At 36.2% G+C, this 72,089-nt stretch overlaps 1 protein-coding gene and 1 pseudogene across 1 annotated transcript; both read left to right on the top strand.

Moving 5' to 3' along the window:
• The first annotated feature begins 9,887 nt into the window (after positions 1-9,887).
• Positions 9,888-11,805, top strand: LOC114280364 (uncharacterized). The gene is made up of 4 exons (XM_082885847.1): positions 9,888-9,897; positions 10,391-10,684; positions 10,854-11,475; positions 11,583-11,805. Exons 1-4 carry the CDS (start codon positions 9,888-9,890, stop codon positions 11,803-11,805), a joined length of 1,149 nt encoding a protein of 382 aa, XP_082741973.1.
• Positions 11,806-30,146: 18,341 nt separating this feature from the next.
• Positions 30,147-52,034, top strand: LOC114280365 (ABC transporter G family member 9-like; annotated as a pseudogene).
• Positions 52,035-72,089: the final 20,055 nt, after the last annotated feature.

Consider the following 72,089-nt stretch of genomic DNA (forward strand, 5'->3'; position numbering starts at 1 on the left):
CTACACAGTTGGGAAATAATAACTTAATCCTTAATTTGCCTCGATGTGGTTCTACATCGATATCCTCATTAAGATGCCTTAAACTAGGCCTAGGGATGCCTAGGATGGAATGAGGATGCAAAGACACACTTTAAAACACTTTTCAAAATTTTCAGAAAACAAAGGTCTTGCTCGAGCGTGGCTTTCTACGCTCGAGCGGACATGCAGACAAAGGAGCTCTGCTTGAGCGTCACTTCCGTCGCTTGAGCGTACTGTAAGCTACAGTAAAAATACTGGATGCACAAAACTCACGCTCGACGGGCGCTCGATCCACGCTCGAGCGTGAGACACAAGTCCTCGCTTGAGTGTGAATTCTCTCGCTCGAGTGGACTGTAAACACATGCAAAGTACTGGATACACGCATTTCACGCTCGAGCGCTACTTTCCTCACTCGAGCGGACTGCATGAACACAAGGCGTACGCTCGAGCGTGGAGTTCCTCGCTCGAGCGTGAGTCCAAAATCTGGAATTTTCAGATTTGAACCTCAAGCTCAAAACTCAACTTCAATGCATCAAAACTCAACCTCTTGGGCCCATTTTCTAGAAAAACACTTTAAACCCATAATATAACATGTTTTGAAGATCAATTTGTAAAATCAAAACCCAAGGGTGAGTCAATTAAACACCATTTTTGAATAAAACATCAAGAACATGATGAACATGCAACATGCATGAATTAATCAACTTCAAAGCTTCCAAAGCATGATCAAATGAGTTAATTCACTCCCAAACATGATGAATTCATGGACTATAACCCAAATGTGGACATGCATGCAATAATTTCCATGAAAACAACTCTAAACTTCAAGATATGCACATGCAAGCATGAATTGCAACTCAATTCAACATTCAAACCAATTCTTGGCTTTAAAACTCTAATCTTCCAAGAACCATGCAAGAACTAACTTGATTTCACAATTAAAAGGATGAAATCCTTACCTAGGTTCTTCAATTTCAAGTCTATAGGCTCAATTATGCAATTAACCTTCAATATCTTCAAGTCTCCAAGTTAAGTTTGATGAATTCAAGCCTATCTTCCTACTCTCTCCCTCTCAATCGGTTTGCTCTAGGAAAAGGCTGAGGAAATGTTGTAATGCTAGCATATAGAGATCAAATAAAAGGCTCATGAAAGTCCACTAAGTGGCATTTTGGTGAATAAGTCCAACTCTTGGAAATTAGCATTATTTAATCCAATTTAAACATACCAAATCAAATTTCAAATAAATATATCATAAAATTACATAAATTCCAATTAGCATAAAATATTAATCAATTTCAGATTTGGCCGCCGATAAGGCCTTCAATTTGCAGTTTAAAACATAAAACACGAACAGATAATTTAACAGTCAAACAGATAGACATGCATTTAAACTAACACACTCAATCGATTAACTCAGAATTTCAATCAATTCAATTGCTTATCATGATCAGTCTCAGTTTAGCAGTAATTAGCGGTGTTATCAGTAAACAGCAGTGAGGGTTGTCACAGCGTGGTACGGTAAGCCCACAAAACATGAGGAAGCTCCTCAGCCCATTTGCCCTTTGCTCTCTCCAACCTCTTTTTCAAACCGTCTAAGACGAATTTGTTGAAAGCTTCAGCCTGGCCATTCGCTTGAGGATATACTGGTGTAGAGTTGTAAAATTCTATCTTGTATTCTTCACAAAAGCTTCTGAAGATTTTTCCATCGAACTGAGTGCCATTGTCAAATATTAGAGCCTTGGGTATGCCGAATCGAGTTATGATGTTCTGCTAGACGAACTTCTTAACGTCTTTCTCTTTTATCGATGCGAGTGCTTCTACCTCCACCCATTTTGTGAAGTAGTCTGTTGCTGCGAGAAAGAACTTTCTGTTGTCGGGTGCAGTTGGAAGTGGTCCCACTATGTCCAGGCCTCACATTGCGAAGGGCCACGGGCTAGTCAATAGTAGAAACTCTCTGGCTGGTTGATGTATTTGGTGTGCAAACTTCTAGCATTTCTCGCACTTCTTGACATATTTCTCTGAATCTGCTTGCATGTATGGCCACCAATATCCTTGTGAAATTGCTTTGCAGGCCAATGATCTTCCCCTTGGTGGCTTCCGCAGACGCCTTCATGTATTTTGAACAAGAATGCCTCGACCTTATTGGGATGGAGACATTTTCAGGTAAGGTCCTGTGAAGGATTTTTTGTACAATGCTAGTATGGAGAGAGCCAAAATCACTTCTTTCTTTTCCTCAGGCAAGATGTTGTCTTTTAAAAATACTATGATAGGGTCCATCTAAGAAGGGCCCAATTCGGCACAACATGTCTCGGCTGTTTCAGGTTCTTCAATACTTGGTCTGGATAGGAAGTCGATCAGTTATGGGTGTGAAATAGATGTATCTGCCATTGATGCGAAACCTACTAGCTCGTCTGCTCTACTATTTTCCTCTCGGCCGATTTGCTCTATCTGGACTACTTCGAACTTCATGATCTCCTTTTTGATCAACTCTTGGTACTTAGCCATCCTATTATCTTTTGTCTCGTAGTCGCCTGAAATCTGATTGACTACTAGCTGGGAGTCACTGTACACCATTAGCTTGGTGGCCTTCATGTAAAGTGCTGATTTTAAGCCTGCTAACAATGCTTCATACTCTACCTCGTTGTTAGATGTTGGGAAGCCAAGATTGACTGCATGTTTAATTGTTAGGCCATTCGGTGAGATGAGGACTATGCCAAGTCCTGTATCGTGCCTGTTGGATGCTCCATCCACGACGAGTTTCCACATCTCTCCAACGAATAACTTTCAGCAAGTAAAGGGATCGGATGATGTTTTGGGATCAGGGGTGTTACTGATGTTTTCTTACAGGTCGATGTCTGCTATTGGGGTTTGATCTTCACTGTCTGACTGCCTCAAGTCTTTACTTTTTGGTGAGTCCCTGCTGGGAATAGCATGGTCTGTTCCTTCTTCCCTATCTTTAAACCTGTATGGCTTGCTATGTAGCTGGGCATCCTACTTTGGGGGCTGCGCAGTTCCCACGGCACTTTTCCTCATTCTTTCGGTTGAATCGGTCAAATCGATCGGGCAGACCTGATGACTTCCTGGCGTGAACTCGGCCACAAAGTCTGCTAAAGCTTGGGATTTTATTGCGGTTCTTGGCTCAAACTTGATATCGAACTTCCCCAACTCCACTATCCATTTCAAGATTTGTTCAGAAAAATCCGCCCTCTCAAACAAGGCCTTTAAGGGGAAAGCCGTTAGGACAATCACGGTGTAGGCATGGAAATAGTGTGACAACTTTCTTGAGGCCATCATCAAGGCGAAGGCCAACTTTTCCAATAGTAGGTACCTTGTTTCAGCGCCTAGCAAGGTCTTGCTAACATAAAAGATAGGCAGGTGTTGGATTCCCTCCCCTCTGACCAACACTGCGCTGATTGCATGCTGTGAAACTACTAAGTACAAAAGGAGCTTTTCTCCTAGTACCGGGGATACTAACAACGGAGGAAAGGTCATGTAGTCTTTTAAGCTTTCTAAGGTGCGGTCACACTCATCATCCCACTCAAATTTGGCCTTCAGTGCCTGGAAGAATGGTCGACAGCTGTCTGACGACTGACTTATGAACCGGTTAAGCGCGGCTACTAGGCTAGTGAGATGCTGTACTTCTTTGACTGTTTGGGCCTCTCAAGATCTTGGATGGCTTTGATCTGAGAGGGATCAGCTTCTATACCCCGATTGGTCACTAGAAAGCCCAGGAATTTGCCTGACCCTACGCCGAATGCGCACTTAGATGCGTTTAGACGCAACTTGTGGGACTTCAAAATTTGAAACATTTTATCTAGGTCCCTGAGATAGTCCTTCTCATCTCTACTGTTGACCACCATGTCATCTATGTAAGCTTCCATTGTTCTGCCTAACAATGGTTCAAACATTTTGGTGACCATCTGTTGGAATGTAGCCCCTGCCTTTTTTAGGCCAAAAGGCATAACCTTGTAATAGTATAGTCCTCTGGGTGTTGTAAACGACGTGACCTCCTGGTCCGGTTCGTACATAGCGCTCTGATGGTAACCTCGATACGCATCAAGGAAGCTAAGTCGGTTATGTTCTGCTGTTAGGTCCACCAGTTGGTCTATCCATAGTAGGGCAAAACTGTCTTTTGGGCATGCCCTATTGACTGTTTTGTAGTCCATGCAAACACGCCATTTTTTGTTCTTCTTTGGCACTACTACAGTGTTGGAGATCCACCTGGGATAATGTACTTCTCTGATGGCTCCTGCCTCCAGCAAGTTTCCCACTTCCTCTGCCACTATCTCCGCGTGGTGAAGTGTCAATTGGCGAGTGCGCTATATAATTGGTCTGGCAGTTGGATGGACATTAAGTTGATGACAGATGAAATTAGGGTCAATGCCAGGCATGTCGTACGGTGTCCAAGCAAACATTTCGATGTTAGAGGTTAAAAATTCCAAGACCTCTACTCTCTCAGTGCTGGACAAAGATGAGCCGAGCAAAAAGAACTTTTCTGGGTTCTTTTCATTTATCCTTACCTCAACCAAGTTTTCCACTACCTTTTGTTCTGCTACTTTGCTGACATCTACAAACAGTTCGTTGCTTTCTGGCTCCTCCACCATCTGTACAAACCCGTTTGTAGCACGGTTGTCGTTTACCGTGACAAAACACTATTTCGACATGCTTTGGTCTCCTAAGACTTCTTCAATCACTAATGTTTCGTTGGGGAATTGTAATGCCTGATAATAAGCTGAAGCCACCGAACGCATGGCATACAGCCATGCTCTTTCCAAGATTATGTTGTAAGTGGAAGGAACATTCAATACCCAAAACTCCACCTGTTTTGTCATTGTTCCTGCCTTGACTGGCGGAATTATCTTGCCCACTGGCCATTCTGGCATTGAGTTGAAACCAACGAGGGGAGATGTTGCAGGCGCTAAGTCTTTGTCCTCCAGTCTTAGTTGCTTGAAGGTCTCGTAGTGCATTATCTCGCATGAGCTTCCTTGGTCAATCAGAATCCGTTTGATGTCAAAATTCTTGATGCGCAAAGTGACCACCAGTGCGTCATTGTGTGGGCAATGTAGCCTTGTTAGATCCCTATCTGAGAAGGATATGACGTTTGTAGCCTACGTTTTTCCCCTTTTGATGGTAGGTTATGCACTTAGTACCTACCTCAAGTGCTCAGCGTTTTTTATCATCCCTCTGAGCTCACATACCCGCTCAGGTTCGACGATCCCATGTATAACTTTGATTATTCCTTGGGGTGGACCGTCGACCGGCATCCCGCTCGGCCTGCTGGGGTCCTGAGGGGCTGGCTGTGTTTCCCTTTCTATATATTAGTCCAGGTGACCAACGACTACTAACTCTTCCAAATGTTACCTCAATGGTGTACAATTTTCAGTTCAGTGCCCCTTTTCATCATGAAAGGTGCAGTGGTACCTCTCATCGTAACCTCTTTGTGCTTCTCCCAACTTGGCTGGCCGCCGAACGAAGGGTTCATCGCATATCTCGCTAAGAATCCGGTAGATAAGTTTATTAAATACTGTGGTAATGGCAGTGTGGACTCTTAAATTCCTTATTTGGGGGTCGTCTCTGTTGGCTCGCCTGCTTCGCCTATTCTTGCTTGGTTGTTCTACCGTATTGACTTTTGCTGCAGTCTTTTTATCAAGCATCGCTGTTGTGCCAGATTTTGCTTTAGCGCGGGTGCTATCTTCTTTTACTCGGATATGTTGATGCACTCTCTCTATTAGGGCCTCCATCGTGAAGGGTGGCATTATCGTCATTGAATCCCTCAACTTGTTACTGACTGGTAAACCTCGTTTATACTGTGCGATGGCGAGATTTGTAGGGCAATCCCCTATTTGGTTGAAAGTCTCCTAATATTGACTGTCGTAAGACCTCAATGTTTCCTTCTCGCCCATGTCAATAGAGAGTAGCTAGTCAATCTCTACTGGTGTCTTGGAATTCGTTTTGAATCTAATCACAAACGCCTCTGCCAACTGCGTCCATGAGGTTATGCTGTCTTCTGGCAGCCTTTCGAACCATGTTAGACCCAGGTCGCCATGGCTAGAAGGAAACATGATACACATTAGAGCCTCGTTTTGCCAGTATACCGCCATAACCTGGTGAAAGTGGCTTAAGTGCATGTAAGGGTCTGACTTCCCCTCATAAATGGTGAATTTGGGCTGGTGGAAACCTAAGGGTAGTGGTGCGTCCTCAATTGTCGGAACGAACGGCCAGTTCTATAACCTTGCTAGTACTTTATCTGTTGGTTCGTACACAAGGCGTGGCATTGGCATCCCTACCTCGACACTTCCATGTGTCCTAGGAGCCAATCGTTGTAATGCTGAAACCTTACGAGGGTCGCAAGCCTTGGTGTCCTCCTTCCGTCGGGCCCTCTCTCTAGTACTGTTCGCAGATCTGCTGACCTAGGCAACTCTGTGTGCCTAGATGTCGTTTGGTGCGTGTGCGAGGGCCGATAGCTACTTCCTTCCATATACGACCTTTCAGTCCTCGTTCTCTCAGACCTGGAGTAACGAGTCCTGGAGGTCCTTGATTAAGTGTCGCATGTTCTGAGGCTCCTACTTTTTGCTTGTGATGGTGTGACTTGTCTGACACAATCTTCCGAGTGGTAAAAGAGCGTGTTGCCTTTGTGCGCCTCTTCCGTCGCCACCCATTTTTTCCTTTATCTGGCGCTTCATCATCTCCATGTCCGCCGTCATCCTCCTTATTAATTCATCATGCTCCCTCACACGATCCTCCAGAACTTGAGGATTCAACCTCCACCTCTGCCTTTCAGAACTTTGAGAGCGATGAGGACTGGTGCTTCATCTCTCCCGTGCGTTCCTCCGGGAGCTCCGTCGTTGGGGTTCCAATTCTACCATGGGTGGGATAGAAGGTAAACCTTCACGCCTCCCGTCCCTCTCCGGGGTTTGCCCATCAATAGTAGATTGCAGAAAATCTTCATTGTGCGCCATTGATTTCAACTAAAAAGGAAAACTCGATCAAAAGGTTTTGTTCTTTATGTTTTCCCACAGACGGCACCAATTGTACGAGCATGAAATAATCTTCTCGTATAATCCTGTGGATCAAGTTTGCGCTCCTCAAAACGTCACCGCTTTGCATCCTCAAAACACAAATATGAGCTAGCCGACGAGTGTGTGCCGGATACCTCTCCGATGCCTAAGTCAGCAAATAGACAATAGACAAAAAGCTGTATGTTTGAGAGTAGAAATTGCGATACCTAGACATAGGTCCTGTCATGAGCTTTTATAGATTTCTCCTGGCACAATCCTAATAGGACTTCAACTTTCTTTAGTAGAGTCCTCCTAGGAATTCCAAAGATAATACTTATCTTTTTACACCCTCCTCACTACTTAACCAAGTGAGTTGGTTTCACCACGGTCGGATAACAGCACAACCGAGCCAACTATAACCAACCCGACACCAATTTTAACCGCGCTCACTTAGCTCAGTGCTTTTATGGGCATTGCCTAGCTTGGTCCTCCATCCACCTATACCTCGGTTCAGAGTATCCAGACCGGGCTAATAGTAGTCATCTTTGACCGAGCTAACAGGACAAAGGTCCAAACTATGTAGCCCATTTACCTTGGCCCGTAGCTCAGTCTATTTCAACATCTAGACCTAGCTCAGCCCTAGTTCACATAAATTACCCTCTCATAATATTTTAATTTGAGCCTGCCTCTAGATTGGTCACTTCTATACACGTGACCTTTTTTTTTTTTCTCTTTAGGATTACCTAATCTGCAAGATATGCTTTGGTTTACTTCATTTCATGTCACTAAAGAAAGATTAGAGTTGTTTAGCAAACTTATAATCTTTTGGCTTTTATGATTGTTAAAATAAATCATGTTATTTGTTAATCTTGTTAAGTGTTTTGTTTTTTAGTAATTTATATTTAGAAGTTGGTTTTTGTAAGGATTTTTTTTGTCTAATTTTTTTCTTTGGTAATTTTTATTAAGTTTGAGACAATTTTTTTTTCTGTTTCTTCCTTTTAGATTAGTCCAACCTAGATGATTCTAAAATATTAAAAATATATATTTAAAAAAAAATAGTTCTTTAAACATAAAAATAAGTTTTTTTTTTTTTTGGAGGGGGGAATTAAAAAAAATTCCAAGGTTTGACCGTTGTAACAAAATAAATTAGCAATTTGTCAATTTAAATAATAATCTTTCAATTTGTTTTCAGCCTAAGTCACTTGTCTATTTTTATTAATTAAAAAGTAATGACGACAATCATTAAACTTAACGAAAAAGTCTATTTTGGATATTTTATGCACACCAATATTGAGTTTAATGATTAAAATATCATTTTTCTGTCAATTAAAAACAAATGAAAAGATTAAGGTTTAAATTCAAATCCTAGTATTTTTTTTTTTTTTTTGTGTAGATCTTTTTCTTTTTTCTTTTTACTTTATGGTCTTTTGTCTTATTTTAGGAAATAAGTTAATTTTTTAAACTTTTTAATATATGACAAATGACCAAAAAAAAAAAATGGGACTAATTAATAATAATAAAAAAAAGTAAGTATATATGCCACTGAATATCAATGTACCGAATTCCTAGCTCAAATGAGTAGAAGATGGTATACAAGAACCACAAAACTTGCAGGTCTCTTGGATAATATTATCTCAACGTTGGGATGTTGGTGAACAACGTAGGTCTCTGCCTCGGTGTATATGTGTCGACAAGCGCAGGATAAGGTAACCTCATTTCTGGTAACCTATGAAATATAGATACTCTGAAATGGCCCTTGTATGTGTGTCAGATACGTATCGGATACGGATACAAACCCGATATGGCGGGATACGTATCAGATACGACAAAGAAGTATCCTATTTTTTTTATAAAAAAAAATTGAATTTTGGATCGTTTGGAATACACGATGATACTTCATGGATACGGTCGGGATACTTTTCGGGATACGGCAAGGCAAAAAAATAATTTTAAAAGCTTATAATGGGGGTCAAACTATAAAATAACAAAAGTAAGGTAAAATAAAACAAAAAAATAATGAAGCAAACCCTACCTAGGCCGCGAACAGCAGTAACAAAGGAGAAGAGGAGGATGAGGAGTCTCTATCAACGAACCAGCAAGAAGTCGTCGATTAGGTTCGAGAACAGCAGCTCGTCGATCAGTTCATCTCTCTCTCTCCCTCTCCCTCTCCCTCTCCCTCTCACTCAATCTCTCTGGTTTGGATAAACAGATCTCGCTCGATCTCACACACACACACACACACACACACACACACACTCTCTCTCTCTCTCCCCCTCTCCCTTTCAGTCGATCTCTCCCTCTTCCTCTCCCTCTCCCTCTCCCTCTATCGTCTCTCGCTCTCCCTTTCGATCTCTCTAGACACAATTTTTGTTGTTTTTTTTTTTTCAAAGTATACTCTGTAACCTGTTTTGGCCCCATTTGATATCATATATATATATATATATTAGCTTTTATATTTATAAAAAATTTTATTATTATTAAAAGAATTAAAATAAGCTGTAAATGTGTTTGGTTATGAAAAAAGTTGAACCTATTTGGCTAAATAAATTTTCACTTCTTTTTTTTTGGGTGCAAAAAATATCAAAAATGTCCTAAAAAGTTATAATTAAATAAGTTACGGTTGTTACAATTGCAACTAAACACCATAAATCAATTTCTTATAAGCAAATAAATAAATAAATAAATGAACTTTGTAAATTTTCCACCCCTTAATTTGAATTGCATTATGGTTGTTACGGGTAATACTATATTGTTAAAATTGCTGAAATTTAATTGAATTGATAATTTTTTTTCTTTTTTTATGTTTATGCCAAAAGATAACTACATTAATGTTTTGTTTTATTTGTTCACCAAATTTATAAATTTTAGGAAATGAGTTCAGGTACTGGATGTTTAGGTTCAACAAGTGGTACGCCAATGGAAAAAGATGATCATGTTCCTCTTTGGTGTTATGTTACAAAACTAGAAAAAATGGGAGAAAGAGGTGGTAATACCAAGTTTAACTGTAATTACTATCAAAATGAGTACAAGGGGTCATACTTAGGGTCAAGGCACATTTTTTAAAACTTTCTGGCAATGGGATTAGAGTGTGCCCCAAAGTGACTCTGCAACACCTTGCTGAAATGCAAAGGAAAATTGAAGAAGCCGAGAAGAGGTTAAAGATGGTTATGCCTAAAAAAGTTCCTTTACCACCTTCCACTTGCCAATCTACTTCAACAAGTTCAAGGCCTTTAGATATTGGAGAATTTAAGATTGAGGGGTATAAGCCAAGAAAAAAAAAAAGGCTACTGGAACTTCTACTCTAGAAAAGGCATTCAACCCAGTTATTCGGGAACTATTGCATTCTGAGATTACTCGCATGTTTTATTTAGCAGGGTTACCTTTTCATTTATCAAGGAACCCATATTATGTTAGTGCTTTTCAATTTACTGCCAACAATCCAATTTCTGGTTATGTACCACCTGGTTATAACTTATTAAGGACTACATTGCTTCAAAAGGAAAGAGCTAATGCAGAGAGGTTGTTGGAGCCAACTAGAGCATTATGGAAGGAAAGGAGGTTGAGTATTGTTTCAGATAGATGGGTTGATTCTCAAAGAAGGCCCCTTATTAATTTTATGGGAGTATCAGAAGCTGGGGCAGTGTTCTTGAAAGCTGTTAATTGTGGAGGTGAGCGCAAAGATAAGTTTTTTTATTTCCAACTTAATTAGTCAAGCAATTGAAGAAGTTGGACATCAGAATGTCATTCAAGTCATTACAGATAATGCTTCCGTGTGTAGTACAACTGGTTTACTCATTGAAAGTAAGTACCTGAATATCTTTTGGACACCATGTGCAGTTCACATACTGAATCTTGCTCTTAAGAATATTTGTGCTCTAAAGGAAACGAGGGGTATTGCTTTTGCTTATGATAAATGTCACTGGATCACACTTTGTGTTGATGATATGATGTTTATCAAAAACTTCATCATGAACCATTCCATGCGGCTAGCTATTTTCAATGAATTCGTACCCTTGAAGTTGCTTGCCGTTGCGAACACACGTTTTGCATCTGTCATTGTCATGCTCAAAAGGTTTAAACTTATAAAGTGTGGCCTTCAATCAATGGTTATTAGTGACCAGTGGGTTTCTTACAAAGAAGATGATGTTGGGAAAGCAACATCTGTGAAGGAAAAATTATTGAATGATGTGTGGTGGAATAAGATTGATTACATTTTGTCTTTTACATTGCCTATCTATGAGATACTTAGGTTTTGTGACAGTGACAAACCATGCATTCACTTAGTCTATGGAATGTGGGACACCATGATTGAAAAGGTGAAGGCAAGCATCTTTAGGCATGAAGGGAAGCTAGATCATGAGGAATCAATCTTTTATTCCGTTGTGCACAATATACTAGTTGAGAAGTGGGCCAAAAGTAACACTCCTCTTCATTGCCTTGCACATTCTTCGAATCCGAGGTAATAACTTAATTGATACTCTTACTAATTAGATTTCTTTGTTGACATTTGTCATTTAATATGAATAACATAATTTAGTTTTGAAACTTTCTAATGTTGTAATCTAGGTATTATAGTTCAACGTGGCTCAATGAAAATCCCAATCGTGTCCCTCCTCATAAGGATAAAGGAATATTAAGTATGAGAAACAAGTGCTTCAAGAAATACTTACCAAATTTAGAGGAGAGAAGGGTTGTAAATGTGGAATATGCCAAGTTTTCAGGAGGTTCGGATATGCTTGGAGATTTTGACTCAAAGATTGATAGAGGAGTATTGGATCCACTTAATTAGTGGTTTTCACATGGGTCTCCTGCTCCTATGCTTCAATCTTTAGCATTAAAATTGTTTGGCCAGCCATGTTCCTCATCATGCTGTGAAAGAAATTGGAGCACCTACTCCTTTATTCACTCCATGAAAAGAAACAAAATGACGCCACAATGTGCTGAAGATTTGGTTTTTGTACACAACAATCTTCGTCTCCTATCAAGGAGAAGTGGACAGTGCATTGAAGGAGAAACCAAGTTATGGGATGTTGGTGGAGATGCTTTTGATTCATTAGAGGGTGCAGGCTTACTTGAAATTGCAAGTCTTTCTCCTGATGAACCAGATATGGAAGCTGTGATGTTCACTGATGGAGAGGAACGAGTTGAAGTTATTGACCTTGAAGGCTCTTAGCTTTATAGAAATCTTTCTTTTTTTATCAAGTTATCTTTTGCTTTAAGTTTTATTGTTATGTATGCTACATTACTAAAAATTGTTGAAGTTTTATTTTTATGTATGCTATATTACTAAAAATTATAAAAATAATATTTTTTATGAACGTATACTCGCCGTACCCGTATCCTAGTTTTTCAAATTTTGTCGTATCACCGTATCCGTATCATATCGTACCCATATCCTGTATCTGTATCCGTGATGGTAATGATCGTCTGCAATGTCTCCATTTTCTCCGTTTATACTACTTGATAAAATATTTATAAAAAAAAAATAATAATTGTGAAAATTCAAGCATGTTGTGAGTAGCTTAGTTTTATTTTATTGAGGATTTAGGTGATTGTTCAGACCTTGCCTGTCACGCCCCAAACCCACCCCTAAAAGTTTGGACATGAACACTTTAGAAACGGATAGATAATACGATATATACAACATATGGGGCATGAACGGAAGCATTTAATAACATAAAATAATATAAATTAACATCCATCGAGCTCACACCTATACGTCAGGATCTCAATGTGCCATTCAACAGTTCCCCATACGATAGAAAAATATACAAGAAGCAGATATTTGCATTCACACAATAACATATATGGGCATATATACAAAACTAGCCCCACACGTGGGCATACAGCAAAAATATTGGTAAAGGGAATTATACACGACTAATTACATTAGACAAAAGATTAAGGACCAAACTAGGGGTCATTGAGGGAACCCCACAAAATGCATAAGCTTCTCCACATGGCTTGACCAAGAAGGGGTGACCAAAGCTGAACTAAGATCGACCTTCAGGTTGATTGCCTACAGAAACAGACATAACACAAGGTGAGCAAGGCTCAGTGAATAATAGCACTCAAACAATTTAATGATTACACTTGAATTGTAATATTTATAACGTATATAAGTGCAGAGGTCATATAATTACTCTTATCTTGTAAACATTTTCAAAATGGCCTTGGGCCCAATTTTCATACAGAGAGGCTTCAAGCCCAGTATTATGCAGAACGGCCTCAGGCCCAATAGATTCAACAGATTGGCCTTAGGCCCAGATATTAACAGATTGGCCTCTGGCCCAGATATTAACAGATTGGCCTCTGGCCCACAGATAATACAGAATGGCCTCCGGCCCAGTACTAGCAAAATATAATAATCCCTAATTCATAAGAATACCATTACACAATAGTGCACATAAATTTCCTATGGTTTATTACAAGTCGACTTAGTTGTCTTGCGTATAACAGAATAATAATAATAACTATTAACAGAAGGCACATGCATCATTACAGTACAATTAATAGGGATAGAACAATTCATATCATGACGGCCTCTGGTCCATCATTGACAAAACAGAATGATGCCAGATACGCAAAGATATCATTGTTTCATAATGCACATACGTTCCATTTGTTCATTAGAATCAATATAGTTAACTTGCAGATAACAGAACGTTAATATTAACTATTAACAGTAAGCAAAATGTACTACTATAGTACTATTACTCACAGTGATTGGCTTCCGGTAGTAATGGGACGATGTCCTCGTCTCGACCTACAAACACAATGCACAACACATAATATGAGATTATAACCGATCCTTTACTTATTCTGTTTGATCAATTAATCACTTAGCCATGGTGGTTCTAAACTCATTCGTCCTCCTTAGGTTATAATCTATGTCTCAGAAGATAGGAGGAATTGGTAGGAAAAAAGTTCAGACGAGGAAATAGTACAAATTCGGTAACCAGAAAGTGAACAGCTCCCACTAATTTGGGCATATCTATTTTTGTACTTAGAATTTGGGAGTGATACCACTGCCATTGGAAACTAGACTTACAGGGCTTGATTTTAGGCTCAAGAATCAGTCAAAAAGGAGTCTGGATGCAAAAGATATGCCTATTTGAAGTTACCCAATACATGCTGAAACAGGGATGGCCGCTCATGCGCCCACTTTGGCTGCTCGTGCGGTGACTGGGCCGCTCGAGCGGTGGGTTAAGTAGAATGCAATGGTCTGTTTTTTTCATGATCCGCTCGTGCGGTGCCCGTGGCCGTTCGTGCGGTCTGGGCAAAAACAGACAGCCCGAAAATTCATCAAAGTGTGAGTTTGCAAACTCAAATTCAAACCAAGATCTCATGTAATCTTTCTTTAAAACATGATGAACCAACATATTTCAAGGGTTATTCAAGCTTAATTGCATCAACTTGTTTTGATTCCAAAATCAAAATATTAACTTCCATGAATTCAACAAGATCAAGCATCTAAATACATAAACAAGATCAAGCATGTAAAATGAAGGAATATAAGGTAATTCATCTCCATGAAACTCAATTTAACTCAAATGGTCAAAATGATACAACTTCTTTACCATTAATTCAATTACAAACCCTAGCCATATATATATATATATATAAAGAGAACCTTATTCATGTCCAAATAGGGAATTATTGGAGATGGATTAAACTTAACTTGAGCTCAAATCTCTACAACCCTCTCAATTTTTCCCAATCCTTCTTCTTGATGAACATCCCCTCTTCCTCTCAAACTCTCTTCTTCTCAACTCTCTCTCTCAGGATATATTTTGAGTTAAGGTTACCAAGTCAAATGTTAAAGAACATGGATATATATATATATATATATATATAAGGTGAATAAAGACGAAATCCAATCAGTTTAATCATTCCAAATCAAAATTTCACAGAAAATCATATTATGACCTAAAAATCATGCTGATCTCAAATATAAAATCAATTTCAGATTATTAAGCTTCTATGGCTTTCAATTTATGGCCCAAACATCACAATTGCAATAGATACTCCTCTTATTAGACAGATATGAATCTCTAATCATAAGATTCACTCATTTTAACTTAATTTCACATGGAATTTCACAACAAGCCCCCCAAATGCACAGACTAAAGGACTAAAAGCATACCAGAAAACATGTACGAGGGTCGGGTTATTACATTGCCTGTGAGTGAAGACATCCCAGTTGCTAAGGCTCTTACCATCTTTAAGAAAAGTACCTTCAATCTGATGAGACAATGATATGAACAAGTCTTTAGACGATGCCACAAAAACAGGAGAGAATTAAGAGTCAAAATGACTTACTTGATATGAAGAACTGATTGTTCCAAAGAAAAATCCATTTGGGAATTGAGATCCTATGAAGCACGGATACTTCGAAATGGCCCCCATACGCGTGTCAGATATGTATCGGATATAGATACGCGTCCGATACAACGGGATACGTATCAGATACGGCAAATAAGTATCCTATTTTTTTAAAAAAAAAATTGAATTTCGGATATGTTTGTTTGGGATACGCGAGGATACTTCAGAGATACGCTCGTGATACTTTCGGGATACGACAGGGCGAAAAAATAATTTTTAAAACTTATAATATGGGTCAAACTATAAAATAACAAAAGTTACGTAAAATAAAACAAAAAAAACAACAAACCAAGCCCTAGGTTCATCACGAACAGCAGCAGCAAAGGAGGAGGAGGAGTCATCTCTCTAGACAGCAGTGTCGTCGATCAGGTTCGCGAATAGTAGTGTCGTCGATCAGGTTTGTCCCTCTCCTTCTCCCTCTCGCTCGATCTCACTCACTCTCTTTCTCTCGCTCTCGCTCGATCTCTCCCTCTCCCTCTCCCTCTCCTTCTATTGTCTCGTCTTGCTCTTCCTTTCTTTCAATCTCCTGTTTAATACACATTTTTTCTTTTTTAAAAAAAAAGAAAATACTCTTTATTCTTTAAGATCTATAAAATGAAATCAATATTAAATTTGAGATTATAGGGGAAATTTTTTCTCAATTTCTCAAGTAAAATTTACAAATTCTGAAAACTATGGAAAAAAAATCAAATAAATTATAATTTACAATTGCAACTAAAAAAATCAAGTGATAAATTAATTTCTCATTTTATTTGTTCATACATATTTAAGGATTTCAATTATGCTATAAAAAAAAAACCCCACATAATGTAGTCCAAAAAAACCCACATTGTCTTCTTTGGGCCAAAATACCTAAAAAATCAAATAAATTATAATTTACAATTGCAACTAAACACCATAAATTAATTTCTTATAAGCAAATAAATAAATAAATAAACTTATTAATAAATAAATGAACTTTGTAAATTCTCCCCCCCCGGCCTAATTTGAATTGCATTATGGTTGTTATGTATGTGGGTGCTATATTGTTGGAATTGCTGAAATTTAATTGAATTGCTGATTTATTTTATTTTTTTTGTTCATGCCAAAAGACAACTAAAAATTATAAAAATAATATTTTTTATGAACATATCACTGCCATACCCATATCCTAGTTTTTCAAATTTTGTCGTATCGCCGTATCCATATTCGTATTATATCGTACCCATATCCCGTATCCGTATCCATACTTCCTAGTTGAGATCTTTTTATGTCTTCTTCATCTTCTTTTTCATTGAAGTTTCTAGATAAAGAATGGGAAGTGAAAAAACAGAGAAAGAGATGAAAGCAGAGAGAGAACTGAGAACCGTTCACTTTCATTTTGGCTACAACTTTTTTTTGGTAACGCAAATTACATCTTTGTTGGTACCATTTATTAATCCAAAAATGCTAGAAATCTTAAAAGTTCTATCAAAAATTTTATTAAATGCCTTACATAAGTATAAGACCCATATGGGATCCACATTGTGTGATCTCACACTCATGTGAGACATTTAGTATAACTTTTTAGTAGAATTTTTAGGATCTCTTACATTACTCTTATTAACTGCATGGAATTTTTTATTTTAAATTTAAAAAAAAAAAATTGGTTGTCTTTTTGCTCTGAAACATTCATTATATATCGAGATTGTTACACTTTGAGATTTTTAATTATTTGAAAATTTAGTATTTTAAGGCTGAAAGATTGAACAAATTGAAACAAAAGATTTTGGCCATAGAGAGATCTCATGATTAACACGTGCAAAACATATCTTTTAGGGTTCGTTTGGATGTGGGTTGGTTTTTTTTAACTTCTTAACTATTATAACTTGGTGGTTAAAATTTTTTGTTTGTGATGGACTTTTTAATTTTTTTTACTTTTGTGAGAGAAAAAATTATAATGATTATGGGATGAATGTGATATTTTGTCTTATTAGGCTAAAAAGCTTATTTTATTTTTTTATGACTATTTTAACCAAAGAGGGTGGATCTTTTTCTTCCCACCCGGGTGTGGAAGCATAAGAAAGTGAAGTAATTTGTATTGTCGAATTATTGTCTAGTTTGATTTTTTTTGCATATTTGTTTAAATACTTACATATATGGGAATAATTGAAAGAAATATGAAAACTAATTTTTTATTTGAATAATATTCGCCTTGAAAATTATGAGTGATTATTTTATTTTATGATTCAAATCAGTTAAATTATTTGCTTTGTATAATAGAATAAAACAAGAGTAATTAAAATTAAATTAAACTACATATTCAAAACTTATACATAAAAAAATAATATTAGGTGATTCAAATTTCACCATCTCACATGCCTAAAATTATTTTAATATTTAAAAAAACAAGTTTTGAAGACCGTTGCAAATCTTTAAATTTATTGTTTGAAAATAAATGGGACCAGAGTATTACTGTTCACAACTTAAATACTAGTCTAAATTATTTACATTATTATTATTTTATTGAAATATTTTATGTGTACGCTATTTGATTTAATAACATTTCTCATTAAAAATGTGACAAGTGGAGCGTGTGCTCTCTCCACCATGAATTAAAGGAGTCATATAATTAAGGTTATGGGCTGTTTTGGCAACATGTTAAAAAAGTGAATAGTTAATTTTTAATTTATTTTGAATCATATTATTTTTTATATAATATAGTAAAAAAAATTTAAAAAGTTAAAAAATTAACTTTTAATCATCTTCCCAAAACACTCTTATATAAACAAAAAGTTGCAAAATGATGTTTGTCTTTTTAGGGTGTCGGCAAATAATTCTAGAAAAATGATTGAGAGCTCTAATAAAGGAGCTTTAATGAGCTCTAATGGGAGTGAATCCTACTGTGATGTGATGTTTTAGCCATCTTTTTATTTATTTTATATTTTTTTATTCTCTGCCACATTATTAGAGTTCAATTAAAACTCCAAAATTAAAGAGATATCATTTCTCATAATTGTAATATTTTATCATAGTACAACAGTGTGTTTTTGAGAGAGTATGAGCCCAACATTTAAATTCAACTCAGATTATGGATAAAAAAAATGCAAATCCTCTTGTTTGTGTATCAATCTGTTGGCACCATAAATAAATAATTTTATTATTAGTCATTATCTATATAATTGCAAGACATGTAATACTCCCTTACTTATTTGGAGGTTATGAGAAGTTATGAATTGTTAAATACATGTGAAAAGATGATGAAGGACAAAGTAGAGAATATAGAGCATGAATTGGAGGTTAAAAGAAATTATGGAGATATAGAGATGAAGTGAAAGATCATGGAATGTGAAGTGCGAGAGATGGAATGATATGGTAGTTATTATGTAATTTTTTCCTACAAATGTTTGCCTATAAATAGTCATTCATGGCTACATTGTAGAAGACATCCAACTCAAATCAAAGATAATTGATGAAGGACAAAGTGGAGAACATATGGAACATGAATTGGAAGTTAAAGGAAGCTATGGAGTCTTTTGCGAAGCAAAAAAAGTCAGCTTTTAGTTTTTTCCCATTTTGAGTCACATCACCTCTCACATTTTTTACTTACAAAAAGACAAAGTAGACTAAAAAAGTTAAAAAGTCAATTTTTTACAAACTTCCAAAACACCAAGAAATGAAGTGGAAGATCATGGAGTGTGAAGTGTGAGAGATGGAAAGATATAGTAGTTATTCGGTAGTTTGTTCCTACAAATGTTTGCCTATAAATAACCATTCATAACTACAGTGTAGAAGACATCCAATTCAAATCAAAGATAATTGATTTCTATTCTTTTTTATTATTTATATTTCTTTGTCATTTATATTTCCTATATTTTATTTTCAACACTTCCTTTTCGAAATATAAGAGTATGGGTAATTTTATGCACTTCCTTTTCGAAACATAGGAGTATAGGTAAATTAATGATTCGTTTGATTGTTCACTCAATTATCCCGATTGTTCACTCCATCATCTTCCTCTGTCTTCCTCCTTCTTCTTTTAATTTTTATTTTCTCTACAATTGACAATTTTGAAATCCTCTTCATTGAGGTAAAAGAACCGTTTACACAATCGTTTGAAAATTGGCCTAAATTTAATCTGTAAGTATTTTTCAATCCTTTTTAACATGCTCACATTTATGATATTTTCCTTCATAGGAAAAATAAGCCAACACTATCAATGTGAAACACCTTGCCTAACCTTGCAAAGCTATAAGTAAACATTTTTTTTTTTCTATTCTCATGCATCCCATGTAAACATGATCAATAGTTTGGGTATAACCAACAAAGGATTGGTTCAGTAGATAAGACCTCGGAATCCCTCGCTCAAGGCTTGTATTCGAGTTTTTATAGCCCCTTGTTGGGAGTTAAACATACTTTTTAGCGCCTAGAGTATGCAAGGGCCTAAGCTTTGGCCCCGACGTAGGTGCGATGGGGTTCCTTACAAATATGATGTAAGGATTCCCTGCAAATATGATATAGGTGCTAAGGGACAATACTCTATGGTGGATATGTTGGAGTAACCTATCTACATATCACTTTTATGAATCAAAAAAAAAAAAAAATTAAAAAATAGTTTGGTATCAATTTTGGATCAGGTTTTAAATCAATGGCCTAGTGATGAGTTTTACTGATGTGACATGATACTCATATTTGTTAGGTAATTAAGGGATAAAGAGACCTGATCAAAAAATAAAAATAAAAAAATAAGAGATAGAGATAATTTACTTAATGTATGTTACAATATTTCATTTAAGTAAATAAATGATCCCCTAAACGCACAAATGGACGAAATGTTTCACATTTCCAAATAACTTAATAGATGCTTGTTGTATAAAAATGTGTTTTTTGTGTTTGCATATTTTCCTTCCTCTAATTTGACACCTAAAATACGTGGAAACAATAGTGATATTTGGTGCAGCTTATAATGATATTTATAACTTTTATAATTTGAGAGTTTGTGTTAGAATATTTTGTGCAATTTGTGCTTATAATTTATGAGACACAAATAGTTTAAACAAGTTTAAAAAAAAAATTTATTATCTACAAGTTAGAAAATAAGTGCCTTTAGCTTGAATTTATGATTATCAACTTACAACTAAAGTAGAAATTGCATCAAACAGACCCAAAAAAACAATTGGAAAAGAATATGGTACACATCTCTTAAAAGATATATATTGTATGCACCTTATAATTAAAGAGGAAAATAATATAATTTCATACTTTCTGAGTTATAACTAAGAAAAAATCATAACCAAATAACAAATGAGCTATAATCAAAGATCTCATGAATCATAATTAAAATAAAGTCATAACTAAATAAAAAAAATTAGTTATAACTAAATAAAAAAATAATATAACTTAGAGATGCATATGATAATAGTGTGTATTATAAAATTTCTCAAGACAATTACACTTTGGACCAGGGATACAGTTACTCTGGCAAAACAATCCCAAAAATGGGGCTCGTAACGAGGATCTGTTAGAAAGATACATTGCCGCTGAATTTAGCAAATGTAAATCATTTTGGGCTTTTAGCTACCTGTAAAATGGGTCCTTAAAAGCCCATGGACTCGGCGTATAATTTACACAGGAAAGGCATTTTTTATGGCTACACTAAGAAAAAAGCAAGCCCTACCTTACAAATCTCGAATGTATTCTGAATTTCCGAATGAGAATCGTGTAGTTAAGATTGAATTTATATAATATGAAATTTATATATAGAATAAATCTGAACCGTAAAATGATTATTTTGAATAATTTTTAAATAATTAATTCTAAATTTGTAATATTACTACTACACCAATATCAATTACCAAATTAGACAAAACACGTGAACCAAGCACATCTAAATAGTACACCACCTGTCAAAAATCATACACGGTACTAACCAAAGTACCCAAAAAATGGTTCATAATGAAGTCATACGTTCTGCATATAAAAGACCACATTCAAATTGTCGTTTGGTGTACTACAACAACCCATAAAATCCATCCCTAGGAATGGCAACGGGGCGAGGCGGGGCCGGGGATCACCCTCCCCGTCCCCGATCGCCGAACTTCCCCCTGTCCCCGGCCCCGATCCCCGACAGGGATCCCACTACCGCCCCCACCCCCGCCCCTAACGGGGATCGGGTTTCCCCGACCCCGAAAATCCCCGACCATTAACAACCCACTTCAGCTCAAATACAACATCATCAATCAACAGATCTTCAAAGGAAATTAACTCCAGAAAAATAAAAAATAATAAATAATAAAAAAACGAGAGGAGGAAGAGGAGTTGATCTTCACCAACAAATAAAAAAAAATAAAACAGATCTTCATCAACAAAAAAAAAAAAAGCTCTCTGAGAGAGATCTGAGTAGAAAAAGAGAACTTAGCAAACATCATCAACATCACACACACACACTACACAGAGATCTGAGAAGAGAGGTCTCGGACGAGAAGGAGAAAAAAAAAACATATAATATAATATATCATCAATGTCGGAGGAGGAGATCTGAGAAAAAAAAAACATCATCAACGGCATCGTTGTCGGAGGTCTCGGACGAGAAAGAGGTAGCCCTCGTCGTCGTCGTCGGAGGCTATCTGCTATTGATCTTCATCACAGGATCTACACAGGAGAGAGAGAGAGGGAGAGAGGCTGAGACTCTAAGAGGAGTGTGATGTGAGTGAAAGAGTGTGAGAGGGCTTAAACAACTAATATAATATATATATATATATTATAATATAACTATACGGGGATACAGTCGGGGAACAGCCGGGTCGGGGCCGGGGTTGAGGAACCTATCCCCGTCCCCGGCCCAAAAATTATCGGGGATTTAATTTTTAATACCATCCCCGGTCTTATGGGGATAATTTTCGGGGAAAAACCGTTCCAATCGGGGTCGGGGGATCGGGTCCCCATCGGGCCGGGTTTAAATTGCCATCCCTATCCATCCCTACATAGCAAAGTATCAAAATATATATAGAAAGTTCTATGATAACAACCTCGTTTTGTATACCATACGCGTTAGTCATGATTTTTATAATATTTAATTATGATTTATTTTGCTATTATTTGTAATTCAATATGATATTGATTATGTTATTATTTTAATTATAATTCAAAAGAACTTTGGTTATATGTTATGCGTGTTTGGTTTTGACTTTTTTTATTTTTTATTTTTTTTATTTATAATTAAAAATGATCTATTTATAATATTTGTGGTAGTCAACATTGCAGATGTCTTAACTTATATATGCATGTCGAAGAATTAAAAACATAACATTTATATTTCGCTTAGGTCTTATTTGAGAATTGATTATTTTAATTAATTTTTTGATTTTTTATATAAAAAAATATGTAAATGTAGGGAGAGTAATTACTTCTAATCTAACTAGAAACATTACTTTACATCTTCTATAAATAGACAACAAGTAATGAGATGACTTCCCTCATTACTTCTTCTCTCTAACAATCCTCACCACACCTGAGTAATTACCTTTAACTAATAAAACTAATAAATCTGTTGCAAATATAATGAAATAACTTCTCTCGTTATTTCTAACTAACTCTCTAATATATATGATTTAAATTTATTTTAAATATAAATTTTATCATATAAGAGTCAAATAATTATTTTTTTATATTTATTATTGGTTTTTATCATTAATTTTATATAAAAAAAAAAAAAAACATATTTCAGACTCCTAAATTTTTTGCCCCCATAATTTGACCTATAATATGTAGCATAGTGAATGTTAATTTTTAATTTATCACACACTTAATCATATAAATCTCAAATCCTTCATCATTATATGTGAATTTAAAATTTAAAATGATGAATTACTAACATTATTCAAATAATTAAATTCTTGATCCACCTAATAATGTTTTTCACTCAAGTGGCATTGAAAGGTTAATTATGACAAGGAAAAAAAAAAAACACAATCAAATTTTATTCATATATAAAATTTATTAAAAAATATAATAAAAATAATATGACACTGATACTGTTATAAATATAAATTATTTTTTATGGATACATAATTTTAAAGTAAAAATTTCCATTAAGCCCTATCATTAGAAAAAAACCAGAAGGAAGGAATGCCTCTTATCACTCTTGCTTTCAAAACCGCCCCATGCCTGTCCAGGTGCCTTGCATCTCCATTTCTATCTCTATATCTACATCTATATTTCTATCTCTAAGCTTTCGTTTGGGATGTGAATTGACTTTTTAGTTTTTGATTTTTTGGCTATTCTAACCTGTAGTTAAAAAGTCTCGTTTGGGATAAGTTTTTTAGTTTTTTTGACTTTTGTGAGAAAAAAAAAATGAAATGATTATAGTTTGAATGTCATATTTTGTCTTATTACCTATTTTGTATTTTTACGGCTATTTTAGCCCAAACATAGCATGCCAAACGAAGCCTAAATCTATCTATCTATCTATCTATCTCTATGTATACTTTTATAATGAGGGGAAATTCTATTACTAAATTTGGGAACTCAGATTTTTCTCGGTGGGTGGTTGTGTGGTGGAGATTAAATTTGTATAATATATAGTTCATATGTAGAATAAATCTGAATCATAAGATGATAATTTTAGATAATTTTTGGATAAATAAAATTGGGTTTGTAGTATTACTGAAATTCTACTCATTGCCCTATAATAAAAAGTAAGGGTGGTCATGGATTGGATTTATGCAGTTTGCTGTTCGGTTTTGACCTGCCCTCATCTATGCAATTTGGAAAAAAGTCAACTCGCAACCGCCCGCAGTGTGGTTTGTGTGGATAGGGTTCGCAGATGTGCGGGCAATTGCGGGTGGTTTGCGGTTTGTACTTTTTTCTTTAACAGTTTATGAAGAACAGATTCAATTAATCAAACAAAGATTTAATTTTAGATTCAATTTCAATTAATCTAACAATCTAACAGATTTAATTTCAGATTAAATTAAAATTCAATAACAGATTCAATTAATCAAACAATGTTCCATACATGTCTATGAAGAACAGCAACAAATTCAATTTCAGATTCAATTAAACAGATTCTGTCAAAAATTCAATAAAAGATTCAATTAATCAAACAAGGATTAATATCATCATCAAACACATATATCAATAACAGATTCAATTAATCAAACTAAGATTAATATCATCATCAAACACAAATATCAACAACAGATTCAAAGATCAACAAGGATTTTGTTTATAATCCTTGAAAATTTCAAAGTTGAAGAGACACGATTAACCAACTGCATTAAAAAGAGAAAGGAACAGTGGGTACAATAAGATCAGCTTCCCAAATACAAAGGTCATATGGGGCAAAAACAAAATAAAAATCAATCTATACAATTGGATTTACCATCTATCTATTCTTTCTCAAATGAAACATTTTTATGCTTGTCTACAACACTACGCGTACATGTGATGTCAACATTCACCATTTTCTTCTCTTATGCTTCATGGTGAGGTTTAAATGGGTGAGGCCTAAAAGCTCAACTTTTTTATACCATGTTTGAATCTTAAATTTATCACAAAAAAAAAAAAAAAAACACAAAAATACAAAATGGAAAAATGGCCCAATAAACAGGATAACCACTTAGGAGGGAGTCAACATAAGTGTAGAGTTTGAATATCATTTTTCTAAATTCAAAAAAAAAAATTATATTTGATTCCTAGAAGACAACCAACCAGTTGAGACCCAAAAAAAAAGTTGAATCTCATCTGTAAATTCTTCTTCTGATAGAGTTCTCTCTCCTTTGAATCTGTTGTGCATCTTGCGGAGAGAGAGAGAGAGAGAGAGAGAGAGAGAGAGACGCTAAGCTGAGAGTTCCTGAAGAGAGAAAGTCGATCTTGCGAAGGTTGATCGATGGGTGAAAAAAGAGAAAGTGAGAGAAGATCTTGCGAAGGTGGATTAGTCAATCGGTGGATTAGGATCTTGCGAATGTGGATCAGTCGATCAGTGAGAGTTGCCAGAAAGACAGAGAGAAGGTCAATCGGTGAGTGAGAGAAGATGGAAGAACAAGAGAGATGGCAGGAAAATGAGTGAGAGAAGAGAGCTAGGGATTAGGATTAGGGTTTGGTTTGTTTGGGTAGCACAACCAAAAATAAGATACAGATCTAGATGAACGGTCCAGGTATTTTCTATAAATAAATAAATAAATAATTATTCTAAGTGTGGGCAGGTTGTGATAGGTGCGGGTCAAACCCACAACCCGAATAATTTTTATATTCCAAACCGCACCTGTCCCTATTATGGTTGCGAAACCGCCCACATGTGGGCGGTTTGTGTGGGTCGAATAACCCGCTGCCCAGCCCTAATAAAAAGCCTTCTCTTCGTGTTTGTCTCATATTTTAAATTTTTCCAAAATATCTTTATATTAATTTTATTCTATCTATCTATGTCAGTGTTTATATCTCATATTTTGAATTTTTTCAAAATATTTTTATATGATCATATGCGCAAGTATTATGTGTACCACCATTTCTAGTACTATTTTAAAGGGAAGGCTTAAGATGGTGTTTATGTCCCATATTTTGGAAAGTTATATTTTGAATTCAACTATACAATTTACAATCTTATTTTCAAAATACCCATATATCAGTTATTTTATAATCTTATTTTCTAAAACTGCTTCTAGTATTATTGAAAATTAAATGCATCTTATTATATATTTTTGTGATGTATCATGGTTCAAAAATAAATTTTATGTTTTGTAATGTATTTTTATAATGTATTATCGATAAAAATAAAATATACATTTTGTGATAACTCGGATTCAAGAGTTTTGGTATAATAAATAAGGAAATTTAGTTAAAACTCTTCCATTAGACTCTTATTTGGTGAAAAGAACATCTCAATTTATTTTTATTCATAAATCTCCTAAGAAGAAAACACAAAATTAAGGACAAAGTAAATATATTACTATCAAATAGAGTAATTATCAAACAGAGTAACATGTTACTATTTACATCAATTTCAACGGTAATATATTTTTTTTTATAAAGAATTTCATAATCAACATAGATCTTATTTGACAGATCTTAATGAGAGAATTCTAAAAATATTAATTTTATTAAAAACCGACATCTACATCAAAAGTTATATTATTTTAAAATTTAATATTTTGATCATATTGATATTTGTTAAACTTTTCAAGAAAAACTTTTGGAAAATGTTATAGACCTCAAATAATCTATTTAAATTTTTATCAAAACTCTTATATGTGTGTGGGTCCTACACCTATGTAAAATCTTTGATAGATTATTTGAGATCCTTAACATAACTCAAAACTTTTTGTACTGTGGGACTCACACAATGTGGGTCTCATATAGATCCCACATTCATGTAAAATATTTAATAAAATTTTTAAAATCTCTAGTATTTTTATAAAATTTTATTAAATTTTTTACCAAATCTCCTTAATAAATAACACTGACAATTAATAAATAGCTCAATTAACAAAACTTACCTTCGTCTTAGTACAGAAAATTTTTACCAGTTGAAAAACATTTTTTGTTCCCTTCAAGGCTTCAACCCCACCACCACCTCACAAGACTCAAGAAACAGAGAAAAGAGATACATCAGCTTCTGCTTCTTTTTTTTCCTTTTTTAATCATCTCCTTCCATTGCATGTTGTTAGTTCTAGAGAGAGAGAGAGAGAGAGAGAGGAATAAAAGCAATGAAGGATTTGGAAGTGGCACAGACTGATCAGACGACCACGACGACTGGCGGCAAAGAAGCCTCCGCCGCCATCTTTAATAAAACTAATCGTCCTGTCACATTGAAGGTACCTTGTATGTATACATATATATATATATATGCTAATGTCTCATTCCCTTCAATACTATGAAGTGAATTGAATGGTTGTTTTCTCTACCCAATACATTCAATTTAAATCTTATCTTACTCATTAAAAAATTTGGGAGTTTTAATAATAAGATTTCTTTGAAAATTTTGGTGGACTTTAGGAAACCAGACTAGGTGTTCTAATAATTAAGTCATCTCTTGTTTTCATTGTACTTGGATTGAACAATTCAATTCAGTCAACGGGTTTTTTTTTTTCTTTTCATTTTTCTGTAAATTTTAATTGATGTAGTCAAAATGGTAACTGAAAATCCTATGTGATTTATGATTAGATCAAGATTAACTTATTCTAAATCCCAATAAATCAAAACACTCAACCTAAAATCATCAAACACTTACGAGAGTGATTTTAGTTTGTTTGTTTTTGAGAATAAACAATAAATTGACACAAACGATTTTTTACGTGGAAAAAACCACAATTGAAGAGCCTTCAATTGTAATCAAAAACCACGGGCGAACCGCCACTATCAATCCACTACTGAAGAACAAAAAGATTACAAAGAAATCATACAAATCACCCAACACTAGTCAATTTGTCTCTGAATCTTCTGTAACTCTTTTCACCACACCTTCGTCACGGAATTGATTCTGAAGTTGATTCCACACCACAACTTCACTTGTCGAATTAACGACTGCGTAGACTCAAACGCCTTTTGGATCCTACGCTTTGATCTTCGGAATCCACCGAAGAGAACTCACTTGAAACTTAAGAAGCAACCTCCTTGATGTATGAATCTCAATGCATAAGTTCAGAACTCTCTTAAGAACATCAAGGAAAACTCTCAAAAATCTCCCAAGAAGACTTTAAACACAACCCTAGTTTGTTTTGATCAGATCTAGGAAAACGTCCCCAAACAAAACAACGTTCGCAGCTTTAAATAGGAATCTGAATCGCGATCTCCGCTCGAGCTCAACATAGCCCGCTCGAGCGTACTGAACAAAAACTGCATACGAAGAAACAGAGATGCGCTCGAGCGTAGGAGTTTCCGCTCGAGCGTAAAATCACATCCACCAGTATCTGTGCTTGCCCTGTCAAACTACTGTGCTTGCCCTGTCAAACTACTGTGACCTGCTAATCTACGCTCGAGCTCAAGAGTCTCCGCTCGAGCGGACAGTACAAAAACAGAAAAACATAGTTTTGAATTAACACAAGATTTTGTCTCCGGATTTGACAACACAGGGACCTAACAATCTCCCCCTTTGTCAATTCCCGGACAAAACTTTTCTAAACAAAAGTCCTTAAACACAAGCACTAGACAAAATTCAAAAACCAATACTAAAACACTCAAAACAACTCTATGAATAAACAAGCTTTCCAATCTTGCCATATATCAATCCATCAATCCAATTCATCATCCACCATTCACCTGTGAAAAAACTAGCAACATACCAGAAAAACCAAAACTTGTGGAACTGTATAAGAATATAGCAAAATGTATCCATTCAACAGAACCAACGGAACAAAATATCAAAATATCCATGTGTCATAACCAAAAGACAAAACAAAACAAAGTGTACCAACAATATCCATGTACCATCAACAAAATATCAAACCAAACTATACCATGTCCAATCCAGCAGGAACCAAACTCTCCCCCTTTTTGACCGGGAATGAAGAAAGCAACAAATCAAGCACCAGACGGAGGAGGGGGTGGCTGAAGCGTCAGTAAGGAAATGATGTGATCCAGCTGCGAAGTAGTATGCGCAGCAGTCTGCTCCAGCTGACCAAGACGACCATCAAAGGCATCAAAACGCGCATCGAGAAAGGCTAACCGCCGGGTCATAGCCGCCTCAAAATGCCGAAGCTGATCAGGAAACGAGCTAGGTGGAACAGATGGAGTAGGATCCTCCGCACCCCCAACGACAGCAGCATCATATTCAGCCTCCTCAGCAAGGCCAGCAGTGGTACCTGCAGAAGGATCAGCCCGAGAGGACTCCCCCTTAACATGAGCCCGACTCTGTGAGACAGTTTTCTTTGTGAAAGGGCGAGAGGGAGAGGCAAACTCATCATCATCGAGGATAGGAGCCCCAAGGTCAGACAAAAGTCGGTTGATCAAGCAACCGTAAGGAAGGCCAAGCTTGGAATGGCCATGAGCACTGATCATCTTGGTGATAATAAGAGAGGCGAGATCAATAGAGCGGTGATTGGCAATACAAGACAAAATGAATCCTTGGTCTTGTTTGACCTCGGAAGAATGTGTGGTGACAATGATGTTGGCGCAGACAATCAAATTAAGCAGTCTGAACTCCGGAAGAAGTTCAAACTGTTTAATCAAACCGCCTTTAGGCCAATGACGGGCAACACCACAAAGTTCCAAAGACACCTCATCAAAGTCACAAGTAGGACGATCAGGTACAGGAAACGGATAGTGTTGAGGAAAAACTTGCTCAATCTGTAGAAGTTGGCGAATCAAAGCAGGGGTGACAGAAATGGATTTGGACCTAACCCAAGTGGTGAAAGATGGCTCATAATCCCGAATACCCTCCATATTACAGTAGAATTCTCGAACCCAATCGAGATTCTGACGCCCCGAAAATAATAAAACATGGTCACCACCTAGAGGGTCGAACAATGGACGAATTTTGATGGACTCAAAAGTATCGGGTTGAACATTACGTTCTAAATGAACGGTTCGAGTCACAAAAGATTTATGGAATGACTTGGATTGAGAGGCCGACTGAAACCTCTCAAGGTTATAGGTAGGGCGAGAAACGGTGGCCTTTCGGCGTTTTGGGGCAGGAGCAGACATACCGAAGAAGACACAAAGAGCAAATCAGTGGGTAGGATGATGAATGGGAGGAAAAATCTTCCACAATGCAGCCACACGACAAACCCTAGATCGAGAGAATGAAACAGGAAGAGAAAAAATACCTCGAAGAGTCAAGAGAGGGAGTTAAGTATGAAACAGGTCCGCTCGAGCGTACTAAGTACCGCTCGAGCGTACAATACTGCAAGCAGACTCCCGCTCGAGCGTGCAAAAGGCCGCTCGAGCTCAAAAAACCATCTCTCAGAACTGCCAAAACACGAACAAACTGCTGCAAGAGTGAAAAACACGCTCGAGCGTAAAACATTCCGCTCGAGCGGAACAAAACAAAACAAAACAAACATTTTTTTTTTTTTTTTTTTTTGTAAAAACAATCCAATACTCAAAATCAAGAGGTGAGACCTGAAACAAAAATAGATGATCAGACTGAGCCAAATGAATACTAAGATGAAATAATCCACAATTCATGAATCGTGTGAACTTGCACCTTTTTTATTTTAAAAAAAAAACGACACTGGAAATCATGAGCATAGCAGAAAAAATATAATTAATGATCATAAGCTACATGAGAATGTACAACTCAAAATCCAATATGAGAGCTCATATGATAAAGTGTGTGTGTGCAATCCATGAGAGGTCACTGAGCTAGAGTTAATCCTAGTAGTGATCGGATGGCTGGACCTCCATCATGAGTAACTCAACAATAAAGTGAAAAGTCAAACCACTAGGAATCACGGGGTATTTGTTGAGTAAAAGCGGAGGCTCCCCCTCAGTCAAAGAATCCTTTTTTTTTTTTTTTTTTTGTGCACTCACTGGTGGCTTTCACTCTCAAGAGTATGGAAACCAAACCAGAGAAGAATGAAATCATAAAGGATGGCCTGGTTGGTGCCTCTGAGGTAGCCTTTTCCTAATGCTCGGACTTCAAGGAACTGAGGGAGAAACTGTGGAAGTGAAAACAGATGGTAGATGGTTAAGAGACTCAACATCACCCATGATATACTAGTATCGGTCAATTCCACAGTGAAAGTACAAGAAACACTGTTAGAGGTCCATAGAGAACTTTGATCACATGTGCGGAAACCCCTGCAACAATTAATCTCAAGGATGTGTACAGAATGAGATCATGAGGTTAATGAGCATGGGCATTCAAAATGAGCTATGACCAATGAACAATGAGATCTTGTAAGCATCATGAGTAGGGTAAAAAAAATTGGATGCAAGTAAACAGATATCAATGATAATGAGATTATCACATCCAAGCATTCATAAGGCACAAACATTTACACCTACTCAAGAAACAAGTAACACTCTAGTGATCGAGCATGACACCCAAGGTCTTTCTAAGGAACTCAAACCGAAGAAGATCAAGGGGTTTTGTAAAAATATCAGCTTTTTGATGCTCAGTGGGAATATGCTCAATAACAACAAGGCCCTCTTCCACTAACTCTCGAATAAAATGATGACGAATGTCAATGTGTTTGGTGCGAGAGTGTTGGACAGGATTTTTTGAAATGTTTATGGCACTTGTGTTATCACAGAAAAGAGTAAGAGTGTTCTGTTCTATCCCATAATCATGAAGCATTTGCTTCATCCACAACATTTGAGCACAACAACTCCCTGTAGCAATGTACTCAGCCTCAGCAGTGGAAAGAGAGATGGCATTCTGCTTTTTACTATGCCAAGAAACCAGGTTATTCCCAAAGTAAAAACACCCCCCGGATGTACTTTTCCTATCATCAGCACACCCTGCCCAGTCGGCATCAGAAAAACCAGTAATTTCGGCTGTAGTGTCAGTGGAGAACCAAACCCCATACCCCAAAGTCCCATTAACATACTTGATGATGCGTTTTACCGCAAGAATGTGAGACTCTTTAGGACTGGCTTGGTAACGAGCACAAACACCGACACTGAAAGAAATATCAGGACGACTGGCTGTGAGATACAAAAGACTCCCTATCATACTCCTATAAAGGGTAAGATCAACATCAATACCAGAGGAGTCTTTGGAGAGGTGAAGACTGGTGCTCATTGGAGTGCGTGCATGCTTGGAAGACTCAAGACCAAACTTAGACACAAGATTTTTCGCATACTTAGACTGAGACACAAATATACCTGAAGGAGACTGTTTAATCTGAAGACCCAAAAAATAAGACAACTCTCCCATCATGCTCATCTCAAACTCATGTGTCATACAATCCGAAAAATATTTCACAAGATGTTCAGCAGTGGATCCAAACACAATATCATCAACATAAATCTGAGCAACAAGAATATGAGACTTAGTATGTTTCACAAACAAGGTCTTATCCACACTACCCCTTTGAAAATCATTGTCAAGAAGAAATGTAGTAAGTCTATCATACCAAGCTCGAGGGGCTTGTTTCAACCCATACAAAGCCTTGTCTAACTTGTAGACATGATTTGGACATTTAGGGTCCTCAAACCCTTTTGGTTGCTCAACATATGCCTCTTCTCTCAAGTACCCATTCAAAAAGGCACTTTTCACATCCATTTGAAACAATTTAAAGCCAAGAAAACATGCAACACCAAGCAAAATACGAATAGATTCGAGACGTGCAACTGGGGCAAACGTCTCATCATAGTCAACACCCTCTACTTGTGTGTAGCCTTGAGCAACCAACCTAGCTTTGTTCCTAACAACCGTACCATTCTCATCAGATTTATTTTTAAAGATCCACTTGGTACCTATCACATTCATGTCTCTAGGTCTGGGAACTAGAGTCCAAACCTTGTTACGTTCAAATTGACCTAATTCTTCATGCATAGCATTGACCCAACTATCATCTAGCAGGGCCTCTTTAAAATTTTTAGGTTCAATTAAAGAAACATAACACATATGTGATACCTCATCCCGAATCTGTCTTCGGGTTTTCATTCGATCCGAGACACTTCCAATTACCTGTTGAGCTGGATGATTTAGTTTCACCCTAGCTGATGGTTTAAGCTCAGGACTCGCAGTGACAGGGGCAATAGGAGTGATGTCCCTTGGAGCACTCTTTGGACTTGACCTTACCTGTGAAGATGGTTCTGTAACCATTTCTTGTGATGGGTCCGCACCTTTTCCTTGATTTTGTGATTCCGTATCCAAGATTGGCGACTCATCATTATCATCCTCATTTGTTGCTGGAGTAGGTGCACCTGTGTCATCTATAACCACATTGATAGATTCCATTAAGGATGAAGTTCGCAGGTTATAGACTCTAAATGCCCTACTGGTGGTTGAATACCCTAGAAAAATACCTTCATCACTTCGGGAGTCAAATTTGCCCAAAGGCTCTCTATCTTTGAAAATGTAACACTTACTCCCAAAAGTTTTGAAGTATTTTACATTAGGTTTCAAACCCTTCCACAATTCATATGGAGTTTGTAAAGTGCCGGGCCTTAAATATACGTGATTTATGACATACACAGCAGTATTTAAGGCTTCAGCCCAAAACTTAGGAGGAAGTTTCTTACTAAGGAGCATGACCCTAGCCATTTCTTGAACAACCCTGTTCTTTCTCTCGACAACTCCATTTTGTTGTGGAGTAATAGGGGCAGAAAATTCATGCTTGATTCCATGCATATCACAAAAATCCGAAAACGAACTATTTTCAAATTCACGACCATGATCGGTTCGGATTCTTATGATACGCCCAATGGAAACACCCTGTTCATTTTGGATTTTAGGGACTAAGGCCTGGAAAGCATCAAACGTATCAGATTTTTCCCTTAAAAAATTTACCCACGAAAATCGAGTAAAATCATCAACAGTTAAAAAAATGTATCTTTTACCTCCGATGCTTTCAGTGCGAGTAGGACCCATTAAATCAATGTGAACTAATTCAAGAGGACGTTTGGTTGTAAAGCTGTTCACCTTTTTATGAGGAGCACGGGTTTGCTTGCCAAGCTGACATGGTCCACACACATGGCTCAAATTCTTACCTAGTTTAGGTATTCCCCTCACAAGCTCTTTGTTGGCTATCTTAGTTAGGTCATTGAAATTCATGTGACCTAATCTTTGATGCCACAAATCAATGTTACTAATGATGGCAGAGTGGCAAGTGAGATCATTAGTTGTAACAATCCCATAGCAGTTATCAGATGTGCGAACCCCATGTAAGACAGTATTTCCTTTTTTATCCAAAATTTCACATTTATTTTTAGAAAACAATACTTCATGATGGGAATCACACATTTGACTAATGCTTAAAAGATTAGCTTTAAGACCATCAACTAGTAGAACATTATCTAGCTTGGGAAGACCAGCAACACTTATAGAGCCCTTACCAATGACTCTCGAAGTGCCGCCATCTCCAAAGGTAACAATTCCTCCTTCATATTTTTCAAGGGAGGTGAAGTAGGATTTGTTACCTGACATATGACGAGAACACCCACTATCAAGATACCACATGTGTGAATCACGTGCTTTTAGAGCAGTGTGAGCAACAAAACAAGTCAAATCCTCTTTTCTAATCCAAATCTTTTTAGTCTTGGTGTTCAGCCTAGACATGTAAGGTTGTCTCCTAACCCAAAAAGTATTAGAATTTCTACCCTTTTTAGACACCTTACCAAAAAGTTCAAAACAGTAAGGACGAATGTGGCCATACCTACCACAGTGATGACAAATAAAAACCGGTTTTACCTCCTTTTTGTTGATTTTACCAGCTTTCGGTAGACGGAGAGAGAGATCAGCCTGGTCTACCTTCAATTTTCCCTTTGCTTGAGTCTTCTTGTCATGTGAAGTAGAGGCCTGTCCCTTGTGTGCTGTTGCACCATAGCCTAACCCGCTTTTGTCGCAACCCATTTGTTGAGACCCGAGGATGTCTTCTAAAGATTTTGAACCTTTGTTCCACATGGCAATAGTGGCTCTAGCAACCCGAAGCTCTTCATCCTTTTGACAGATTATCTCTTCCAATCTGGCTTGTGACAGCTCAAGACTTTCAAGTTTTTCTTCATATGTGGAATACACCTTCAGAAGTTCATTCCTTTCAGTTTCAGAGGATAGTAATTTTCCACATAAGTCTTGCCTGTCACTCGAGATCTTGACGATATTCTGCTTTGCTGCTACAAGTTCTCCTTTCAGCCTGACATTCTCACTCTCACATGTCTTGAGCTTGAGAGAGAGTTTGTCGTTGAGTTTGGACAAATTCAAGGATTCCTCGTACAGCTTTTCGTAGGCTTGTTGTAGTTCATCGCCATTGATCTCCTCATTATCCTCAGATGTTTCATCATCCTCTTTTTGCTCTTCATTCTCCTTTGCCTCCTCCAATCTTGCAACTAAAACTGAAAAGTCGCTGGATGGTGATGAATGTGAGTTTCCTCTTTCATGGAATTGGCTCAAAATTTCCCATGCCTCTTTAGCCTTTGTGCAACGAACAACCCGTTGCTGTTCTTCAGCAGAAATTGCTCTACGAATAGTACTAAGGGCTCTCAGATTGCTCGGACTGTCAACACTTTCTGTATCTTCTTCAATGGCCTGCCAGCCTTCTGGATCAAAGGCTCTCAGAAAAGCCCTCATTCTGATTTTCCAAAACAGGTAGTTACTCCCATCAAAAGTAGGAGCATGATGCAAGTTCTGACCACGAGCTAACTCCGCTGGCTTTGGAAGAGTTTGAGTGAAAGTGGACCAAAAAGCCATAAAAGCACTATCCCCGTCTTCTCCAGATTCAGGTTCTTCGGGTTCTTGCTCCGACCCGCTTTCATCATCCCAAGTTACAGTGTAGACTTTCTTTCGATTCTTTTTCGAAGGACATTCAAGGGCAATGTGGCCAAACCCTTGACACTCATAACACTTGACCCCTGGTCCCCTTACAATCTTTTTTTCAGTAGTTTGAGCAAATTTTGGTGGAACAGTTTTGGGTTTGTCATTACTCTTATCTTTTGAAGTAGGGGCTCTGAAATTCGGCTTCTTTTTCAAAAAAATTTTAAACTGTTTTGTAAGCATAGCCGTCATCTCAGACTCTAAATCAAATTCAGTCTCCGGAGGTTTTGCAGTCTCATGAGCACTCGTGAAAGCCATATTTTCTTTTTGCTTTTTCTTAGAAATTTGGTGGGCTTCATAAGTCTGCAAATTTCCAACCAATTGATCGAGCTTGAGGGTATCAACATTCTGAGCCTCCTCAATGGCTGTCACCTTTGGTTGGAACCTCTCGGGAAGGGACCTCAAAATTTTTCCAACAACTTTTGCTTCCGGGATTTTTTCACCGAGAGTGAAACAGGAATTCACGATATCACTGAGTTTTGCATAAAATTCATCGAACGTCTCATCGTCGCGCATAAAAAGGGTTTCAAAGGCGGACGTGAGACGTTGAAGTTTTGCCCTTTTAACAGAGGTGGTACCTTCGTGAATCGTTTCAAGAATATCCCACGCCTCTTTTGCTATTTCACACGTGCAAATTCGACGGAATTCTTCAGGTGTGACAGAGCAGAAGAGGGAGTTTAGTGCTTTGCTGTTCCAACTCGAATTCTGGTAATCGATTGTGTCCCATTTATCAAGGGGTTTAGGAATATCAATTCCATCAACGGTGATTGTAGGTTCACTCCACCCAAAGATTACGGAGTGCCAAACTTTCTCATCGATGGATTTTAAAAATGCTCTCATACGAGCTTTCCAATAAGAATAGTTTGTACCGTCAAGTAATGGGGGTCTATGAGTGGAGTTACCTTCACGAATAGAATCCATGATACTAATCACACAAAATCACACTCCTATAGTTTTTTAAAAAAAACAAAGAGTGACCTGCTCTGATACCAATTGAAAATCCTATGTGATTTATGATTAGATTAAGATTAACTTATTCCAAATCCCAATAAATCAAAACACTCAACCTAAAATCATCAAACACTTACGAGAGTGATTTTAGTTTGTTTGTTTTTGAGAATAAACAATAAATTGACACAAACGATTTTTTACGTGGAAAAAACCACAATTGAAGAGCCTTCAATTGTAATCAAAAACCACGGGCGAACCGCCACTATCAATCCACTACTGAAGAACAAAAAGATTACAAAGAAATCATACAAATCACCCAACACTAGTCAATTTGTCTCTGAATCTTCTGTAACTCTTTTCACCACACCTTCGTCACGGAATTGATTCTGAAGTTGATTCCACACCACAACTTCACTTGTCGAATTAACGACTGCATAGACTCAAACGCCTTTTGGATCCTACGCTTTGATCTTCGGAATCCACCGAAGAGAACTCACTTGAAACTTAAGAAGCAACCTCCTTGATGTATGAATCTCAATGCATAAGTTCAGAACTCTCTTAAGAACATCAAGGAAAACTCTCAAAAATCTCCCAAGAAGACTTTAAACACAACCCTAGTTTGTTTTGATCAGATCTAGGAAAACGTCCCCAAACAAAACAACGTTCGCAGCTTTAAATAGGAATCTGAATCGCGATCTCCGCTCGAGCTCAACATAGCCCGCTCGAGCGTACTGAACAAAAACTGCATACGAAGAAACAGAGATGCGCTCGAGCGTAGGAGTTTCCGCTCGAGCGTAAAATCACATCCACCAGTATCTGTGCTTGCCCTGTCAAACTACTGTGCTTGCCCTGTCAAACTACTGTGACCTGCTAATCTACGCTCGAGCTCAAGAGTCTCCGCTCGAGCGGACAGTACAAAAACAGAAAAACATAGTTTTGAATTAACACAAGATTTTGTCTCCGGATTTGACAACACAGGGACCTAACAGTAACAAATTGTTTTCAGAGATTAAAGCTTTTGAAATTTACATAATACATCCAGGAAAATAGTTTGCATTTGACATTTGGGTTGTAACTCCCCGCCCTGCTCCATTCTGCTAGGGTTTTTGTCAAAAATTTATATTTACTTAAATATATTTATTTTTTCTTTTAGGATTTGTACTGTTAAAAGTATTATATATATATATATAATTTTTTTGAAATAAAGTTGTATTACTGCAAGCCAAATTTATGAGTACAAAAGGTTTATAAGATTTTTTAGTTCGAATAATGTTACCTTGGCATTATCACCATATACATTCATTAATGCTTTTTATGAGTGTACATGTACCAAACTGGACTTGGGACAGTAGTGACTGTTGTGCCTTATTTTGAAATGTATTATGAGCTTATTTTTATTATCTGAACCGTTCATTTTGTATGATTTGTTGAGTACTTCAAACCAACCAAAAATCATATTAATCGGATATCAATAACTATATGATCGAATTACATATTTTTATACTATTTTTCAAAAGAAAAACTTCTTGTTTATTTTTTTGATTATCAATCATATAGTTATTGATATCCGATTAATATGATTTTTGGTAAGCATAAAGCACTCAACAAACCTTACAACATGAACGGTTCAGATTATAAAAATAAATCCATAATACACCACAAAATGAGGCACAACAGTGATCCCAATTCCTACTAAATTGGTAGTTGCATAAATTGTACAGTTTGAGGATGTTGTTTACAAGATTAGACCCAAAAAAGGAGGGAAGCTAAACAACTCAAAATAAGAAGAAAAAATTATCCTAAAGGGAATCACTGGTATAGTACTCCCTGGTGAAATGTTAGCCATGTTAGGCCCATCAGGCAGTGGCAAAACAACTCTTCTAACTGCATTGGGAGGCCGGCTTAGGGGCCAACTCACCGGGACTATAACTTACAACGAAGAACCCTTTTCCAACATAATGAAGCGAAATACCGGATTTGTCACACAGGATGATGTCCTGTACCCTCATTTGACCGTGACTGAAACGCTAGTGTTCGCTGCTCTTCTTCGCCTACCTAATAATTTCACAAAATTGGAAAAAATGGGTCATGCTGAGGCTGTTATAAGTCAACTTGGATTGACTAGGTGCAAGAATTGCATCATTGGAGGTCCATTTCTAAGGGGAGTCTCCGGGGCAGAGCGAAAAAGAGTTAGTATTGGGCATGAAATGCTTATTAATCCGAGTTTGTTGTATTTGGATGAGCCTACATCAGGGCTTGATTCAACAACAGCTCAGCGGATTGTGTCAACGTTGTCGGGATTGGCAAATGGAGGGAGAACGATAGTGATGACAATTCACCAGCCTTCAAGTAGGCTGTTTTACATGTTTCATAAGGTCTTGTTGTTGTCGGAAGGTAATCCGTTGTATTTTGGGAAGGGAGTTGAAGCGATGGATTATTTCTCCTCCATTGGATACGGCCCTTCGGTTGCCATGAAACCTTCTGATTTTCTGCTAGATCTTGCAACTGGTACGTGCACAATAACTCAATTATATCTTTTGCAACGGTGCAAATATTTTATTTTATTTTTTTTAAAGATTAGGATTTGTTATATGGTTGGGATTGTGAAGAGTAAGATATTTTAGTTACCTCTTATGTTGAATAAATTGGTTATTAAATGGTTATTAAATGAGGGAGATATAATATGGGGATTTTTATTGATAAATTCTATTTAGAAGTGTTCTAAGCCAAGAAGACCATTAAGGAATTTTGTAACCCACTTAATTTCATGTATTTAAATTTTTATTTCATAAAGTCTTTTATCTTGATTTACATATTTTCTTAGACTCTTGTGCCCTTATATTTAATATTGATATTTACTGTTGGGAGAATGAGAGAAAAGGAAAAGGACCAAGGCATAAGAAATTTCATACACAAATTAAATAACATTAGTGTTATTATTTTATATTATTATATAATGTGAATATATTTTTAATTGACAACACATTAAAAATAATGCGAACATTCTTTCTTATCTGATGTAAACGTTTACAACACATTTCTGAACATTTGCTCTCATCTAATTAGGGCTGAGCAAGGAATCCGTGAAATCCGTAATCCGATCCAGTCCAGTCCAATCCGATAGGTTTGGATTGGTTTTTTGAATCCGTGGTTCGGTTCCGGATTGAAAAATTAAAAATCCGTAATACACGGATTGGTTCTGGATTGAACACCACGGTTCTGGATTGGAACCGATCCGGACCGTATACAAATAGTATATATTTTTATTATACATCCTCCCCCATAGTATCTTCTCTTATTCTATATAAAATCTAAACTCAAACCTAAAACCGTATAATATCTTCTTTTATTACTTTTGTTTGTTAGTTTTTAGTTTTAATTTGTAATAGTCTAAATACTTATGGTGAAACCAGTTTTCTTATGGTTGTTTAAATTCTAGCACAGTATGTCGCTATTATAGAAATAGATGTTGCTATTGTGGAACTTATATAGCGCTATGTTTATATTTTTATGAAATTAAAGTGTTATATATATTTTTTTGTTATTTAATTATGTGAATCCGTGGTTCTAAACCGATCCAATCCGTATTTAAATGGATTGGTTCGGATTGGTTCCATGATTTAAACGGATTGGATTGGTTCCAATTTTTCAGGAACCGTAGATAACGGATTGGTCCTAGTTTTACCCCAATCCGGTCCAATCCGAACCATGCTCACCCCTACATCTAATGTAGTGATTTGAACTTTCACAATATGTGAACGTTCTTATTGTTAATTGACAATACATTAAAAATAATGTGAACATTCTCTCTCATTTGATGTGAACATTCATAACACCTTTTCGAAAAATTCTCTCTAATTTAATATAGTGATGTGAACGTTCACAACATATTATATTTTAATTGACAACATATTCTTATTTACAACATGTATTGATGTAAACGTTCACAACATGTGAACATTCTCTTTCATTTAATGTAGTGATGTGAATGTTCACATTCGTGTGTTTTAGTATGAATATTCACATCATATAACGATGTGAATATTCATTTCTATTACATGATGTGAATATTCACATCATGTAATCGACGACACAATGACAAAAATTCATTTCAAATTAATATGAATATAATGACAGTCGACATTAAATATATGACAATTAATATTAAATATCAACATTAATAGGGGACAGCAGAGATTGTGGTGTTTTGGTCTTCTTATCTCAAATAAGATCTAATAAAATAATCAAACGAATATGAATTAAACGGAATAAAGTCTTAAAATGACAACTTATCAAAAAAGCTCCCTATAATATGGGTTACAATTAGAGCTAACAAATTTAACCCCAATATACAAATGGAAATTAGCTGCATCTTGTGAATCCATTTAAAATTTGACTTATATGGGTCGAATATAAGTACTTACTTCGATAAATCTAATCACAAAGTAAGGAATTATCTGCACCACAATACCACCATTGCTATTTGGGGGAGAAAAAAAAGTTTAATGAAGGATTGAACGAGTTGATCTGTCAAACTGATACCCAATTCTACCAAACCTGTTTATTAATGGGTGGGTTTGGACTGAATTATTTTAATGCAGAACTTCTTGTGATCCACCCAAACCGAGCCAAACTTGCCGGTTTGCAACCTCTTAAGTACAATACTACTATTTTTGGTGGGCTTATTACTCTGTTTCTTTAATGGGAGAAAATCATGTTTGCTATAATTTATGACAAAGCCAACGGATTATTGATGAGAAGGGCAAACCACAGAGAAAAATGAAATCAACGTTATAAAGAAAAAATACAATTTTTGTAGGTATTTCATCTGATAGTTCCAGGGAGGATCAAAATGCGGTTAAGCAGACTCTGGTTTCTGCTTTTAAGACCAACATCGCCGACAAATTGCAGTCAGAAACCCATGAAACTGGCCACCATCACGGAGGAGGAGGATTACAAGACAAGCAGTTTGAGAGGTGGAACACCACTTGGTGGCAACAATTTTCAGTGTTGCTTAGAAGAGGTGTGAAAGAAAGGAAGCATCAGGCGCTCTCTTTTCTCAAAATCGGACAGGTCTTGGTGGTTTCTTTCCTTGCAGGGCTACTATGGTGGCAATCCGATATATCTCACTTACAAGATCAGGTACACCCATTATTTGCTTTCTTGTTCTCTATAGATGTTGCAGACAAAAATTATACATAGAGAGGATTGATAGTATCTATGGTACATTGACCACCACTGAACAATGTCCATTCCCACTTTTCTTGATACACCACTTCATTGTTTTTGAAAGCTGGAGAAAAAATTCAATTCGCCCCATCTACTTCACTAAGTCCTCTCAAGCTTTAAGAAATTAATATATAATACATAGGTATTACTAAAAATTGCAAGTTGGACTTGAAAATACTCTTAAGATAGTCTACTATTATATGGACAATGTTGCGGGTGTCTCAAATTCGACTTAGATGATGTTTATCACCCATTGACGATCCGCACGATCCGATATGATTTGATTAATGGGCATATGGCGAAGTTTTCTCTCATTTGACCCTTTATTTATATGCTATGTATGGATCTTGTATATGTTGGGTTATTTTGAGATTGTATGTTTGTGAAGATCTTATGAGTTTTTGTAAAAAGGTTGGGAAAGAGAGAGCCTCTCATTGTAATCTCTACATTTATAGTGAAACTCATTTGTCATTCGTTGCACATAGACATAGGTGTATAACCGAATCAGGTTTTCTCACCTTCACCCTTGCCATAACAGACAAAAAACTTCATTTCAGTTGTTTTGGCAACTATGGGGATGTATTTTCGGAATACCAACACATGGCAAGGTGACGTCGAGGTGTCATGTGTTATGGTTGTGACGCCGAGGTTATCTCCAAAGATATCGGAATCCGAGATAAATGGATAAAGGGCAAGAGTCCTAGAGTAAAGAGAGAACTTTACTAAGATAAGGATAAAGCTCTTAGGGAGTTTATCTTTATCTCTTGTGAAATCCAAAGTAAGCACTGAATGGGAGTCCATAAAAGTCAGGCTTCTAGTGGGATCAGGATTGAGTTGGCTATAAAAGAGAGGCACCCGTGTAGGTCTAAGGTACGCAATTTATGCTTTGAGCAGTAAGTTTAGCACTTGATTATCTTTGAGAGATATACTGACTTGATCGTCAGAGTGACCCCGGGTGGTTGAACCACCGCCGGAGACTTCTCTTTCTGTTGCAGGTTAGCTAGAGGCTATCTATTCTGCCAGTGCTTTTCCAGCTGATTACTAGGCGGGCAGTGTGATCAGAAAATCACTCACACAATTTGGCGCCGTCTGTGGAAACTTAGAAGAATAGATGGCCAGTAACGGACAGAAGGAAAACATTGAGGGCGACACTCCTGCTGGGAGTGGGAGACCCATTGACCTTGATGTCATAGGAGACGAATACAACGCAGAAACTCGTGACTAGAATACCGGCGTAAAGGACGTCGGCCAGACTAACGAACCAGATCAAAGTGGCTACTACAATGAAGATGACCTTCAGGTATGGAAGAATAGATGCATGCGGAGGGACGAAGAGGTGAAAGAGATGGCAAACAAGTTCGCAAACCTGCAATCGATCGTCAACTTTATGATGCAAAATAACGTCATGCAGCCACCATACCCACTGCAGGACACGCCGATGCCAGCAGCCAATGCCCAGAAGCAAGGGCAGAAAGCGATTCCAGAAGCCCCCCAGCACAACGGAAGCGAAAAACATTCTCACCGACCTTCCAGGGAGGTCGGACGAAGGGAGCCAAGAAGAGAAGAATCACGAAGGACGCAATACGCAAAGGAGGCAGACCCTAGAGGACATCGGCATGTTCAGGGGCAGGCACTGTACTTCGACACAACTCATGGAGAATGGTCGAAAAGGGCTCACCATGAGGTCGAGAGTAGTATACCGAAGAGCCTAAAGTCGAAAGATAGCCAAGCTCCTGGGCGGAGCAATGAAGACTTAAGAGATTACCTCAAGAGAAAGCAGCAGAATGCCGAAGCCGAGGTAACATCCCCAGATAAGCCGAGGACACCATTCTCGGTGGAATTGGGCAGGTTCGAGGCACCAAAGAGATTTAGTATGCCGAGGTTTCAAATATACGACGGCAAGTCAGACCCCAACTTCCACGTCGGACTATATTTGAACTCAATGGCATTATATAATGGGAACGAGCCGTTGCTCTGCAAAGTATTCCCCTCATCCTTCGAGGAGATTGCATCAGATTGGTTTCATAAACTACCAAAGGGAAGCGTGAAGACTTGGGAAGGCCTGGCTGAGATGTTTGTGGCCCGGTTCATGACAAATAAGCTACAGCCATTAAGGATGGACGCATTGATGGCCTTAAGGATCAGTAAGGATGAAGGCCTTAGGGCCTATGCAAAAAGATACTATGAGGTATTCAACCAAATACCAGAATGTAATCAAGAAGTAGCAGTCGTGTCATTCAAGAATGGCCTAAAAGACAATTGTCCGCTACGAAAATCTTTGGCAAAAACTTTGCCAAAAAGCATAGAAGAGCTCATGGCAAGAATCGAGAAGTATGCCAGAGCCGAAGAAGACACATTGACGAATAGGTAGATAAAACAAGAGAAAGGGAACGGCTCGCCGAAGCGAGACCGAGGTAACAATGGAACGAGCAGGCAAGAGGAAGAACTAAGGGCCACACAAGCAGTAACAACCGTGTTCCGGATCCCAATTCCCAAAGTCCTGGATCAAATTCGAAACCAGCCCTATTTCAGAACGCCAGAAAAGACTCCAGGAGAGTTCATGGGAAGAAACATTGGTAGGCATTGTGCCTACCACAATGCAGATAGACATACGACTCAGGGTTGTAGAGCCCTAAAAACATATTTGGAAGACCTGGTAAGACAAGGACATCTGAGAGACCTTGTTGATGAAGCCAGAACAAGGGAAGAACAGGCGAGATTGCCTCAAGCACCAGCAGCCCCACCTCCCCCAGCACAACAGCCACAGGCAGGAGGACCTCGGGTAATCAACGTAATCCACTCAAAGGTCAACGAAAACGAAATCCGAGGAGAAACCCAGAAGGTAAAACACCTACAACATGTCTATCAAGTCAGAGAGAAAATACATCGGGCAAAGCAGTACTAAGGACCGATGATAACCTTCACTAAAACCGACCTAGAGATGGTCGAGCACCCGCATAATGATGCCTTGGTAGTATCCCTCCAGGTTGGGGAGTGCCAAGTGAAACGCATCCTGATTGATCAAGGCAGCTCTTGCGACATCATATATATTAGATATTACAAAGAGCTGGGCCTTCATCCTGATGACTTGGAGCAATCCAATAGCCCGATGGTCGGCTTCAATGGAACGCCGATGTGGCTACTGGGCACAACAAGCTTGGAAGTACAAGCTGGCACTAAGAAGATCAGGACAGAATTCATGGTGATTGACACACCTTCGCCATACAACATCATCTTGGGAAGGCCATGGTTGCATGCAATGGGGGCAGTTCCCTCAACATTACATCAACTATTGCGATTCCCAACAGAGCATGGGATAGAAGAAGTCATGGGTGATCAGCTGCAGGAAAAAGTTGCTCCATGGCAGCAATAAAGTCTACTTGCAGCGTTCAAGAGCCAGAGAAGGCAGAAATTGAAGAAGGGGACGTGGAAGTCCTAGAAGACGTCGGCAAGGAGCCAGCCGAGAAGAGCGAAGAGGCACCAAAGAAAATCCTCGTCCAGGATAGGGATGAAGAACTTTTATGCAAAATTCAAGATCAAGAACTACTTCTCAACACCAAGTTTTCCGCAAAGCAATGAGCAAGTAGAGGCATCCAACAAAGTAATATTGGATGGAATAAAGAAGAGTCTGCAGGCAGCAAAAGGGATATGGGTAGACAAACTGCCCAATGTACTCTAGGCATATCAGACTACGCCGAGAAGATCAACTGGGAAAACCCCTTTTGCCATGGCTTATGACACAGAAGCAGTCATTTCACTAGAGATCGGCATCCCTGGAATCAGAACCCAAGGGGTAGAAAACGAAACTAATGATGTTCTCTTAGCCCGAGAGCTAGATCTTCTGGAAGAACGAAGGAAGAAGGCTGCAGTTCAGCTTGCAGCATACCAACAACAGCTTGTCAGAACATACAACAAGAAGGTCAATCCAAGAAAATTTCAGAGTGGTGACCTCATCCTAAGGAAAGTTGTCGACAACAAGAACAATCCCAGAGAGGGCAAGCCTGGCCCAAATTGGGAAGGACCCTACAAGATCATCTCGGTACTGGGAAATGTGGCATACCGGCTTGAAGATAAAGAGGGCAAAGAATTGCCAAGATCTTGGAACACCTGTAATTTGAAATTTTTCTATCATTAGAATTCCTTTGTTCCTTGGCCATTTGCCGAAATAAATAAATAAAGATTCAATTTTGTTTTCAAGATACTTGACATTGTCTCTGGAATACATGTATAATGCGAACCCAAGTGAAACTCAGGCTCACATTAGGGGGCAGAGGGAAGAGAAAAGTATTGCTTAACACTTGTTGAAATTTGTGGACAATTTACAAGTTAAGTTAAGCCGAGATCATTGTTTAACACTTGTTGAAATTTGTGGACAATTTACAAGTTGGTTAAACCGAAAATTATTACTTAACACTTGTTGAAATTTGTAGACAATTTACAAGTTAAGTTAAGCTGAGATCATTGTTTAATACTTGTTGAAATTTGTAGACAATTTACAAGTTGGTTAAACCGAAAATTATTGCTTAACACTTATTGAAATTTGTGGACAATTTACAAGTTGGTTAAACCGAAAATTATTACTTAACACTTGTTGAAATTTGTAGACAATTTACAAGTTAAGTTAAGAGGAGATCATTGTTTAACACTTGTTGAAATTTGTAGACAATTTACAAGTTGGTTAAACCGAAAAGTATTGCTTAACACTTGTTGAAATTTATGGACAATTTACAAGTTGGTTAAACCGAAAAATATTGCTTAACACTTGTTGAAATTTGTGGACAAGTTACAAGTTAAGTTAAGCCGAGATCATTGTTTAACACTTGTTGAAATTTGTGGACAATTTACAAGTTGGTTAAACCGAAAATTATTACTTAACACTTGTTGAAATTGTTGGACAATTTACAAGTTGGTTAAACCGAAAAGTATTGCTTAACACTTGTTGAAATTTGTGAACAATTTACAATTTAAGTTAAGCCGAGATCATTGTTTAACACTTGTTGAAATTTGTGGACAATTTACAAGTTGGTTAAACCGAACATTATTACTTAACACTTGTTGAAATTTGTGGACAATTTACAAGTTAAGTTAAATCGAAAAGTATTGCTTAACACTTGTTAAAATTTGTGGACAATTTACAAGTTAAAGTTAAGCCGAGATTATTGTTTAACACTTGTTGAAATTTATGGACAATTTACAAGTTGGTTAAACCGAAAAGTATTGTTTAACGCTTGTTGAAATTTGTAGCAATTTACAAATTGGTTAAACCGAAAAGTAATGCTTAACGCTTGTTGAAATTTGTAGCAATTTACAAGTTGAAGTTAAGCCGAGATAATTGTTTATCTTCACTTGTTGAAATTTGTAGCAATTTACAAGTTGAAGTTAAGCCAAGATAATTATCTTCACTTGTTGAAATTTGTAGCAATTTACAAGTTAAAGTGAGACCAAAGACAAGAACTTGCCAAGGTACATCGTCGGTTGGAAACAAAAGTACAAAGAAGAAGAACTTGCCGAGAGTTTCTTCAACAGTCTTGACCTCAGAAGGGATGTCAGCTGGTGCGATGTCGGGAACAGCTTCTTGGACAACCTCATCGCCTTCTTCATCATAAGTCAAGTCTAGGACTTGCTTATTCTAAAGAGGGGACTTGGCCCCATCAGCATCTTTTGATTTTCTAATCAAAGCCTCGTCCTCTTCCTCCTAGACCTCATCCTCAGCATCAGATTCACCGACATCTTCACTTGGAGTTGGGGCTGGAGGAAATGGCAAGGGAATGGTGTCGACCTTCCGCAATGGAGAGTCATCAGGAACATTAAGCTTTTTAAGAAGGGACATCCAACCAAGGATGAAACCCTTGTTGCATGCCTCCTTCACTTGTTTTTCATAGGCCTCAGTAACGTCGGCCATACCCTGTGAGTACGCCTTTTCGTTAGCGCCTTTGATTTCAGCTTCTTTGGTGGCCAGGGCCTCCTGAAGCTCTTTTTCAACTTGGGCCATTTTTTCCTCAGCCTCTCTCCTTTGTGATTCGGCCACCTTCCTAATGGCCTCAGCAGCCTCAGCCTTTTCTTCGGCTTCGGTCTAAGCCTTGATGGCTTCCTCAGCTTGGTCTTCCAGCTTCTTCATTTTTGACTGGAAGCCTTTGTTGGTCTTTTGGAGGCTGGAGACCTCCCTCTTTATCTCGGCAAGCCTCTCCCTGTTCTCAAAAGACTGCATTGAGAAAGAGTGGGCATGCTGGATGGCTTGAAAGAAAACAGAGCTATTAAAGAATATTCAAAGTGTGAAATAAAGAGAGAGAAAATTTTACCAAGTAGAAAACGTTTACCTGAACAGAGTACTGTAACATTAAGGCATAGTTCTCATACTCGTTATACTGGGCATTCCGCTCCAAGTCACCTGGGAGAAGTAGAGCGGTACTGAGTGCAACGCCGACATTGATATCGTCGGCGCTGTCACTTGCCATTACGGGCTTATCCTCTAGGGTGATTTCGGGGGCCTAAGGGCCATCTGGTTTCTTTGACCCCGAAGTCGTTGCAGATGACCTTGGCCTTTTTGATTTAGAGGATTCAGAAGGAGGTACTTCGGCAGACCTCTTCGAAGGGACAGAGGCAGTTTTCTGACTTGGAGCCAGTTTTGGGGCTGGCAAAGTATCCTCAATCTCAACCTGAGTCACTTTCGCCTTCGGTTGAGCTTTCTTAATTCTTTTTGGTTTTGCTGGAGGTTGGGTTTGTGTTGGTTGTTCGTCAATGGATGATGGAATGTTGGCTAGGAGATCTTTAGCAACTGGCTTTGCGCGACCCATCTCGGCTGTAAGAACAAGACGTCGGCGACGCTTTCTTTGGGACGGTGGAATGAGGTATGGAGCCGAGGTCGACGGCTGTTCTGCTGGATCAGAGGTTGATCCTTGGTCTACTCGTGATGTTGATACAACTGGAAGAGTTGTAGCAGAAGGAGGAGATAAGCTCTTCTTCTTCTTTTTCCTGGGGACGTCGGGGAGAGCTGATTTGTATGTTGGGATGAAGTTGAGAAGCAGGGGTGCCTTTCGCTTCTGAACTGACAGGTCCAGTAATTTCCTTAAATCCTTGCTAGGAATAAAGGATTGGCGAAAGTTTTTTGGCGGCCGAGGAAGAACTGCAAAAGTAAAGACAAAGCAGACATTAGGAAACAGATAAAGCATACAAGACTTTAAAAGTAAAACAAGTATGAATGCAGGGCTCTTACCATTACCCTCTATAAAGACTGATCGTGGGAGAGGGAAGAGTGGAGGTCTTTATCTGGGGCGAACTCCCAGTTCCCCGAGGTAATGAAATAATCGCCACCAGCTCCCTTATTGGAGTCTGGGAGGTCGACTACAATTTTGAATACTGTGAACCTCGACTTAAGGTAATAAATGTAGCTTTTTTCTTTCAAGTTAAGGCCACACATGGTATAGCAATATTGGATGTCGGCAAGGGTGATCCTAGCGTTTTCCTGTTTAGCTAGGGCTATAATACCATTGATCATTCGGTAAGAATTGATGGCCAGTTGCATAGGGTTCAACTTATAGTAATGGAGGACCTCACGAAACAGAATGTTTAGTGGAAGCCGAAGTCCACACTCGATAAAGACGACTACGGGGAAAGACATGGAGTCGGCAGTAGGCATGATGGAGTCATCATCCCCAGCCAACTTCAAATGGACGTCGGCTGGGATCTCAAACTCCTGTCTAAAGTATTCTAGTTTGGAGGGGGTGTTTACCCTATGTTTCCACATACCCATGATATCGGCTTAATCTTAGAAAGTGGGTCTCAGAAGATGTTTTTGAAAGATTATTGGGACCTCGGCAAACAATAAGGTAGGTGCAGGTTTCAGTTTTTTCTTAAGTTATGGGTTCTACAGACAAATCCCAGACCTAAATCTATGGAAACACGGATTGAAAGCAAGAATCTAGAAAAGATGCAAAAAACAGAAAACAAAAACGAAGTTTCAGAAACAAGAACTGAGATGGGCTATCAAGAACATAAAAAATACAAGAGTATATGGCCAAGAACAGTGGCAAAAGTGCAAAGAAGTGGCGAAACAGTGCGTGTGTTCAAAATGTGGGCAAAGGCAAGATCATGGATGAATGCATTCAGATGTACGATTTATGAATTAAAAAAAGCTTGAAACAGTACAGTAATGGCGACAGCAAAAAAAGAAGAAGAAGAAACATCAGGGAATTGAAAACGAAAAGAACAGTAGCTTACCAGAAAAAGAGAAACCGAAAAGGGATTTGCCGATGTCCTACGACGGCTGCAAGAGCAGAAGACCGGTGGAAATTTCGCCGGAAGGGATGAACGGAGAAGGTTGCAGAGCTTTGGAAGCTTGAGCAATGGAGGGTTTCGAAAGCTAGAGAGAGATAGCAGGAGATTCGAATGAAAAAGTGAAGAGACGGAAAAAAGGGAAATTTTTTTTGATTAAACAGAAACGGCGGCAGAAGCAATCAATACACCTAGAAGAACGAGGGCGTCAGACGGCGCATATGAAGAAAGAGGCGGCTAACAGGCGCGTCACATGTATGGACCAGTAAGAGGGAAACGCATAGCTAAAACGGTTGGGTTGAAGTGCATGACAGCTCATGCGCGTGAGAAGGTCCTTAAAAATCTCAATTTTTTTTAGAAAAATCATGTCGGCCTGAAATGAATGATTTCGGCTGTCAAATTTTAAGCCGATTTACTGGAAGAAAATACAGATATAGGTTCCATCACCTCAGAATGCCGAGGCAATAGAACCTAGGGGGCAGTTGTGGGGATGTATTTTCTGAATACCAACACATGGTAAGGTGACACCGGCGTGTCAGGCGAGGTGCCACGTGTCATGGTTGTGACGCCGAGGTTATCTCGGCGAGGCCGAGGTTATCTCCGAAGATATCGGAATCCGAGATAAATGGATAAAGGACAAGAGTCCTAGAGTAAAGAGGGAACTTTGCTAAGATAAGGATAAAGTTCTTAGAGAGTTTATCTTTATCTCTTGTGAAATCCAAAGTAAGCACTAAATGGGAGTCCATAGAAGTCAGGCTTCTAGTGGGATCAGGATTGAGTTGGCTATAAAAGAGAAGCACCCCCGTGGGTCTAAGGTACGCAATTTATGCTTTGAGCAGTAAGTTTAGCACTTGATTATCTTTGAGAGATATACTGACTTGATCGTCGGAGTGCCCCCGGGTGGTTGAACCACCGCCGGAGACTTCTCTTTCTGTTGCAGGTTAGCTAGAGGCCATCTATTCTGCCAGTGCTTTTCCAGCTGATTACTAGGCGGGCAGTGTGATCAGAAAATCACTCACACAGCAACAGATCTAAATTTGAGATGGGAATGAAACTTATCAATTCTTGATAGTTATTAAACCAAAGCCTATCACCTATTATTTTTTTCACCAAATTAATCGAAATCTTGTTTGGCTTTGATCATGCAGATAGGGCTTCTCTTCTTCACTTCAGAATTTTGGAGCTTCTACTCTCTCTTTGAAGCCATTTTCATGTTCCCACAAGAACACAAGATGCTAGCAAAGGAAAGATCCTCTGGCATGTACAGGCTCTCGTCTTATTTCATGGCAAGGACAGTTGGTGACCTGCCAATGGAGCTCGTCCTTCCCACTGCCTTCCTAACCATAACCTATTGGATGGCAGGGCTCAAACCCACTGCAGTAAACTTCTGCGAAACCTTGTTTGTTCTCCTATATAGTGTCCTAGTCTCTCAAGGACTAGGACTCGCACTTGGTGCCCTAATAATGGATCAAAAATCGGCTTCCACACTTGGAGGGGTCATCATGCTATCGTTCCACTTAGCCGGGGGGTTCTATGTACAACATGTCCCTAAATTCATAGCATGGATTAAGTACATATCTATCAGTCAGTACACATACATGCTCTTGTTGGGGTCACAATACAAGGCCAGTGACACATACCCTTGTTCTGCTAAGAATGGGACTTGTTTGGTTGGGGATTTTCCTTCAATTAAGCTTGTGGGACTCGATCGATATGGCTTGTCAGTGTTTGCTCTTGGTATAATACTCCTAGGTTACAGGATTGTGGCTTATATTGCCCTCAGGGGGGTTGGAGTCACCAGCAAATAGGTTTCAAAGTTTTTCTTCTTAAACTTTTTGTACAACATCAGGATTGAAATTTTAGTTTCTTTCAAAAAAATAAAATAAAATAAAATAAAATAATAAATGTCTTTGAAATTTATCACTCGTTATAATTTTCTCACAAAATTTAATCTTAACCAAGTACAAACTAGAAATTAATTTTTCTCTGACTTCACTTTCCATCATATGCTTTTACTCTAATTTGTTAGGAAAAATATGTGACTCCCCACAAGTAAATCAATCAATAAGAATAAAAATTAATGCGAAAAAATTAAATCAAAAGCAATACAAGAATTTTACCCGATTCCCTCAATGTGAGGTACGTGTCCACGGGATCGAAATCCGATTCCACTATCAACCAAATAAGTTTCCAAACGATTACAAACGAAACACGAATAGTCTCACAAAATCACCCTTAGGTGAATTTCAAATAATCACAAATAAACAAAAGAAAGCACCAATCCACTTAAAAGATGATCAATTAGCTGTTGCCGTTTCACACTACATAGGAGCAAACATAAACAATATATATATATTGTTGATTAATGAGTTTTTCTATCGAAACCCTAGTTGTATCCAAATTGAATTGGGTCTTCACAAATTAAATATAATATATAAAATATATTATACCTAAACCAAACTAAATTGAAATTTTTTTAACAAATCAATTGGATCTCAAACTCCAATAAAGAGATATACCCAACATAATTAAGGGTTGATGAAGAGGAAGAATAGTGGTCAATGATGAACTATTGACTCAACTAAGAGCACTTCTGATTCCAGACATGCTTGGTGCTGTTTATGGGAGAGACAAATGTCTTTCACGAACAACTCCCCGTTTCTTTTTCTATTTCCTTCGAGTTGGAAAAATGAAAAAATAAAAATCTTTAAATCAAAAAGATGATGAGCATTTGAGCGTCCAATTTCATATACCATTTGAGAAATGCTATAATCAATTTTTTTTTTTATCACTATCTACTAGATACTCATGATTTTCCTATTTAAACATAATTATAAAAAATATAATGAAAATCGATAAAATATTATCAAATATTCTGATGATATAAAACGATGACAAAAACGAGTGATATATAGTTGTCCTCTTAAAACTTACAATGGACAAAAGATGATTGCTTCCCCGATTTAATGTTGAAATTTGAGCCTGCCTCTAGATTGGTCACCTCTACACATATGACCTTTTTTTTCTCTCTTGAGGATTACCTAATCTGCAGGATATGCATAGGTTTGGTTCATTTCATGTCACTAAAGAAAGATTAGAGTTTGTTTAGCAAACTTATAATCTTTTGGCTTTTATAATTGTTAAAATAAATCATGTTATTTGTTAATCTTGTTAAGTCTTTGGTTTTTTAGTAATTTATATTTTGAAGTTCGTTTTTGTAAGGATTTTTTTTGTCTAATTTTTTTCTTCGGTAATTTTTATTAAGTTTGAGCCAATTTTTTTCTTCCTTTTAGATTAGTCTAACCTAGATGATTCCAAAATATTAAAAATATATATTTAAAAAAAAAATTCTTTAAACATAAAAATAAGTTTTTATTTTTATTTTTTATTTTTTTTTGGGGGGTGGGGTTGGGGGTGGGGGGGACTTAAAAAAAATTTCAAGATTTGATCATTGTAACAAAATAAATCAGCAATTTGTCAATTTAAATAATAATCTTTCAATTTGTTTTCATTCGAAGTCACTTTTGTCTATTTTTATTAATTAAAATATAACGACGACATTCATTAATCTCAACAAAAAAGTCTATTTTAGATATTTATGCACACTAATATTGAGTTTAATTATTAAAATACCATTTTTCTGTCAATTGAAAACAATGAAAAGATTAGGGTTTAAATTCAAATCTTAGGATTTTTTGTGTAGATCTTCTTTTCTTTTCTTTCTTTTCTTTTTCTTTTTTTTTTTTACTTTATGGTCTTTTGTCTTATTAGGAAATAAGTTGATTTTTTTAATTTTTTGATGTGTGACAAATGACCAAAAAAACAAAAATTGGGACTTATTAATAATAATAATAAAAGTAAGTATATATGCCTCTGATTATCAAAGTACCGAATCCCCAGCACAAATGAGTAGAAGATGGTGTACAAGAACCACAGAACTTGCAGGTCTCTTGGACAATATTATCTCAATGTTGGGGTGTTGGTGAACAACGTAGGTCTCTGCCTCGGTGTATATGTGTCGGCAAGCGCAGGATAAGGTAACCTCATTTCTGGCAAACACAAAAAAGACATTTGGGGCCATGCATGCAAAGGTGGTCTCTGTATTGTTTCATAAATCAGTGTTTCTCCAACCTAATTCATAGTAAAAGTTGCCATATCTACTTCCCCTATTTAGCATATTACTGCTCTCAACCTGTTGGTGTCATGCATGTTGCATTGTCTATTAGGACATCAATACTACAAGTTTTTCGCTATCGTTGAAAATTCCAAACTTGTCCACTTTTTTAACAGATTAAGATTCTCTAAATTGATCTATCTGCAATAGTCTTGTTGCAGTAATTTAGCATAGTTTGAAGGGATGTGAATTTAATATCATTTTATTTAAGGAAATAGATAGAAATACAATCTAAATTAATAATTATTTACCAACTACTCACCTGTTGGTAAAATAGTTGATAGTTTAGTTTGTAACTCTAGCAAAACTCTTTACTTAAATTTTAGACTCTAAATTGTTGTATCGGATATTTTGTTATAATGTGTTTTGTTATGATAAAAAATACAGTAAAATTATTTCATTTTAAAAAAATCATGACCGAAAATCTTTATGTTTTATTATTTTTTTTAGACCAAAGGGAAATTTTCTGCACTAAGGCATTATATTTTCCTGCGAGCCTTGAATTATGTCAAAATATGGAGTGAAAAAAAAAATCGTAAGAACCAAATTAACATAATTAAAATTTCAGAGATAAAAAATAAAACAAATAATAATAACATACTTTAAGGACTGAAAGTACATTTAAGGAAAATTTAGGCAAAATCCTTCTGTTGGACCATTATTTGGTGAAAAGTACAACTTAATTTATTTTGCTTCATAAACTCCCTAAGGAGGAGACTCATAATTGAGTAAGGATAAAGTAAAATTTCTTTTTTTTTCTTAGACAATATTACCCATGCATATATATCTTTTACAGAACTCTTTGGACGAGAAATACTTTTATTTTATTTTATACAAGTTTAAAAATATTGTGTGTGTATTTTTGGTTGGTTCATCTAGTATGTACTTTATTTTTTATAACAGTAAAATGTGATTGTAAATTAGAGTAACATGTTACTGTTTCCGTCAATTTCGACAACATTTTTTTATTTTATTTTGTAAGAATTTCATAATTAACATAGATCTTATCTGATAGATCTTGATGAAAAAAATTCTAAAAATACTAATTTTATTAAAAATCAACGTCTAGATTAAAAGTTATATTATTTTAAAATTTTAAATATTAAATTGCTCACTAAATATATTTTGGTAATAGTAGTACGTGTTGAACTTTTCAAGAATTTTTTTTTTGTACTTGTCCTTAATACATTAAAATTTTATTATGATAGAGTTTTGACCAGATCCCCTATATATAATCTCCTTTATCAATTTTTTTGAAAGACAATATATTTAACCCTTTTTATATAGTTAATGAAATTCAAATTTTAGCATTCATTTCACTATAGTTCCCATATTATGATTGGACCTACAAAATTCTATCTCACATCCGCATTAAACAGTGGGAAAATGTGAATTTAATTAGGAATTTTGTTAAATATTACAATCTTTTCAAATTGCGTATGCCTCAAGGGCCCATTTTAATAGTAAATTGTAAGGTTGACTTCAATGATAGAGTGTGCAGGCTCGTGCAATTGTCAAATCAGACGAAAACTTGGACACATTCATGCTGGTAATCTCCACTAAACTAATAATTACGAGGCTGAATTACAATCTCATCATGTTCGCATGCTGTTTGTAATAGTGGTGGCCAAGAAAAACCATATGATCACCTTTAAGAATCCCAAAAATGATCTAAATAAAAAACAATTAATAGATTAGTTCTGTTCGGCAATGTCGTACGTTGGATAGTGAATTTGGTCCACAAGTGAACTCTCAAATGAAAAATTTCCAAAGTGCCCAAGAACAATGAAAAGTGATTTGATTATTCTATACATTAGGCAGATATTCTCATTGATGTCTCCTGAAATATTTCTGGCTTTTTGGAATTGTTTGGGCAAACCCAATAATTACATTATATTGTACGATCTAAGGTTGAATTTAAACATTTCAGAGTTTGGAATTGTTGTGAAATAAGATAGTTAAAGAGAGAGATAAAATAATAAATAAATAAATAAAAATTTGATGTAAAACACATAATAAAAGAGTTTCGAAAGCATTTGGATTGGCATATAATTGATGTTCAAGTTAAAATTGTAATCTTTGGCAGACAAGTTTCAAATTGCCACAAAATTTTATTAAACACAACAATTCCAAAATCCACCATCATTTAACCAGATTTCATTGTTTAGCCCTTTATTTTGAATTTTATATTTTTGGAATTTTTTTGTTTTAATAATAACTTTGTTTAGAGGTATTCGTTTTTAATGTCGCCTTTTGTTTTGATATTCAAATTTGAGCTTAACTTAATTTTAAATTTTTTGGGTAATTTTCTCTTTTATAATTCTTGAGTCTAGGAAAGAGTTAGACTAAGTAATTATTTTCTCATTAAATTAATAATTCTCTTATTATAAATAAAAATATTAGCCTGGCAATGGCTTTTAATCAATAATATATTTTTTTTGAATCTTCTTAAATTCAAGACCATTTATCTAGTAGAATAATATATGGACTCCTGTAATATTAAAAAAAATCATGAAAAAAGTATACAATGTCACATACATTATTTTATAATTTTATTTCATTTTATATAAGCCACCACAATTTAAGGAAAGGGCATTCATTCAGACCCTTAAAACTCCCACCCCCACTCACATGGGATTGGGAATTGAAAAAAAAAAAAAAAAAAGAAAAAAAAAAGGGGTCAAGGGGTGACCCAAAAGGTACCAATCTTTATTCTTAAGGAAAAAAAAGTTGTCTGCCGCAAAACATGAACATTTAAACACTCATTGAAATTTAAGGTTTTGGGTAATGGAGATTTAAATCATTTTGTAAAGCCACACTGGAAAGCAGTGATGTCTGCATAGATTCAGGACAATCATACAGTGGACCCATGCGCATGCTTGTGTCTCAGCACCTTTCTATGAAATTTCTCAGCAGTTCTCTGTGTTTGGAAGGGTTGCGGAATTATAGTTCTACCTTACATTTTAGGTTAAGTTTGGCATTTTTTAAAAAATTTAAAAAGTCAAAAAGTCACTATCCTATTTAAGTCACATCATCTTATTTAAGTCACATCAGTTCTCTAATACATCACTTCAAACCCAACCCAAATCCAACCCATATTTCATAAAAAGTCAAAAAATACACTTATTTAATCTTCCCAAACTTGGCCTTAATATGATGTTTTGTTTTAAGTTCTGAAAAATTAATTTCACTTCTCTTTTTAAAAACTCGTTCCAATCCGGTGGGACTCATATATTATTTGGTTGTAATCTATCTATCTATCTATCTATTATATAAGGAAAATTGTGTTTTTAGCGAGGAATCTTGTGAGAGTTTCAATATCTCATATTAATTTTCTTAATTTTCTAATTTTAAATAATTAATAAAATCTCCATTGAGTAGTTTTTAGGGGGATTTTTTTTAAGGTCCCTAATAATAACAATTTAGATGATAAAGGACACCCAAAAAGATAGTGATGCATCACGTCCCTGAAACAACTTGGCGCGCGTTTTTAATTATTTTGTGGACCAAAATACCCTTGCCAAAATCAACACAGAAACAAACTCATTCCGACGTCTGAGTTACATTCCAAACATCCAGCATCTTCACGAACAGGAGAACAGCAGAATTAGGGTTTCAACATCATCTGCACCATCGACATTAGAGCTTCGTTATCTTCTCCAAAAATCATTCTCATTCCTTCCTCACAAATTTCTCTGACCTAGGTTAAAGCTTCGTTTTCACTGCTCATCATCATCTCAGTCCATCTTCGTCACATCGCATCTTCATCTCGGGCCATATCAGCTCGTCATTTAAGTTTCATCCTAACTCTGGTCAGTTTTTCTACAATACAATTAGATTTTCTCTAGAAACACAGTTAATAGCATTTTATAATAACCTTCCATAAATTAGGGTTTCAATTTCGTAATAAAAAGCTACCTGAATTTGGAAAAAGTTATTTCTGTGTATTTTGAACTTATTCTTCAACATGTTTGTGTGATTTTATCTGTAAATTTCTCTGGTATTTGAATTTCTCTGATTTTTTATTAATGTACGTTTCTTTTTTCAATTTTCTCTAGCATGTTTATTTTCACAAAAATAATTTTTTGTGTTTTCATCTTATTCTTGAACATGTTTCTGTAATTTTGTCTATAAATTTTCCTGCTCCATAAATTTCTCTATAATATGTATTTTTAATTGGAATGTCTATCTTAATCTGGAATGTCTATTGCTTTCTTGCCTCTGTCTTAAGTTTCTCTGGTATTTATAATTTTCTCTAACCATATCGCATCACTTTCCTCCCTTGTGTCTTTGTCATTTTTAATTTTCTCTGGAATTTTAATATTATGGATTGGAATGAATGTTTCTTCTTTAAATTTTTTCTGCCATGTGTACTTTGAAAAAAAGTTATTTCTCTGAATTTTGATCTTATTCTTGAACATGTTTCTGTCATTTTGTCTATGAATTTCTCTGCTTTGTAAATTTCTTTAGAATATGTATCTTTCTCTGCAATGTCTATTACACTCTTGCCCCTGTCTAAGTTTCTCTGGTATTTATAATTTTCTCTGACCACATCGCACCACTTTCCTCCCTTGAGTGTCTCTATCATGGTTAATTTTCTCTGGTTGTGTATGTAAATTTCTCTTGCTTTTTAATGTTATGAATTGAAATTTTCTCTAGAATGGAAATTTCCTCCAGAATGTGTAATTTTCTCCAGAATGTGCATTTTTCTCTAGTATGTTTATTTTGTTCAATTCTTGATTTCAATATGGTGTAATTCTCAGTGGCATGTTTACATTACTTTGTTTATTTTATCTTTGCTAATTGTGGAATGGAAATTTTCTTTCGCTTGCCATATTTACTTTTTTCTATCATTCATTTTCTCTGGTATGTTTACTTCTATATGTAATTTAAACAATTATTGAAAATTTCTCTCCCATGTTTATGATGCTGTGTTGATTTTCTCTGACATTTAATTTGTAATGTCCAATTTTCTCTGACATGTCAAATTTTCTCTGGCATGTCCAATTTTCTGTAATTTTCCCTTATCTATAATTTTCTCTGGCATCTCCAATTTTCTCTTTTTTATAATTTTCTCCCTTCTCTGTAATTTTCTCTGACATGTCCATTTTTTTCTGGGATTTAATGTTGACATCTCTATGTTTTAATCATTGTCTAGAAATGGCAAAACGTAAAAGCAGCGAAACACCGGAAACACCAAGCAAAAAACAGAAACTCTCTCAGTCTTCTTATGGACTAGGATCAAAAACCAGCAGCAAAACACTAGAAACACCAAGCAAGAAAGAACAACTCTCTCAGTCCTCTTATCATCTAAGATCAAAAACCAGCACTAAAACACCACAAACTCCTTCCCAAAACACACAAGTCCAAGCTGATGAAGCAACTAGCATCCAGATGAGTACCCCAACTTCAAAAGACTCAAGCTCAAGGGGGAAAAACCTGTTAAACTCCACAGAAAGAGAGCTCACTACAGCATTCAATTCCGATCCAACCTCTCATCTGTCGTCTCCTTCTTTCAAACACTTAAATTCAGTTCAAAACATCTTCTAGAGCTTCAAAAGACCCCATTCTGGTATTTGATCCAAGCTCTAACCACTGGAAGGATGGATCCAAAGAAATCTAGGAAATCCAATGATGATGTAGTTGCCATAATCCAATGTTACAATGAAAAAACAAAAGCATTCACAGTTGGGAAGAAGAACCTGACCTTTACAACAAATGACATGACCTTGATTTTTGGTTTGGAAGGAGGTAAAGGAGCCATGTCATTAAGATACTCTAAAAAGCCAAAATCTGCATTCCTCAGGAGAAGATTCCAAAAGGACACAAGGCTCACTGGTCCTGTTCTTAAAAATGCCTTGGTCAAAGCAATGAAAGGCAAGCAACCAACTGACTTCAAAGATATAGCAATCATTGTTACATTGTACTTGTGTCTCACCCTATTTTTTGCAACAAGTAGGAATTCAATAGGTTGGGTTTTTATAAAGTATGTGGAACCTCTTGAATCAATGAAACAGTATGATTGGCCGGAAGCAATCACATCAACATTGATTGATTCTATGATGGCATTGCACAAAACTCCAGAAAAAGTTATGGGGTGTGTCATTGCATTGCTGGTAAGTATAATATCCATTCAAATTTGCAGTTATCATACTTACAAATTTGTGCGTTTAGAAAATTTTATTTACTTTCATTTTCATCACAGTATTGGCTATGTGAACATGCAACTATCATTGACTCGGAAGACAGTAACACAACTGACTTCCCAAGATGTGCCAAGTGGAACCTACAAACCTTGACGAAACAGCTGCAGAAGACACCAGTCCACTCTCTTGCACCTCGACAGGTTAGATTCCTATTGCTACTGAAATCTCAGTGAAATTCCAAAATTTCTCTGACCACTGCTTTGTTTCCCTCCTTGTGCATTGATTGATTAAGATTAATTTTCTCTGAACTATCAATTTATGTTTTCTTCTTTGCTTACCACTGGTCTATTTCTGCTATTGTAATCAATTTTCTCTACCATCCAAATTTCTCTGACCACAATTGTAACACATTAACTTATATGCCCTGATTGATTTTCTCTAATATCTGAATTATGTTGGTTGTTTCATAATTTTCTCTGGCCCATCAAATTTTATCTCCTTGTGTGTAATTTTCTCTGCCCATAACTTATGTGCCTTGCATCTTTGATAAACACTGTTTATTTCTACCCTTCTAATGAATTTTCACTGGAATTCAAATTTCTCTGACACAATTATAGTAAAACATTAACTTATATGCCTTGATTGATTTTCTCTGATATCTAAATTATGTTGCTTGTTTCATAATTTTCTCTGCCTCATAAAATTAACTCCATGTCTCTAATTTTGTCTGGCCCATACAATTTTCTCTGAAGTTTGTTTTCCATTAGTTTCATTTAGATGAATTTTATTTTCCTTATTTGAATTTTTTCTCTCAGTGAATTTTGTAACATTTCTCTAATAAAAGAGTCTCCTGTTACAGATTGATAACAAGCAGCTAGTCAAAAACCCATCAGAGGAGTTCTGTCTTGGCAAAAAGACGAAGAAAGAATTAAAAAAGGCAATTGTCAAATTCAAGGAGACATTACAAGATCCATCTGAAGATCGAGGGAATGAACAAGCAGAAGGCAACATAGAAGAATACGAAGCCAGCAATGGACAAGAACATCAAGCAAGCAGCACAGAAGAAAAAACCAGCGAAGAAAGTGAAGAAATAAAACTAGAAGACAAAGAACAAAATGAACAGAAAGAAGAAGACAGTGAACAAGAACATGAAGAAGAAGAAGATGAACAGCAAGAAGAAAATAAGGATGAAAGTGATGAAAAAGAAAATAATGAGCCGATGGACCAACAACATGATGGCATTTGTGGCTCAACAATGCATCAGCCTGAAGAATTTGAGGAATCAAAGGATGCCCAAATTGCTGATCTACGCCAAAGACTGAAGGCACTTTCTCAATCTAAAAAAGAAGAAGACAGAAATTGGATTGAATTACTTGCTGAAAAGGATATTTCAATAAGAATCCTGACATCACATAACTCAGAACTTCAAGAAAAATAAAGCACAATCCGAATGAAACTAAGGATGTTGGAGGTTGAAAAAGCAGACGATATAAAAACAATTCAACAATTGAGGTGTTCAAATTCGGAGCTTGAAACTGAAAATGCTAAATTGCATGAACAAATTCAAGAACTATCCGTCCAACTAGCAACACAACCATACCGAACACCAACACAACTTCAACCACAAGGTCGGTGAAAATCTTGAGCCACAAAAAGTTATGTCCTTGTGTCAACATAACTCAGAGAAATTTCTATTTATTATAATTTTCTATGTCATTGGTAATTTTCTCTGGAAGTTATATCTCTCTGAACACATTAGTTATATTTCTATTGCTCATTTCATTTCTTTGTATATTTTCTTATTCATTTTTAGGGCTTGTTTGATTTTCACTGTGTATAGTTGGAATGCAAGTGGAACAACAACCAACAACCCAACAAGAACAAATGCCACACAAACAACAACCGAAACAAAAGACAAAACTCTATGGTAACTGCAAAATATTGAATTAAATAAATTTAGATATTGAAATATCATCTGTTGCTTCAGAGAAATTTCACTTTTCCTAATATTTTCACTGTCTACAGTAAAAAAAGATCCGACATCAATGATAAAAAATTTAAAGGCAAAAGAAAGGAAGGAAAAGCAGCGTGATCCAGAATTCCAATATCCCAAAGTTGCGAAAGTGACTAGAGCTTCAAAACAAGCTGCAAAGCAAGTTGAGCAAAGCACGAAGGACAAAGAAGTGCTTGATGCTGATGCGTACGTCTTGCCTCAACCTATAAACATCAGAAAATCTTGGGTCTTTCCACAAACGCTTCCAATTTCAAGATTGATAAAAGATCATATAAAAGACATCTTGCAGCACATATCAAATGTGTCTGGGCTTGAGTAAGTACAACAAACAAAATAGAACATAACAAACAACAAATTACAAACTTATGTTGCATTAACAACAATTCAATCCCTTCTTTGTCAGCTTGTAGAGCTTTAATTTGGACAAGTGAGTTGAATCTCATTACCTTTGAAGATATTGGAAACCTAATAAAGCAAAAAGAAATTGCCAACAATGTAAGTCTTTCCTTTTCATCAAAATTTCTCTGCAATGTTCCATCAGCCTTTATGAAACAATATTACAATTATAAATCATATTTTTCAGGTCATTGATGGCTATGGAGAGATCCTTTTGGCTAACCAAATGAGAGAGAGACAACAACCAACCTCATTTTTTTTCACATCCATGTGCTTAGTATGTTACTACTATTTTATTTGATTTTCTCTGAAATTTACTTACTATTTTCTCTTCTTAATATGCTTCTTGAAGTCAGTTGTGTCACTAGTCATAACAAAACCATTTTTTAATTTTCTCTGAGCACAGAATTTCATCAAAATGACAGAAAATCAAACTTTTCGAGTGTCCTTATTTGACAAACATATTGAAACAGCATGGAGGAACTATAGGTTCCTCCATTTCCCAATAAATACTGGAGGTAATGAGAAGTCCACACATGGAAATCACTGGACCTTGCTTGTCCTGGACAAACAAGACAATTTATGGAGGTTCTACAACTCACTGAGGCCAAGGAGGGACGATGCAGAAGACAAATATGTCAAAGATGTAAAACAATTGGTAACGAGTGCAAATTTCTCTGATCCATCATCATCTTTATGTGATGATAATTTTCATAGAATCCCATTGACTTGTCCGTAAATTTCTCTGTTATTTAAAAATTATTTTTTTGCAGCAAGATTACGTGGATAATTTTTTGAAAGCTTGCCTTGAAAGAGATGCTCAATCACAACCCTCTTTCAAATTAATAAACTCACAAAACACAAGTTACGACTTTGAGTATGTCAACAATGCTCCACAACAAGAAAGCGATTCGTAAGTTTCATACAATTATAAATAAGATAATCTGATTTGCATGTTTCTTAAAATTAACCATACCTATAATTTGTATGCAGTCTGGATTGTGGCCTCTTTGTCTGCTATATAATGAAACAATATAGCAAGTATGAACCTATCAGCTCCAAATTGTCCACACAAGAGATAAGGTTGATGAAGGCAGAACTCATAGAGAGATTTGTAACCGAAGTTGGCCGGTCATGGACTGAACCAATTGAAATACCTCCAGAAGAACCACAAATGTAATAGTGAAACTAGTGAAAGGAAGACAATGTACATATCCACACAGAGAAAATTGTCTCACATATATGTATATATCCTTTCTTGTTGATACATTGAAGGAATGATGATCCTTGACATATATGTATATATCCTTTCTTGACTAATCTAAATTTCATTTTTTTTTATTTCGACTAATGTAAATTTCATACCTATCGATGGTTAAATATATATATATATATATATTTTATTGTCATTCACAGAGAAAATTGTCTGCCAGAGAAAATTGTCTGCAGAAATTTCTCTGGTATGAACTACCAGAAATTCACAGAGAAATTTAACTTGTATCGTCCCAAGGGGATGCCTATATGATCATGTAATCTGTAATACTTTGTGTTGGTACAAAACAATCATCAAACTCAACAAAACACAAAGCACACAGTAATTTTATCTGCCACTGGAAAATTTCATTGCATGAATTTCAAATTTCAGAACACAATGCCCAGATAGTTTTCTCTGATGGTGAAAAATTTCTCTGGATAAATTTGACAGAAAATGGAATTTCTGAGTTATGAATTTCTCTGGGTTGAGTGATTTGGAGAGGAGGAATTTCTCCGAGTTGGTGAGGAAAATTTCTCTGGCTTTGACACAAATTTCTGAGTTGAAGTGAGTCCAGAGAAATTCTTCCCTGGTCCAGAGAAATTCTCAACTCAGAGAAATTTGAAAAGAGCTTGATTTTGTTTCTTGGTTGTACAATAATTTTTTGTATGCTCTGTCTGGTGTGCACATTTCTTGAAATGACTGATATGAAGCTACCAGAAATTTACAGATAAATTTAACTCATATCTCGCCAAAGAAGGTGCCTATATGATCATTCAATTTCTAATGCACTGTGTTAGTACAAAACAATTATCAAATTCAAAAAACACAATCCACACAGTACTTTAGTCTGCCATTGTCAAATTTATGTGGATGAATATGAAGTTTCAAAACACAACACACAGAATTTTCTCTGGCATAAGAAAATTTCTCTGGATGAATTTGACAGGTACTACAAACCCACTACTTATAGTATATATCAACAAACACACTTTAACTGATATTGGAAAATTTCTCTGGATGAATTTGATTGATATTATTATATACACTATCTAAAAAATACATTTCACAAAACAAAATACACAAAGTAATCATCAAATGTATTATTCAATCAATAAAATGTATAATCCTCAACTATTTAACAAAGGTTCCTTGCATGTCCTCTTATTATGGTGACCAATACTTTCACAACGACTACACTTAATCACCCTTTTAAACTCTCCAGTAGAAGCAATTCTGTTCTTCTTCGGCCTCCCAGCAGGTCTCTTGCTCAATGGAGGTAAAATCATAGCATCTTCAATGCTACACACAGGTTTTTCAATAGTTGGAACTGGGCCAATCGAAAACTAGTATGCTTGACGATACATATCAGTATGAAAAAATGGTTCAACAAATGAATTCAAATTCTTTCCACTCCTAAAAATTGCAGCAACAGCATGTTGACATGGATACCCATTTATTTCCCATTTTCGACATGAACAAGTTCTCAACCCAAGATCAACCATAACCGAAGGAAAACAATGCGCTTCAAAGACATTATCAGATGATAAACTCACATTCCATGTCCTCCCGTCCAAAAAAGACTTCTCCAACACACTATCCATACGAGGACACAAAATTTTATTCCATTTACTAGAGAGCAGCCTCCTATCAGACCTCATATTCATGATTTGTAACCGTATCATGTCCACCAAATTTGTTATTGGCAAGTGTCGAGCTTCTCGTATCCATGAATTGAATGACTCAGCAACATTTGAATACATCTCACTATAGCGTTTCCCCGCAAAATATGCATCACTCCAATTTTCATATGGTAAACTTCTCAAGAAAACACTCACAATGTCTCCTCCCTCACTTTTTAATTCATTTAACTTGAAATGAAATGATGCCTTTGTTGGAGCATATGCACATTCTGAAAACTTGGACACAATCGTCTCCCTAACCAAATTTGTGTTTCCACATGACAACTTATCCCTAAAATTTCTCTTTAGATGTTCCAGACAAAATCCATGAAAGCAGTTAGGGAAAAACCTAGCAATTCCCTCCACAATTCCACAATGTCGATCTGATATGAAACTTATCACTCTTTCTGATCCTAATACTCCATATAAATGTTCAAGAAACCAACACCAATTGTCTTTATTCTCAGCATCAACAACAGCAAAAGCTACAGGAAAAAAACCTACAAAACAAATAGGAACAAGCATATTAGATATACACATGCAGACAAAAATAGAACAATAAACAACCAGAGAAGTTTGACACTGCCAACATCCAGAGAAAATTCACACATTGGCAACATCCAGAGAAAATTGACTTAGTGACCAGCTACAGAGAAAATTCACACAATCATAATATACAGAGAAAATTCACTTAGTGACCACCTACAGATACAATTCACCCAATGACAACATCCAGAGAAAATTCATACACAGACCAAAATCCAGTGAAAATTCTCACAGTGGCCACAACAATAGAAAATCCACAGAGTGGCCAAAACTAGAGAAAATTCACATTCACTCAATTCCTACATGTATAGAAAATTCACATACTTAGATAAAATTAAATATATTTACAATTACCTTCATTCCCATCTTTCCCCGTTGCAACAAGCATAACTCCTTTGTATCGTCCTTTCAAAAATGTTCCATCAAGAAAAAACAATGACCGACAATATTTGAAACCAGCAATGCATGCATGAAAAGCCACAAACACTCTTTTGAAACGCTTGTTATCTTCAAAATCTAACTCAAAACGACTCCCTGGATTGTTCTTCAATGCCTCATCAAAATACCACCGTAATTGATCAAATGACAAACAAGAATCCCCATATGTACTACATTTTGCTTTTTCAACACCCAACCAACCACAGTTATAACTGATTGAGACCCCATACTTGTCTTTCATTTCTTTCACAACATCCACTGGACGAGTTAAAGGTTTTGCACTTACCTCTTCAAGTATCAGCCCAGAAACTAAGCTGGAAGTCATCCTCGAATGTTTACTCATACGAACCGCCACACCACACGTATGTTCATTATTAAAAGTCCTTATGTAGAAGAACCCATTTGTTTTTTCAACAGAAGCATGTAAACACCACATACATCCCCTTGATTCCTTATATGCACATTCTGCCGTAACCCTCAGCTTGTCATTTTTAACATACGTAAACTGAAAACCAACCTCAATAGCATACTTGCATAAAAAACTACGGAACTCAACCACACCACCCTCAAACTTTTGTTCAACACTCGTAATATTATTCCGCCAACTAGCCGACAATAACACCTTTTCTTGGTGAGAACAAAACTTAGAGAGTGAATTCCTTTCAACGTCCACCAGCCTATCACACTCACCATCCACAACATCTACCCAATTAGACCCCACTTCATCATCTTCATTAGAAGTACTACATCTACTAACTGAAACATCAACTATATCAACACCGCGTGCACAAACAACCCTCAACATATTCAAAAAATCAATATTATTTCGAACCATACAATTAGGATGGCCCAAAATAGAATATGAAATACATATAGTCTCAAGTTTCAAATTCTCTCATGTTTTACACAAAATGCCAACCAATTCCTCAAAATTCAATTCGCATGAAACATTAATGACAATAGTATCATTCCCATATTTGCACAGCAACAACACTGCACTGTCCATTGAATCTGAAACAAAAAACAACAAAAATAATTTGTTTAACATAGAAACACTTCACAAGAACAACATAAAAGTCCAGAGAAATTTCTAAAAATTATAATTTTCTCTGAACTTAAAATAAAAGTCCAAAGACATCTACAAACTGATATTCACCTTCAAGATGATAAAAAACAAAATCACAGAAACTTAATGAATCATAGAGAAATTTACTGCTAACTATTAAACACAATTATAGAAAAAAAATCACATAAAATACAAGTCCAGAGAAATACTTTTCTCTGAACTACAAACTGAAAATGAGTAACAAACTTACAATTTTCTCTGAACCACAAATACAAGTCTAGAGAAATTTATGAACTTACATTCACTTTCTCATATTCTATCTCCATTACAAACTTCTAATAATATGTCCATATGCACTTATAATTTCCTCTGGACTACACAAACAAAAGTGCAGAAAATGAAATTTCTCTGCTTTGAAAAAACATAGAACAAAACTTATCATTGATAAAAAACAGAGCACCAAAAATGAACTCTAAACATCAAAATCACCTACACTGTCAACACTATTTGAAATTGATTAAAAAACAAAGAATGAAAAATTAATTCCAAAAATAAAAATCAACTCTATCAAGCTGGCCTCTCTCTAAACAAAAATCAAAATCCATGTGGAATCTAAATCGAAAACAAACCTAATTCAACTCCACTCAAAAACCTACGCGATCAACACACTGTCAACACTCTTTGAAATTGATAAAAAAACAAATAATAAAAAATTAATTCCAAAAATAAAAATCAACTCTATCAAGCTGGCCTCTCTCTAAACAAAAATCAAAATGCATGTGGTATCTCCATCGAAAACAAACCTGATTCAACTCCACTGAAAATCTACGCGATCAACACACTGTAACACCACTGAAATCTCCGACGAAATCTCCAACGAAATCTACACGATCGTAGCAATCTTTCTCGTCAACTCCACTGAAATCTCCGACGAAATCTCCACCATAAAATCTCCACTGAAATCTCCGACGAAAACTCCGACAAAATCTCCACTTCAAATTCGGTTTCCAAAATCTATCAGTTAAGTCAACAATATAATATTCAAACAAATTTATGTTATAAAGGAAGGGTAATTTAGGTACTTTATAACCTAAAATAAATTTGAGGGACCTTAGCCATCAAAACATATTATAAAGGACCTCTCCTCCTATCAAAAGTAGAGGAGGGACCTTAGGCCAATTTTCCCTAGTTTTTATTTGATAATCCTACATCAGAAAAAGAAAGAAAAAAAATGAGTTGTTTTACTTATATAAAGGGAATTTTATACTCTCATTCTATTTAGTGAGAAGCATTGTGAGAGTTTCAATATCTCATACTAATTTTCTTAATTTTATTAATTTTAAATAATTAAGAATATCTCCAAGCTTTTATTGTGAGAGTTATTTTACTCATATAAAGTGAATCTTATACTCTTATCCAATTTAATATTGTAGTGTTGTGCATGTTTTAATTCAATATAGTTTAAATTTTAAAAGTTTAAATTAATTAATTATGACCTAGCCGATTAACCTAAATCATTTTTTATTCAATTGATTTGTTGATTTAACCGCGATTTTAACAGTTTTATAAAAATTTGTTCATTAGATTTGTTTTATTCGAAATAAATTAAAGATTGAAAGACTGAGATTTCTTGATTAAAAATAAAATTTCTATCCAAATAATTGTTAAATTTTATTTTATAATCCCATATCGGGGGGAAAAAAAAAGAGTTGTTTCACTTATATAAAGTGAATCTTAATAGTATAGTATTGTATATATTTCAATTTATAGCAGTTTAAATTTTAAAATTACAATAATATTTAAAAGTTGTAATTAATTAATTTTTGTATAAGTTGGTTGGTTATTTGACCTAACCAATTAGGTTGAACTATTTTGGATTTGATCGATTCGCCGGTTTAATCGCGATTTCGCATATTTATTTTATTAATTTCAAACAATTAAAAAAAAATTACATTAGCTAACTTCCATTTAGCCATATAAAATAAAACTTTAATTAGTTTATAATTTATCTTATAATCCCACGTCGAGAGAAAAAGAAAAAGTAAAGTCTGTTTCACTATCTGTCTATATATTATATAAGGAAAATAAGATTTTAGGGTGAAACCTTCTAGGAGTTTCAAACCCTTATTCTAAAGGGGTTTTTTTTTTAGGGTCCCTGGTATTAAAATTTTATAACATAAAGGACATTCAATATTTTCATAATGTCTAAGGTCCCTTAAACATTGATCCAGAGAAATTTCAATCCAGAGAAATTCTGTCCAGAGAAATTTGTTCCAGAGAAATTCTGGACTTCCCAGAGAATTTCTCTGGGTTCAACCCAGAGAAAATTCAAATTTCAATGGGTTCATTTTGATCAATTTTCTCTGTTTTCAAATTTCTCTGGGTTCATTTATAAATCAGAGAAAATTCAAATTTCTCTGGATTCATTTTAACTAATTTTCTCTGGATCACAATATCATTTTATGAAATCATTTTGACAGACCTTAGACCAATTTCTCTGAGTTCAAATTCAAATTCTTCCTCCAGAGAAATTCTTTGATAGCCTTCATCATCATCATCATCATCTTCTTTCTACATCAAATAAGTAGTTGTAGTAGCACCATGAAAGCCATATAAGCAAGAGCACTTTGATAGTATCAACACAAATACACAACATGACAAATGATTAACTGGAGGTAGCATGAGGCAATAACAAAGCTTCCAGAGAAATTTGAACAACCCAAAGACCTACCAGAGAAATTTGAACAAACAGAGAAATTTAAACAAACCAAAGACCTACCAGAGTAATTTGAACAACCAGATAATTTTGAACAATCCAGAAAAATTCTCTGGTCCAAACCATTGCAAGGTTTATGTTCTTAAATCTGTTGTGTTAATTAATAGTTGGGGTTGATTTATTCAAATTGTTATTGTTGTTGAAGGCAGAGAAAATGATAAACAAATAAAAAAAAATTTAAGTAAACCAGAGAGAATTTTTTTAGTTTGGAGAGAATTTCTCTGGTTTAGACCAGAGAAATTCAAAGCTAGATGGTTGTTGTTGTTGTTGAAGGCAGAGAAAATGATAAGGAATTTCTTTGGATTTCTACAAAGTTGTGTCCTCATGGGAATTGAGGTCATGAGAGCATCCTTAGATAATCGGTTTATATTTACTTGGGCTTGCAATTTATACACTACTATCTTGAGCATCTGGTCCCCTACAATAGCTCTCGTGTGCCGGACAAATCCATCTTTGGATATTTCATTTTTCTGAAAATAGCAAAATATTTTACCCATTAGGATGAGATGTAATACAAAAGAAATCATCTCATGCAAGACATTCATAACAATTAACGAAATGCATGTCATAGACCCACCTTTAATTTATAATAAAGAGTATGAAGTTGCATGGATCTGTCTTTATCAAGTTGGGGTTGTAAGACCGAAAGCAGCATGGCAAATGGAACTTGTTTTCCACAGTTCATTGGGTTCATTTCCTGTTCTGTTGTCATTGCCTCTTGATTATTCATATTTTGTAACTTTGGGTTATGAGACTTACTCTCTGGATTGTGTGTTCTGTCTGGCTCTAGGATATGGACAAGATTCTTTTCAGAGCTCTGAACACCCAGTGTTTGAGAAAAATGGAAGGGATTTTGTTCCAATTGTCGTTGCTGACAGTCATCTTGTGGCTGTTTCAATTCCTGTGAGGTGTCAATTTGTTGCTGCTGACTCTTAGGACCTACACCATGTTGCTTTAGCTCCATTTTCAGATGATTGTGGATCTTGCTGCTGGGATCCATTCAGATCTTGATAATTTTGAAAATTGGCATTTTCATCTTGGTTGGAAGTTTGCCACTGTGGAAATAACTGACTGAAAGTGTGATTGCTTCGTTGAGATAAAGCTACTGTTAAAGTGTGATTGCTTCCTCCCAGGCATCCTCTTGCCGTCGTCGAATGAGGAATCATCCGCCATAGCAACAAGCTTGAATGTGTTTTGATTCATCGTCAAATCGATGTCAGCTAGGGTTGAATAGGAGTGCGAGGCATTTCTGAAATCAAATTTGGAATTGGCGGTGGTGGTTGAAGCGATGGCGTTGAGAGGGCGGTGAGTTTGGGGATCGAGGCCCCGAACGATGAGCTCTCGCTTGATGTGAGTGTTCCAGTAGTTCTTGA

This window comes from Camellia sinensis, chromosome 8, assembly GCF_055761805.1.
Source record: "Camellia sinensis isolate YWXY chromosome 8, ASM5576180v1, whole genome shotgun sequence".
Taxonomy (NCBI): Eukaryota; Viridiplantae; Streptophyta; class Magnoliopsida; order Ericales; family Theaceae; genus Camellia; species Camellia sinensis.

Bases quoted from the DNA above. Each gene is read 5' to 3' on its own strand.
- LOC114280364 (XM_082885847.1), top strand. The intron at 10,685-10,853 runs GTGAGCGCAAAG...CACCATGTGCAG, and splicing joins GAAAGCTGTTAATTGTGGAG to TTCACATACTGAATCTTGCT. The intron at 11,476-11,582 runs GTAATAACTTAA...GTTGTAATCTAG, and splicing joins GCACATTCTTCGAATCCGAG to GTATTATAGTTCAACGTGGC.